Source organism: Physcomitrium patens, chromosome 2 (genome assembly GCF_059467195.1).
Source record: "Physcomitrium patens ecotype Gransden chromosome 2, ASM5946719v1, whole genome shotgun sequence".
NCBI classification, from domain to species: Eukaryota; Viridiplantae; Streptophyta; class Bryopsida; order Funariales; family Funariaceae; genus Physcomitrium; species Physcomitrium patens.
Window position 1 is genome coordinate 7,181,443 of NC_143411.1, and position 70,768 is coordinate 7,252,210.

At 36.6% G+C, this 70,768-nt stretch overlaps 5 protein-coding genes across 17 annotated transcripts; 4 read left to right on the forward strand and 1 right to left on the reverse strand.

The window, feature by feature from the left end:
• Positions 1-1,127: 1,127 nt before the first annotated feature.
• Positions 1,128-4,088, forward strand: LOC112273478 (pirin-like protein). Its single transcript, XM_024502331.2, has 6 exons — positions 1,128-1,455; positions 1,719-1,768; positions 2,231-2,298; positions 2,445-2,507; positions 2,805-2,908; positions 3,113-4,088. The coding sequence occupies exons 1-6, from the start codon at positions 1,187-1,189 to the stop codon at positions 3,615-3,617; spliced, it is 1,059 nt and encodes a 352-aa protein (XP_024358099.1). The 5' UTR covers positions 1,128-1,186; the 3' UTR covers positions 3,618-4,088.
• Positions 4,089-7,918: 3,830 nt separating this feature from the next.
• Positions 7,919-15,487, forward strand: LOC112273473 (uncharacterized). Of its 8 annotated transcripts, none has more exons than XR_016498767.1 (16): positions 8,583-9,160; positions 9,949-10,005; positions 10,219-10,246; positions 10,421-10,541; positions 10,783-10,894; positions 11,146-11,183; positions 11,468-11,536; positions 11,710-11,781; positions 11,985-12,056; positions 12,392-12,475; positions 12,649-12,807; positions 13,043-13,133; positions 13,377-13,518; positions 14,045-14,178; positions 14,549-14,734; positions 15,086-15,487. XR_016498767.1 is itself a non-coding variant. In XM_090244945.1 (11 exons), exons 1-10 carry the CDS (start codon positions 10,506-10,508, stop codon positions 13,487-13,489), a joined length of 846 nt encoding a protein of 281 aa, XP_090101071.1. In that variant the 5' UTR covers positions 10,421-10,505; the 3' UTR covers positions 13,490-13,518; positions 14,033-14,178. The 8 variants fall into 8 exon arrangements, 1 of the variants encoding a protein (XP_090101071.1); XR_016498770.1 differs by having other exon boundaries at positions 9,105-9,160; positions 13,043-13,117; XR_016498768.1 differs by lacking the exon at positions 8,583-9,160 and adding an exon at positions 9,684-9,775.
• Positions 15,488-25,833: 10,346 nt separating this feature from the next.
• Positions 25,834-33,415, forward strand: LOC112295549 (phototropin-2). Of its 3 annotated transcripts, XM_024547325.3 has the most exons (19): positions 25,834-26,536; positions 27,451-28,066; positions 28,174-28,361; positions 28,470-28,745; positions 28,838-29,020; positions 29,121-29,537; positions 29,628-29,832; positions 29,970-30,147; positions 30,265-30,314; positions 30,419-30,583; positions 30,693-30,859; positions 30,968-31,133; positions 31,268-31,421; positions 31,549-31,655; positions 31,783-31,908; positions 32,010-32,061; positions 32,165-32,563; positions 32,729-32,843; positions 33,009-33,415. In XM_024547325.3, the coding sequence occupies exons 2-17, from the start codon at positions 27,479-27,481 to the stop codon at positions 32,542-32,544; spliced, it is 3,402 nt and encodes a 1,133-aa protein (XP_024403093.1). In that variant the 5' UTR covers positions 25,834-26,536; positions 27,451-27,478; the 3' UTR covers positions 32,545-32,563; positions 32,729-32,843; positions 33,009-33,415. The 3 variants fall into 3 exon arrangements, with proteins under 3 accessions (XP_024403093.1, XP_024403078.1, XP_024403085.1); XM_024547310.3 differs by having other exon boundaries at positions 29,121-29,832; XM_024547317.3 differs by having other exon boundaries at positions 26,291-26,536; positions 27,431-28,066; positions 29,121-29,832.
• Positions 33,416-35,131: 1,716 nt separating this feature from the next.
• LOC112295565 (uncharacterized) lies at positions 35,132-38,148 on the reverse strand. Its single transcript, XM_024547335.3, has 6 exons — positions 37,800-38,148; positions 37,132-37,326; positions 36,565-36,687; positions 36,267-36,410; positions 35,828-35,971; positions 35,132-35,593 (listed from the first exon to the last, which is right to left on the reverse strand). Exons 1-6 carry the CDS (start codon positions 37,869-37,871, stop codon positions 35,315-35,317), a joined length of 957 nt encoding a protein of 318 aa, XP_024403103.1. The 5' UTR covers positions 37,872-38,148; the 3' UTR covers positions 35,132-35,314.
• Positions 38,149-40,904: 2,756 nt separating this feature from the next.
• Positions 40,905-44,941, forward strand: LOC112278718 (uncharacterized). 4 transcript variants are annotated; one of them, XM_090244974.1, is made up of 9 exons: positions 40,915-41,242; positions 41,462-41,495; positions 41,695-41,991; positions 42,193-42,312; positions 42,779-42,840; positions 43,012-43,090; positions 43,231-43,468; positions 43,657-44,043; positions 44,259-44,941. In XM_090244974.1, exons 5-9 carry the CDS (start codon positions 42,816-42,818, stop codon positions 44,904-44,906), a joined length of 1,377 nt encoding a protein of 458 aa, XP_090101100.1. In that variant the 5' UTR covers positions 40,915-41,242; positions 41,462-41,495; positions 41,695-41,991; positions 42,193-42,312; positions 42,779-42,815; the 3' UTR covers positions 44,907-44,941. The 4 variants fall into 4 exon arrangements, with proteins under 4 accessions (XP_024368143.1, XP_090101100.1, XP_024368144.1 ...); XM_024512375.3 differs by lacking the exon at positions 42,193-42,312 and having other exon boundaries at positions 40,905-41,242; XM_024512376.3 differs by lacking the exons at positions 41,462-41,495; positions 42,193-42,312 and having other exon boundaries at positions 40,927-41,407.
• The last annotated feature ends 25,827 nt before the right edge of the window (positions 44,942-70,768 follow it).

Here is a 70,768-nt window from a genome sequence, read left to right on the forward strand (position 1 = left end):
TAAAAAAAAGACATCATGTAAAATCTATATTATAAACCTATCATAATAATAAACAAGAAATGCGGGAAATTTTTAAATTATAATTAAAACATTACTTAAGACAAATCTAAACTCTGTGGTGAAAACAAATTGTGTTGATGATTATTCCTTTTGATTCACTTTAGTGTGTGTATATGTATATATGTGTGTGTTTTTTATAGATTTATTTGCTATTTCTACCAGATATGTATGATTTTTTTTATAAGTTATTATTTTGATTCTTGTTATTAGAATTATATTTATGTTATATTAATTTTATGTAGTATTTTCAATAAAGTATTTTTTAAAGAAAGAAGGGTGTATTGATACAACACAGTAATATGTTTTATTCGTCTCAATGTTAATATTTTCCTGGGGATTTGATCCAATACTTTTGAAGGTATTTTTCAAAGAGGATTATCACTTTTTTTGGATTCTACCCTTTAGCACAATTCGTGAGACTAATTTTGGATTTTAAAATATGATTTATTATTATTATTATTATTTACTTCTCTAAACAAACATATGCTGTAAAATGATGTGAAAGAGAATAACTCTAAAATTGAAAACTAATATTTTAATGTTTAAATTGCTAAATGTATACAGAAAGAGTAATACACACAACTTTTTAGAAAAATTGTCCAGAATTCAAATGTTAACAAAACGCACTCCACAGCACTTGATGGTAACTACTAACCTAATTGTTGCCATTTTTATCCACAACTTGCAGTGTTTTTCACAGCCGAATGGCATCGTTCCCATAAAAACGAACAGGCGAGGACTCACTCTCAGAAGAAAAATTGCCCAAAATTGTATTTTCAGGGTTTCGAGGGCAACTGCGAGATCGATCCATGTCGCGGGTGGTGATGGATGTTGTTTCAGATGAACGTGGGCGGGCGGGAGGGAATCCAAACTCTGACTTCCCGCTGAGGGAAGCTCCGCGTTCGTGGAGGCGAGGTGGGTCCGTGAGAAGCTGCAGACGAAGATGCGGTCCTCATGGCATCGTTGGAGGAAGCATCGTTAGCTTCGCTCGACATTTCACCCGGCAATAACAACAGTGTCCAATTAAAGAAGAAGAAGAAGAAGAAGAAGCGCACACAACACCCACACCAACACCACCAGTCCTGCTGAAATCGCTTGTAATCCACGTCCGCACTCCTTCTGCCTCATGTTTTCCGCTTGTGCTCTCAGAGTTTCTCCGATTCCTCACTTGTGCGACGTAATTGTGGGTGCTAAGAGTCTATTCGTGAGGAGGGATTTCGTGTCCCGTGTTCGATTTGCGGAGGTTGGATCTCGGCGTGGTAGGAGTTGGGTTGGTGTACGTGCCATGGGTAGCGTTCCCGCTGATTTCTCTAAACCCCGGAAGGTTGTGAAGAAAGTCCTCTCTCAAGCGCAGCCCGAGGGCGATGGCGCAACCGTGCGACGAAGCATTGGCAGGTTTGTTTTGCGTGTTTGGTTTGAGTTGGATTTTGGTGATTTGGGCTGGGGCTTGTTGGGTTTGGAATCGTGTAGGATTTTGTAAATGTATGCGTATTCCTGCATGAATTGCTTTCTTTTTGTGTAAGTGTGTTGTGGTGTAATGTGAAGGCAGTCGTGTGTTGAGGTTTCTCGGTCTGTTGATGGGTTCTCTGAGAAGTATTTACCTGCGAACGGTGCATTAGGATTTTCCGTGAGTAATTGGTAGTTCAAATTGTATACAGGCCGGAGTTGAAGCAGCTGGACCCTTTCCTGCTTCTAGACTATTTTGAAGGTATGGAATTCTTATCGCGTAATATCATATTGCAGTTTTTGAAATTTACCCTATCCAAAATCTGGAAGGTGGTTTGTCGGGGTGATGGTTTATTGCTCATCGGGGTTACAAGTTGCTGCATTTCCTTACTTTCTTTATCGATCAATGCTATAGCTAACATGCAAGGATTCAGTATATAGCCATTTTAACGGTCCTTGTTGAACCCAGCTTTATAATAAATTACAATCTATTATCCTTCAAGGTATAAGAGTGAATGCTGCCCTGTTAAAGATGAGACCTTAGAACGTGGGCTTGCTGGAATAGGTGATTGAAGTAGCATCACATGCATTGAACGAAATTATAGGACGAGTTCTTAGATCCTTTGCCATGTGAACTAAAAACTAGATGTGATTAATTACTCTTGAAGTATTACAGTACCTCTTGAATTCAACATTGATGTGTGTCTTGCTTCAATTGCTGCAGCTTCTGGGCCCGCTGGTTTTCCCGATCATCCTCATCGAGGATTTGAGACCGTCACGTACATGCTTCAGGTGTGTTTTTTTTTTGTGTGTTCTCGCTCCCCTCCCCCAAAACAAATGAATGAAAGAAACAAATAATAAAAAGATGTGGAACTAAAAACAAAAATAATCATTACACAATGATGGCCCTGGAATATAATACTCCTCTGTGATGATAGGGGTCCTTTACGCATGAAGATTTTGCGGGTCATAAGGGCATTCTCGAAGCCGGTGACGTTCAGGTACTTCTTCCTTTTCTTACAACCTGAACGCTCGGTTTCTTGTAGGATTGGTTAAATCAATCCTCAATGTTAACAATTTTGTTGTGTCTGCAAGTCCATGTTATGACTGGCGTATGACACCTTGCAAGTTTGTTATTTTGGATTTGATTCAAAACTTGTGCATGAGATTGCTGCTGTAGTGTGGCATCCTAGCACCTAGGACATTTTTTGAGTGCTCTGAATTTGATGAGGTGAACGACGTTGAATCGTAGTCACAATCACAGATAACTGATCTGGCTTTTGGATGGGCTTGTGCAGTGGATGACAGCTGGACGTGGAATAGTACACAGCGAAATGCCGTCGCCAGTAGGAGTTCAGAGGGGTCTGCAATTGTGGGTCAATTTGGCAGGAAAAGATAAAATGTGAGTACATTTTTTTGCAGTGCTAATATTCAGGTAGACAAATGGTTGATTCAACTGCTGAATTTTTAACAATAACCATACTTATTTTAGTTATGAGTCGGAAAGAGTTCCGCTCTGTTAACCTATGAGTGTAAATTGCTCGGTGGGTGTTATTTCAAACTTTTAGAATTCTTTGTTGCTCACTTGGAAACTTGGTATTTTCAGGATTGAGCCAAATTACCAAGAACTAAAAGCTAAAGACATACCGAGGATTGAAAAAGATGGCGTGGAAGTTGTCATAATTGCTGGGGAATCTTTTGGCGTCAAGTCACCGGTGTACACTCGCACCCCAACCATGTACTTGGATTTCTACCTACAGCCAGGCGCCTCGTTACACCAAGCCATTCCCGAAGGATGGAACGCCTTCACCTTTGTCCTGAAGGGGAGCATGGTGTTTGGGAAGGAGGACGCACCACCAATTGGTCCAAGTCATACAGTTGTCCTAAGTGATGGTGACGGTCTCAGTGCTTGGAACAAGGGCACAGAACCTGCTCAGTTTGTGCTAGTAGGTGGGAAGCCTTTGAATGAACCTGTAGCGCAATACGGCCCCTTTGTGATGAATACTCAGGCGCAACTCATGGAAGCTGTTAGAGACTATCAGTATGGTAAGAATGGGTTCGAAAGAGCTCACTCTTGGAGATCAGAGGCCAAGGCCCAGTCCACACCATAGATTTAGCGTCTACCCCGGATGGTTAAGAGTAGTTATGTATAGATGATAATTGTCTGAGTGAGTAATATCCGTGTTTCGGTGCATGCCTTCGTTATTCTCACAATCTTTTCAGAGCGTTGTTAGCATGAGTGGAATTGCAGTTTGATGGATCTTGGGATTAGTCATAGAAGTGTGCAAGAGAAGTATATATGATTAGGCTTTTGATGTTTGACTGTATACGCTCGTTGTTGAGAGCTACACGGTCCAAAGATAGGATATTCCTTATTCTTACTTACAGGAAGTCTAGAATTTTCTTTACATATCCTTTTCGAGATTGTAAGAATTGAACTGATTGACAACTTTTGTTGAAGTAGAGAAAACCAGCTTCATTCATGTTATAGTTGGGTTTCATGTTAGCATCCCAAATCCGTGTAATCATTTGATATATTGTGAAAATACAGTTATCCACAATGGATTACTTTGTCAAATAAATGGGTTGCTCTCCGTGTCCTCAACATTCAGAATTTTCATTGATTTTCCTCTTCTCGGTCTTGAACAGGAGTTGAATTCCTGGCAAATGACACCGGAATCAACACAAGGGCTTTGGGGTTAAGCTGACTAATCTACGTGTAGCTTGTGATTAATCTAATTGTCTCGGATACGCAAACACATGACTACCTGCAGCAGAGCTTACTCTTGAGCCGCTCGGAGCTTATACTCATCACTCCTGTAGAACTCTTGTCTATTCGTCTCTTTTATCCTCGAACTATCTCTGCGTTCTCCGTTAGGATTTGAAGCGACGATAGAAATCTCTCACATGATGGGTTTTACAGAAAATCTTTTTCCAGCAAAGTTCTCCTGACATGGCGTTTTGGCAGTTGTGCTGCGGACAGAAAATATTCTCTACTTCGGTAGGATTACCAAGGTCATCACATTATAATGTCAATAGTTAGCTTTATTGCGTCACTTGGATCAACGTTCTACTGGACGTTCATCCAGGCCAAGGTTCGGGCAATGGGAGGAATTGATGATGCTCGCTCCAAGAAAGGTTTGGACAAAGCGAAGGCTGCAAGTCCACATGCGAAGGGTTTCATTTAAGCAGGCTATTCAAGTGGTGAAAGGGTGTCCTCTTTCACCCATTACTGTTGGTATTGTTACCTTGGTTTTGTTTTGCTGCCACCCTTGTTGTTTTGGTTGGTTTTGATGTTGTTCGTTTGCATAATTGTTGTTACTCTTTCGGTTCTAAGTTGGTTTTGGTAGAAGAATCGTTTCTGGTTTGCATGCTTGAAGTTTGCTAATTCAAGGTTTTGGTTGCAATTTCACAAAACCTTTTTGGATATTTGATGTGATCAAAATTGTTGATGTCTTCATATCTTCATATTATGGTTTGAGGTTCTGGAGAAGACAGACTTCATTTTGTGGTTTACATATTTTGGTTTAAAGTGAAGTGTTCTATTCCATACCCACTAAATTATGTTTGAAATTTCATTGTGCAATGCAGTCACCATTCATCCTCAATAATAATAAAAATAATAAGTCAAATGCATACATAAACTATATTTTTTTATGAACTAAATCATAATATACTACAGGTTGAAATTTTAAATATTTTAAATTAAAACTTGTGCTATTTTTACTACATAAAATAATTTTAAACAATATGTTTTATTAATCTTTTCAGAGAGAAAAATGATCTCTTCTTTGTTATAATTTTTTAAACTCTGTTTTTGTTATTCATTCTTTGACATATTCTTCTATGAAAAATGAAAGTAAAAAGTATTCAATCTTTTAGATAATTTTTGCATAATTTATAGCACATAATTTTTTTATTTTTGTGTTTTTACATCCTTTTTATTTTATATGTATTTTTGATTATATTCAACAAGGTCTATAATTTAATAAGTTATTAACAACTGAATGAATACATACTCTTGTTGAATTATGTTTCAACCAAGAATAGTAAATTAAGACCATAGCATGGATAAAAGCAAGAACATTGTATGCAAATAAAACTCTAATTTTGATCTCATATATAGATATCACTATATATATATATATATATATATATATGTGTGTGTGTGTGTGTGTGTATTAAAAGAATGAGACAGAATATCAATGGGTTTGTTGTTTCTGTAGTCGTTTTGGTTTGAATTTTACAGAAGAGTCAATACTTTTTTAGATAAATGAAGTGATACTTGATAACTTTAAACAAGATCCAGTCAAAATCATTTCTTGTATTGTAAGGCTATATTTTCACTATTTAGATCTCAATATAGAATTGAAAATATGCATACGTATATATATATATATCTATACTTTGGATTTTTGATGTGTTTTAATATTTTAGAAATAATACTCAAGACAACAGTAAATGCTTAGTGGTTGGTTGACGTTGGAACAGAGGTCAGGCAGAGCACACTGCAGTTCAGTGGAATTGGAGCAACTTCAAGGCAATGAATGGGCAGGATCAGGAACTGGGTCCCTTGGCCACATGGCCTCAATGGATGGACATTTTGATTAGACATCCATTCATGCTGACATTTTTACAAGACAATCGCAATGACATCCCACTCTTCTCAAGACTTGGTATCCTGAAAGCATAGGATATGAAATTTAAGATCTCTGAAACACTGCCTTAGAATTCAATTAGTATATATATATATATATATATACACCACACTTTTCCACTTGAAATTGCAGTACATGCTGAATTTAAGTTCTACTCTAAACTAGACTGTGGTCTCTTAAATCAGCACATTAAATCATATGTTCAATTTTCCTCTATATCCACATAAGTGCTGCCACAATTTGATGACAAAGTTTGAGAAAACCATGGTGTAAAGCTGATAGAGTTTCTATTTTTAGTTTTTATTTTGAAAAGCAGGTATTGACAGGACTTCACGTTTTCTCATCACCATCTCTTAAGCAGTCATGTGCAGTATCCCAGCTGTAACCATCAAGATTTGTTGAAGCATTAAGTTGATAGAATGGGGTTTGGAACTCTCAGAAAGCAACTGAGGACAAGCATTACAGCTTGACAGAGCAGTATCCTGTGCTATCCAAAAAGCCAGTTTGATGGAGACAGTAACCAGATATCTTCATTTTGCAACTGGATTTTTTAATTGCTAGAAGAGATTAACCACCTTGAGCAGGATTTCTGATCTCTTTGCAGAAGAGGCTAAGTGGCTGAACCTCTTTAAGATTTTTACCAAGATGCTAAACCTGGCATTATAACACTCAAAAATTCCCCTCCTGACCCATCACTTGTGTGCCAGCCACAAAAGTAGAACCTGGGTGTGGCCCATGTTGCAATCTTAGAAAACCACATGAGAGAATAAACTACAATTAAAAAGAAAAGCATTAAATTTTTGGTGACTGAGCCATCAAAGTCCATATGCTCCCAAAGTCATACCTGGTCCCAGCGACCCAAATTTTAAGGCCAATAATGTCGGAATACCTTAAACCCTGTTAAAGACCTTGAACCAACTCGTAGACCTTGTTAGAAACCGCTCTTGCACAAACCCAAAACCGCATTGAAGAATGTTGAAATATTCCGAAAGGACTCCAAGTCCACCAATGATCGGCAAGCTTTACAACGATGAAGGCGGTGGTCGCATTGAAGAATGTAGAAATATTCCAAGAGAACTCCAAGTCCACCAATGATCGGCACGCTTCACAATGATGAAGGCGGTGGTTTTGTGTGACGGAGGTGGTGGTTTTAGCTGTTTTAGCGGACGGTTTTGCTCAAGTCTACAACTCGGTTCAGGGGTAAAATGTAAAAACTGCTTTGATAGTTTTTATCAATTCAACCACTGCGCCGATTCAATTTTTTTCTTCAGGAGCACATCAGAGCCTTATTTCTCCACCCAAAACAATTTTTTTTCCAAAAAAAACGCCCCCGAGATAGCTGAAAAAGCTTCAGTTGACGGTTTAAGGTATTCTGATGTTAGTCCCTCCACAGAAGAGGAAACTGACCCACTTCCATTCAAGGTTCCTGGGCACACCGCTCCAGGCGTTGTATTATGTCCAGCTCCCAGTTTAAGGGAGGGACAAATATGACAAGGAACCCATAAAATTCAGACACTGCTCTGTTAGGTGGACTGGAAACATGCAGGTTACGGTTTAAACCACGAATAACAACATTCGTTAACTTTTACGCACAAGACAAAAAAATACTTTCTTTTAAGAAAGAAAGACAAAGATACATCAAGTAGGACAATGAAGAAATAGCAGTTATCTGCTCAAAGAATGGTAGCGCAAAGTAGCTGGTCTGCATTCAGGTGGTAATAACACAAATCAAGCTTCCACTACACAAATGTTATTGCTACCCCGACCTCTGATGTTGTGCAAAATTTGGGTTGGGTCACCTCATTTTAGCAACAACCGGGTCATTTTTCAAGTTCTGAATTAGTCAAAATCTTGTCTGTGAAGGATAGACTGATCCGGCAGGATTCCAGCATATATATCTGCTGCGGAGCACTCAAGGGTGTAAGAATGGTCTGATTTTTGTTGAATCTTTTAGAAGGAATACGCATCATCCGCTCGGGTAACTTCGTCTGAACTGACACAGGCTCCTGAGTCGAGGTGCCTTAAGACGTACTGCAGGATCCGAATACGTGGTGGCTTTGAAACAAACAGTCAGGGCTTGCGTTTCTTCCTCCTTGAAATCGTCGCAACGAAGCATCAAACTTTTCGAGAACAAGAAGTTGTTGTTCATCGATAGAGGGTCTCATGTGTTCATGTTCAAGGAGTGATAATTTTGTACTCGTAGTGTGTGTGTGTGTGTGTAAGTTATTGATGTTCCTTCCATCCATCCATCCAGTCTAGACGGCATGGTCAGCCAAGACAGGCTGTCCTCCAAAGCACACAAAGAGATAGGGGGGGGCAAGGTCCATTGGCTATGGAGCTCGCTCTACATGATTCTTTCTACTCGAATTCGACATCACCAAGTCGCGTTAAGCTTTACTCCTGGCATTGTTGCAGTTCTAATAGCTCGCCTGCTTCTCTATGTCACTCACACATAGTAGGATATAGTTGAGTAGAAGACCCAGTTTCAGGCAGTGAGATTGTGGTCGCTCAGCAACAATGGCGCAAAATGGCTTGTGCTCGAATCTAGGGTTTGTGGCAAGTTTTTACGGGAAATTAAAGGAGCGTACATGAGAAGGTGGGAGATCGCGAGTTTATGCACGCATTGTGGTCGGGGTGAGGTGGTGAGGAGATGCTCCATTCCATTTCCGGGTGGGACTAGGCAAAATTTTAGCCAAGAGGGCTGCGTGTGACTACACAACGCGGTGATGTTTGTAGGTCCGAATGGCGATGGTGATTTCACTACGAATCAGGGAAGTGGCCTGACAATTTGAAGCGGAGGGAAGGTAGATGATGTGGAGATAAAAGCAATTTGTTAGAGATCGAGAATTTAAACAATAGAGTTGAATCATTCGACCAATGGAGTACGATGAGTATGCGGACGAGGAGGTTCATGGACTCATCGATTGTGCTCTGGAATCACGTTTTGAGAATTTATGTCTAATTGGAAAAGGCTCCTTTGGCGATGTGTACAGAGGGTAAGTTGTAGACATTTCGATCGATGCAAATGTGAGGTTCAAAATTCTAATGCTGCATTTCAAGTACTTTGACTCGGTATAGACTCACTGCAGGTAGATACTGAGTTGAGTTTAATTATCGTCGAGAACTGGCGCGGATATACTGACCTGGGATTTCTCTGTTGGTTTTGCTATTGATTTCAATTAGTGGATCTGATGTGTCATGTGTTTTCAGTCAGGGAGTGGGTCCAACATTTTGGTGCGTCTGTTTCTTTGAATTGAGTCCTTTCCAACCTCTGAGCTATGTTTAAGTGCTATGAAACCGATTAGTTGATCCAATACTTATTTGGGACTTTGCAGTTAAGGGAATTATTGTGAAAGTTCGGGAATGGTCAACGTGTACAGTCAAAATGGCTTGTAATTGCTGTCGGTCAGCCGCATCTGAGGATACGTAGATTTTATCGCCTACTCTAGCACTTGACTACCGCACGTCTTGCGTCCCTCCTGGAATTTTCATTGTTTGAGTGGGAGATAGTGAGGTTAGAGTTGTTTGCCAAGCCCTGTATTTCATTTACACTCATAACATTAGGTTTAGAGTTTACCAACATCGCATGCATCATGTTTCATCTTTTCGTGGTGAGTGTCTGATAGTCGTGGAGCACTTGTGGACGAAGGATTAGAAAGTTTTCATGAAGTAAATATCAAGTTAAGGTCTACTGGAATTCGTAGCATATATGTAATATGTGTTTCTCATGTGATGGGCCTACCTGGTAATATTTCGTTTTTCTGCTTGAATCGTGCTTGAGCAGGTTTGATAAGGAGTTGAATAAAGAGGTGGCAATCAAAATCATCGACTTGGAAGAAGCGTAAGTGACATCTTTCATTCAAACTTAACTTCTATGATATACTCTTCTTATAAACGCCTTCGGAGTCAGTTTGTACAATTATGAGGCACTTCTGTGAAATATATACGTGCTACTAGATGACAGTAAAACCCTGCAGGTGTTGCAAGGAAAATGTATGTATGATTAGTTCGGTCTGACTTTCTCGCTCTTTGGTGTAATTTTCTTTGTTATCAGAGAAGACGAAGTCGAGGATATTCAGAAGGTTGGTTTTGTTTTGTTATTCTTAATTTTATGTTTTTTAGCCCAGGTTTGGATTTGATTTTGCTTCGATGGATGGTGAAATATTGTCCTTAATGTGTTCGTTTCACTCTAGATCTGAGGTGCTCTTTGGTCATTAAGACTTCATGGAGGTGGCTAATAGGGCTTTGTTTCTCAGGAAATTTCTGTGCTATCTCAGTGCCGATCACCTCACATCAGAGTATTATGGGTCTTAATTGCACTCAACAAAATTATGGATTGTTATGAAGTACATGGCAGGTGGTTCTATATCAGACTTGGTGAGTCTCGCAGTCTACTTTGAGTTTCTTTTTGTTTGTTTTTGTTTTTCTTCTAATGATTCAGGCTTTGTGCTTTGGCGTACTTGAATCATTTAATAGCTGTACTGACAACTACGTGTTTAAACGGAAAATTGCTTGAGTCATGATACTTGAATCTCGCTTTACTAGCAATGAGAAGCAGCTGTGGTATAGCTTGCTTTCAACTGCAGTTCACAAGGGTTTGATTTTTGTGTTGATGTAGCTTGAAACTGGACCACCCTTAGATGAAGTTTCTATAGCGTCTATCTTAAGAGAGCTATTGCTGTCACTGGACTACCTACATTCAGAAGGAAAAATACATCGTGATATTAAAGGTACAGGAATATCTTATTTATCAAACTTACCTGCTTTCTTATTCATCTAGTGTATGGAGTTGGCATACAAGGATTGGAGAACTTTATGCTAGGCTGAATTCGTGTTGCTTTTGTTTATTATTTGGCTGTCGATGACAGCTTATCAACAACTTGGTGTTTTGGATCCGTCACACCTATACCTGCTGATAATTTTAAGGGTTACAAAATCTCATTTACTGTTACTGATGTATGCGTGGGATTGTTTGTAATAGCGGCTAATATACTGCTAACTGCAAATGGCGATGTTAAGGTCAGTAACTTCAGCAAGTCAGACTGTCACTGCCAGAACTTGTGAGAATGCAACTACAGAATAAGCTTAGAATGTTCAAGTATAGAATTAATCAAACATATAGTCTTTCATAACCTGTCTGTAACTAACCGTCAAGATTTGTAAAAGCGTTTTTTTTTTTTTTTTTTTTTTTTTTTTTTTTTTTCCCCTTTCCTGTTCATATTAGAATTCTGCAAAGTATAATATCCTATGGATCTTCTAATTCTCGTGTATGCATTATGTGATGAAACGGATTTCGATTCTAGTGGGAAGTAGTGCAGGTTGCAGATTTTGGAGTTTCTGCTCAACTGACTCGTACTATGTCCAAACGCAAGGCTAGTTGTCTTCAAAATCGCATGTGGCTGCTTTGAAATCTTAGTAAATAGCGTATTGAAATATAGTCTACACACGCATGACTTGTACCTGCAGTCTGTAATGCCGTGCTTCAGAGTTGGTGTATTTGTACTATAATAAGCTGGTCTGATTGGAATTCAACGTATTGGTGCAGACCTTCGCTGGAACTCCTTTCTGGATGGCGCCAGAGGTCATACAGAATTCTGGAGATGGCTACAATGAGAAGGTAATTGGTTGCTTCGAGGGAGTCGTAGCTAATTTACGTTTCTTGTTGAAGGTTATACACCTTTTCTTTTTGGCAAAGTGCTCAATGAAATGTCCCAGACACTTTCACTTCCCGTCGTTTGTGTTGAAGAGGATGATGGTAGTGATAAAAAGCTATTCATTTGTATTCCTTCAATATCTGAGAGCAAGTGGCTTGCATTGCAGGCAGATATATGTTCATTGGGAATCACTGCTATTGAGATGGCAAAAGGGGAACTGTATTCTCCAAGAGATTTTGTAAGTTTTGGTGGGGCAGTAGTTGAATACTAGTCGTTGAGACTTGTGACGAGTCGAGTACGCCAATTTGGTCATACGAAGATGTGCTGCTAATGTTTTTGGATGTAGAACGTAAGTAACTTGGTACATTGTATGGTCCATGGAAATTAAAGCATCTAATTTAATTGGTTCAAGGCGTAATTGACCACATGGCCTTGCATGCCCCGAATACAATCTAAATGGAGAACTGTCTTGGGAACCTCAAATGTAAGTGGTGGGGCTGTGCTGCTGCTTTGAATTTCTGTGAAAGCTGGAGCTGATTCACTAACCCTGGGGATCCTGTCATTTACTTGCAGGGGCCGTACGAAAGTGGCAATAACACTGTGAAAGCGAAATCTCCACAAAAATGGCCATCTCTTAGGTCTTTGTCAACTGCCATGGTGAATCCTTCTCTCTTCGTTACCTCTAGACGTAGTGCTTGACAAGACACTTGTATCTTAGTAGTTCTTCACATGACATGATAAGATACCCTTGTACCCATAGTGACGCCTGGTAATCTCGCATGTGTCATCCTTGTTAATCTGGAACCAGGAACTCATACTTTCATTCACAGACTAACAGTACTGGAGGTTCACGAAATGAAGAATATTCGGAAATTTCTATAAGTGGGACCGTAGTGCGGAGCAGCACATCGGACGAGGGAGGCTTAGTTCCAGGAACTCCAAAAGTCGAGCAAGAAGCTCGAGAAGATAGTGCCACTAATCTTGCCGAGGTTTGAATTCATTCCCTTCATTATAAATTCTTCGTTTTGGGCGATTTCCACATCCTTGACAAGATGATGGCTGGAAGTGTCTCCTTGATTGTTTTCATGTAAAGAGTGACCCTCGGCTTTGCTCTGGCACTTCACTTATTCTCTTTATGTTTATTAGTATCATGACCTTCATGATTTTATGTGGATAGAGGGGAAATTGAAGTTGCGTAGATTATCTTAACTGTCTTTGCTACAGGCCAAAGCTGCCCTTCAAGCTGGAATGAGGAAAGGAGGACCAAGAGGCCCTGCTCCAGTGAAGTTACGAAAAGAGGTTCAAGAGCATTTGGGTTGTTCATTTATTATCTTCATCTTCGCAAGTAGTACTACTTTTGACTTCATATGTTTGCTTCTGCTCCTTGTAGGCATTGTTGACAAACTAGGTGTATATTAGTTCCTGATATAAAATCATGCCACCAGGATTTATTTTATTTTATTTCTAATCTTTAACTTTTTCTTCATTAACACCCATGGATTTTTGTTCATAAGAGGTGGGCTATTCTTGTCTGACTCTTCTGGTTCTCTGGAATTAGGGGACCTCGAGAGACTCCTCGAGAGACTCCCAAGGCAACGCCTAGGGCAAATAGACGGATCAGTGAGGAGGACGTTGCCCGAGCAGCTGCAGCTGGCGCATCTTCTGCCTTGACTCTCCTTTTAATTCCTGCTCTCAAAGAGGTAAATCTTGTGTCCCATTCTTTCATATTGATAGTAGATGGTGGAGCTTAATAAAATGAGAAATACGTGCTGCTAAGTCTTACGTTGCATTGAGGTATTGTTATTTTCTCGTTGAATCTGTCAGTCGATTGAAATTTGTAATACTTTGAGTGAAAAATGCAAGAAGGTTTAATTTGTAGCTATAAATAAAGTTGTGCAAGATGGGATCGAGAAATCAGTTGGTGTCAAGCCCAACCAAATCAATTATCTTCTATCATTTCTAAATGTTGAAACTTGACTTTCAGCAATGATAGAGAACATTTAGTGACATATTTTCTGAAACGATTTTGAACATGTATCACATAACTAGTAAGAACGCAGTCTTGTTGAAAAAATCTCGACAATGGAAAAACAGCGAGTGATTTCGGACACCTAGAATTTAGATTAATCGTTTTTCGTACCCGACAACATGTTTATGTAGTGCAGTGCATCTATTTTATATGGTCTCTGCAAACCTACTGTTAAGTGATCGCAGCAATATATGCAGACTGCAGCAGAGCAGTCAGAAGGACCTTCTTTAAGAGCTGCAGCTGATGCAGCTGACGCTTTGATGGATTTGGAGCGGCTAGCGCCAGGTGCTTGTGAAGTTCTTGTTAGCAAACTTATACGACAATTAGCCAGGTACTCGATTAATGAGAATCTTTCATATGTATTTTTTGTTTTTTTGTTTTTTGCAGGCTAGAATACCAATTGAAGAATGTTGCTATCAGCTGTTTCGTTATGTCATGAAGCCCAGTTATTTACATGCATCCTTGTACACCACTGAATAATTGTTGTAATTACGTTATCATAAGTAATACTTCATCAACTATGTCACCAACATCAAGTTTAAATAATTGCTTACAATGTTCAGAAATTTTGTTTTAGTTGTGCTGCTGGACTTTATGGTCTAGGATACATTTTAAATATGCATTTTGCAAGTGTTATATGTACTTCATTCCTCGGCAGTGTAGAAGTTATTGACACCCAGGTTGATGTTCCGGTTCTGCAGAAAAGATGAAGCTCCTGCGAAAGGTCTGCAAAGCCTGGCACGCCGTTTGCTTTCTGATAATGGTAGTGAAGAAGACGGACACGTTCCATCTTCACGTGATCATCCCAGGGATGCGAGGCATAGATTTCAGAGGGACAAGAGTGATAATTCGGGTTTGAGTCCAGTGGCCGCCTTCTTACTTCACAGGTCTGCTTCATCTCCCTGGCTCTAATAGTTTTTCACCTTCTTTTCTATATGATAACATAGTGGGGTTTCTCTTTCCAATATTTTTGTCATGATCTCATAATCTTTCACGTTTGCCAGTCTAGTGTATTCCCTTCTATGTATTAGCAGGGTTTCCACTCCTCTATATGGTTGTTTGCGCTTTAGTTTTCATTGAATCGACAATGTAGAGGAAATGCAATCATAGTGTGCTCTTGCATTGACTTGGGTGGGCGTAATTTCTTCAAAGCAAGAACATAATCTCCAAAAAACATAGCTGTGGTATCCGAACTTGGTGTTATCTCTTTTCTCTCACAGTTCCGTGTGTTTGTTCAGGTGGCTAGGTCAAGCCTCGAAAGACCTCAATCACCGTCGCTAAACTTCCATTTGTGTGGAATGGATGAGATCCCATCGACATCATACCGGTAGTGGAGGCATATTTTCCTCGAGATCCATTTGATATCACCTCAGGGCATCTCACTGTTATCTCTACCTTTTATTGCCGCAGGTTTTTTCGGTCTTATGTAAAAAATGTAAGTCTAAACTATTAACAAAAAATTTGGGTTACTTTTCAGTTTTCTAGTGGTTTGAGCAACTAACATACCTAGTTCACTCAAGGGACTTGTTACGTTCGACTTGGTCAATTTTGAGATTTCTACGAGGGTTGAAAAGGCTCAGTGATGTGCCAATGTTGATAACCATGGCATTATTCAAAGTAGGTAAAGAGATGTCTACGATAACACTCTAATGTTTGTTGATTGGATGTGCTAATTTATTTCTTATGTACCAAAATATTGGATTTTAATTCATAGATATGATATGAGATTAAACATTTATAATTCTCGCACACCAGTATTTATCGTTTAGACCACCATATTTTTTCAACATTTTCAAAATTCATGACTAGACAAATCAACTGACTTCATTTTTCATTTTTCATATTTATACAACACATGGACATGTGCCCGAGTAACATTCTGCAAGATTTAGTCCATGACACTAACACCATTGTATATATACATAGTAGACAAGAATGGTTTAGGGAGAGGGATCAAAATTTTCGCCGCATTTCAGAAATTCTTACAGACATGGTGTTTACAGACATTTTGTTAGCACAATGTTGTTAGAGAATTGACATTGCAGAAGATCCAACACTCACAGAAACATCAATTAACGAAGATTAATTGCTATTTGTGAAATAAGTGTTGCACATAGATCCCACTTTCTTCTTCTGTTTCTTTCTTCATTTTTATATTTTATCCCCCGTATCCATAAACTGGAACAACCAGGATTTTGGATGTGATTGTTGACTTTGGATATTGCACCACAGCCTCTCCTAAATTCAAGTTGGAGAAAATCCAGCGTAAGTTGAAAAGCTATCCTGATTTGACCGTGGAAGCGTTTTCTCACACTGACCACTGAGAAGCTAGTCTTTTATATTGGGCACATGGGCTCAGACCTACCAGCGAGCATGCAGCGTCTGACATTATCTTGTCCTAGGGTTAGATTTAATACTGCTACTTTTTTTAATGGGTGGAGCCATTCAGAAGCCGAAGTCAAGAGCCACCATACCGCCCATCATTCAGGTTCAACCCTGCCAAATATCAACGGGAGCTTTCTAACTTATGTGTGTGTGGATGGAAATGCTTGGGCTTCTGTGCGTGGATCGTTCCTTGTGTTCCACCATGAATCTTCCAAGGCTTCAATCCTAAACTTTCCATGTTTCTCCTGGTGTCCTAAGTTACCAGCATGGTAATTATAGTGACCCTGTGAGTTACAAGTATCTGATGAGACTTTTGAAATTGTGTGGGACCTCGAGTAACAAGAAGGTTATCGGCTCAGAAGGCTTGTCCTGAAAGCCGTGTCGCTATCAGCAATGAGGGCGTTAGAAAGAGGCTGTTTGTGTATTTGCTACTTCAGTGTGGGAGACTGGCGAAGATTGTCGAGTTCAGCGATGGCATCGTTGCTTGTTTTGTTGTCATCGCGCTCGAGCTATGTGAAGCATGAACGAATGAACGGACAATGGAAGTGATCTTCCACAACATGTGTGACACGCATTCTCTGTTTCCCCAAATGACATGAACCTGTCGTCTCTTGCTTTTTAGGCTTAAGGCGTGATGTCATTTGAAGATGGGAAGCACTTGGAAAGAGCACTGGAATAAACACATGGCACTTGGCAACGCAATAGTTTGAGGCGATCGGAGTTGGAAAATGACAATACCATGAACAGCGTCAGTTTCTTCCAATGGTGGCATTACTTCTAGTGGCTGAAGCATGTGCACTTTGCACTTTGCCACAAGTTTGACGAAACCTGTATTCCCAAAAAGAATGAAGTAGGAATGGAAACTGCTGACTCGTATTCGAAGAAGCGACAAAAAGGATCTATTCGGAGTATCAAAGAATAAAAGATAAATCGCTCCCCGCTACCAGTCAGGATCTTGAGTTTCCAACTGCCAAGGAATGAAGGGCCGTCGATTGGCGATGGATCAGTTCTGTGTCGCCCAATTCTGTCAGAAGAAAAGTACACACACACTTTTACACCGTCGGAGCTCATCCGGCTGAAGCGATCGCGGTCGATCCCTCTAAAACCTCATCTCCAAGCCTGCACTTCATTGGACCCCTCTGAGGGCACCCGCATGGGCCTTCCATTCTGCAATCCAGTTCCAGGTCCTACCATCATTCACTGGAAGCAAAAACAAATACACAAATACACCGCAACGCGCTTGCTTCGAGAATCCACGACAGGATTGACAAGTTGTGCGGAATTTGCACAGGGAATCACGGAAGCCCGAAGCCGAGTGTCAGCCCTTGTCTGCTGCTCAGGCATCGCCCAACTGCGTCGATCCTTTCTGCCACAGCCCTGTGGTAACAAGCACGAGAACGTAAACGCGCACATATTTACTTATACAGAATTAATTGATTAAACATCTTTAATTATATATATATAGTTATAGTAATAGTTGTGTGTAAAAGTGCGTATAAATAATTTGGGTCGAGCGTGTGAAGAGCCGAAATGCAATGGGGTGCATTGTCACTGCTTGGTGATTCCATCACACGAGGTTGTCTCGCATCACTTACCACCATCGCTGCTCCGATTTCTAGATTTTGATTTTTTTTTTTTTTTTTTTTTTTTTTTTTTTGACACAAATGGGGATTATCCACTTCACTGAGTGAAAGAAGGTGGTGTAACAAAGCATATCCTGCGCCTTGACATTCAGAAGGGCTCACCAGGAGCTAAGAGACTCATATTATGCAGGATTTAGTGGCTAATACATCACTCTTCTGGTGTGTTGTTTATGACTAGCTTGCTATTAGGAATTCTGAACTTCAATATGACACAAAATTTTGCTTCTGGAAAATGTTTGGCTACAGGCTTTCAACGACTTATCTCATTGTCTAAGGATGTTCATACTAAAATCTAGTTTCTTTTTTTAGAAAAAAATTAGATAAAATGAATTTTCATTTTATTGAAAATATTCCATGATTTTAATACAACATATTTTTGAAGTGAGATGAATTTTAAGAATAAAAATGAAAAAATTACAAAATTGTAAAATTGTCTGACAAATAGTTTAAAATGTATATAAGAAATCAAAACCTAAACTAGGAATTTATTACTAAGATAAGAATTATTTTAAAATAAAATAACATAGTATTAGCACCATGGATGATGTTAGCAATCTTCAATAAAGCCATAACACAAAAGGATGATAGTATAGTACAAAGATAGGATAAAAATGCAACTAGTTGTAGCACCATCATGAATTTAGGATAGAAGTGGTGATTAAGAAATTTTTTAGGCATTATAAAAACTAGTAAAGGGACACATGTTCTCTCTTTCTTTGGAATTTGGATATTTAGAAGTTAGTATTATAAACACAACAAGCTTCTTTGTCACATTTTTGGAAGCATTCTAGCTTGGCAAAATGGTGGAATATTTTGTACTCAAATGAATAAAAGAGAAAACATTACTTTATTGAGTTAGAAGTATTGTCATGGAAATATATAGGTACTCTAGTAAATACCTATATAATTACGTAGGAGTAGATAAAAGTAAATAAAAGTAAATTAATTTCATAAGACCTTCTAGAAAAGCCTCTTAAAAACTTCATAGATGTTGCTTTGACTTTACATATGTTTGTAATTGATTGATAGGTTAGAAACTTAGTCAATAAGTTAATTACGTGTTGGTAGCTTGCGGAACAAGCTAACTATATGGTATACATATAGAAAACTTGTCTTACAAGTTAAGATATGTATCTTGCAAAGTCAACACATTTTAGAGGTCCCATAGGACATTGCCACATAGCTCCTATTTAAGAGTATATATGGAGGCAAGAGTGAAGCCTTCTTTACTCTTGTCAATTCCTTTCTAATCCTTAGTCTTCTTTCAAGACTTTCTAGTCTTCTTATTTTTGGCAATAGCCATTCTAGTTCAATATTATATCATCTTTGAGTGACTTCTAGTTCCTTTTAGTGATACATGAGTGTATTAAAGATTTTCTTTCCTTGAGATTAATGTCCTTTACAATTTGACAAGAATACTAACATATTGTTTTTGTCTTATTTTAAAAGTGAGTGGATTATCACACTTCTATTGTTGTGTTTTGGAGGTACCTATCTTTAAACAAAAAAAATTATTTTCTAACATTAATCTTTTCTTTAAAGAAAGTGGATTACTCCTTTGTAGAATTTTTTTATTAGGGGTTGCAGATTACCCTCCTTTGATTTAACTTTTTAAATTTGTTTGAGTTGTCTATAAAAGGAAAAATTATGGATGCTACTCTTAGTGGAAGTGAAAATAGATTTGCAACTATTGCAGATCTTCATGAACTTAACAATACTCTAAAAATAAAAATTTCACGTATTTCCAAAGTGAATCATGGAGGTACTATGCCTATGCCTACGGAAGAAGTTCAAAGTCTACGACAAGAAGTTGTGCAATTGAAAGAAGCAAGTAGAGTGACCTTACAACCAAATCTAGAGAGTTTTGCTTCTACAAGTATGAGGGGGACAAAAATTAGTATGCCTATGAAGTTTGATGGAACAAGATCAAAATATGGAAGATTTTGCAATAAGTTAAACTCTATTTAAGGTTGCATTTTTTCTAATACCCTAATAGATTTACTAATGTTGGATTTATATGTGCATTTCTATCAAGAAGTGCTCTCTTTTGGTTTTCACCTTTAATAGAAAAAGATTCATAATTTCTTTATGATTTGAATTTATTCTTATAAGTGTTTACGAAAGAGATCAAGAAAAAGTAGCAAAGACCAAGATCTTATCTTTATGGCAAGGATCACAATCAGCCACCATATATGCTATTGAATTTCAAAACCTTGCTCGCGATGTGGACTAGAATGACAAAGTTTTTATCAATCAATTTTGATATGGATTGAAGGATAATGTAAAAGACTTATTACTGACAATACCAAAGACAAAATCTTTGAAATAATTTATTACTAAAGCCATTATATGTGACAATCAAATATTTGAAAGATGTCAAGAACAAAGATATGATTAGAGAGGAATAAATAAAATAATGACGGTAGCTCCTAAGTTTTCAGAAATTTATTTATCAAGGCCAAATCCAATGCAAATTGATATGATATGTTTTAAATCCCTCATAAAGAAGGAAAATTATCATCAATGTCAAGAAGGTTTTTGCTTATATTATGGAGAAGCTAAACATATAACTCAACATTGTCCAAACAAACAATATAATTACAAAATGAGAAGCACGATTGCCAAAGAAGACAATATGTCAAAAAACAAGTTGCTCCAACTACAATAGGGGTCGTGCAGCTAAAATCATATGCAACATCTAGTAAAGGTCATATTTTCTCCCCTGATCCTTGACCTTGTTTTATAATAGAAGTCTGTTTAGGACCAAAAAATCACAAAGTCTTAGCCTTTTTGGATTCAAGAGCCTCAACTTGTTTTATAGATGAAGACTTTATCAAAAAACAAGATATATCTTTAGTTAAGAAAATCAAATATGTGCATGTAGAAGTAATAAATGAATGTTCATTATCTTCTAAGGATGTTACTCATAAAACTATTCTTGTAGAATTAGCAAATATTAGTGATAATAATTTAGTAATATTTAATGTGATTAAATCTCTTTTTAATTTAATTATTTTAAGATTATTATGATTAGAAAGATATAATCTTCAAATAGATTGGATTTGTTGTAATCTTGATTTTTTTTATAGTTTAGCCCAAGGTCTTGCTAGGCAAGTAGAAATCCATAAGTCTAGTACATCTAAACCCTTATTGATAGGTCTAAGAGCTTTTATACATGCTGCAAATGAAGGGCCATCTTTTGCAATATATGCCATGTCCATTGTTGATGGTGAGAAGATATCAAATGTTATTCCTAGCGAATATCAAGATTTTCAAGATGTTTTTGAAAAGAAGAATATAGATATTTTCGTAGAACATCATCTTTATGATTGTTGCATCAATCTTCAAGAAAGACCTTAATCACAATTTGGACCAATCTATAGCCTATCACAAAATAAGCTGGTTGTACTCAAAGTGTACATTGATGAGAACTTGGCTAAGAATTTTATATGTTATTCTAAACTTCTAATTGGTGCTCTTATCTTATTTGTGAAGAAAAAAAGTGGATTTTTGCGGATGTCTATGGATTATTGAGGATTTAATAAGATCACCATCAAAAATAGGTATCATCTACCTTTGATTTTAGGACTTCTTAATTAATTAAATCAAACAAAGATCTATACAAAAATAGATCTATGAAGAGCATGTAACTTAGTCTATATCAAAAAAAAAGATGAATGGAAGAATACTTTCTGAATTAAGTATGGACATTTTGAATATTATGTCATTCTTTTTGGACTCATGAATGCACCAACTACTTTTCAACATCTAATGAATGATGTCTTTTATGAATTTCTTGATGATTTTGTTTTTTATTATTTGGACAATATTTTAATCTATTCTAAGAATATATAAGAAGATGAAGTTTACATTTGTCATGTTTTATAAAAACTAAGAGATGCAAGATTATATGTAAAGATAGAAAAGTGTGTATTCTACACTACTAAAGTTGACTTTTTGGGGTACATCATTTTCAATGAAGGTCTTATAATGGATCCAAAAAAGGTCCAAACTATCATAGATTAGAAGATTCTAAGAATAATAAGAGATGTGCAATGCTTTTTGAGCTTTGCCAATTACTACCAAATCTTTATGAAGAATTTTTCTTAAGTTGCAACTTTACTTACACGTTTGACTTGTAAAGTTAAACTTAAGTAGAATAAAGAAATCAAACATCATTTATTGCTTTAAAGAAAGAATTTACTTCTACACCAAGTTTCTATCATGTCAACTTTTCTAAGATGTTTTTTATGCAAACAAATGCATCAAGCTTTGCTTTAGATGCAGTATTGTCACAAATGGGAATAAATGACAAACTCCATCCAGTAACTTTTCATTCTAAGAAATTTTTAATAGCCAAGATTAATTATGAGATCCACAATAGAGAACTTCTTATAATTATAGATTCATTTTAAGAATGGCATCATTATCTAAAAGGCACTTCAAGTCTAATCACAGTATATACAGATCAAAAGAACCTCAAGTATTTTATATGAGCTTGTGATTTAAATCATCGCCAAACTTGTTGAAGCATGTCATTATCAAAATCTTATATTGATCTGGAAAACAATAAGGTTTATCAAATATATTTTTTAGATATTCTTACCTTGTATCAAAATAAGGACACGTATCTTTTGAACAACAAAAAATAATCCTCTTCAAGCCAAAGTATTTTCATCTTTGAGCAATAAAATCAACATTGACTATTGATTTGATCTTTGTCAAATAAATTCAATCAAGTATGTCCTTTAATCTCCTTGTTCATAATATCAAAAATCTTTCTTCTAAGTCTTAAGATATTTCAAAGTTTGAATTTAAGAACAACCTACTCTATTTCAAAGGACGCCTATATGTTCCAAAAGAAAAAACATATTTACGTGTTCTTTAAGCACATTACGACTTTCTAGCAACAAGACATTTTCGATACAACAAGACTTTATAGCTTATATTCAAAGATTTTTGGTGGCCACAAATGTGGAAGGTGATAAAAAACTTTGTTCAATCATGTGACATTTATTCAAAATCAAAAACTCCTCGTCATCAATCCTATGAACTTCTCCAATCATTGCTTATATCCAAACAACCATAGTCTTTCATTTCTATGGATTTTATTATAGGTCTTTTAAGTTCAAATTCATATGATTCTATATTTGTAATTATAGATCGCTTCATCAAAATGGCACATTTGTACCATATACAAAGTCTATTTCAGGTGAAGAAATAGCTAAGTTCTTCATTGAGAATATCTATTTGTATCATAGATTGCTAAAGGATATTATATTGGATAGGAGGACTCAATTTGTATCAAGATTTTGGAGAACCCTATTTAAGATTTTAAAGGTAGATATAAAGCTTTTTTTGGCTTTTCATCTTCAAACTAATGGACAAACAGAATGAGTGAATCAAGTTTTGGAGCAATATTTGAGGTGTACCATCAACTATCATCAAGATGATTGGACAACTTTTTTGTCATTGGCAGAGTTTGCATACAATAATTTGGTACATTCTTTTATTCAAAAAATACCTTTCTTTGCCAATTATGGTTATCATCCATGACTTCATACTTTTGACTTTTCAAAAGTTGATAATTGTGTGGCAGAAGATTTAGCAAATTGTTTATTAGAGCTACATATAACAATGAAGATACAATTAAAGGAAGCTTATGGACAACAAAGGACAAACACAAATGCCTATTGCAAGGAGCAACCACAATTCAATGTTGGTGACAAGATATGATTACTTTGTCGTAATATCAAGACTACTTGTCTTTGTGATAAATTAGACTATTATAAATTTAAAAAAAATTCCTATTTGTGAACAAATCAATAATGTTGCTTATTAATTACATCTATCGAAGGCTATGAAGATCCACACTATATTTCATATATTTCTTTTTGAGCCATATAAGACAATGAATATTTTGAGAAGAATACAAATGCCACTACCTCTTATAAAAGTGAATAATGATCAAGAGTTTGAAGTGGAAGAAATCTCAGATTCAAGAAAGTACCAAAATAAATTAAAATGTCTTGTTCATTAGCATGGATATGATATTAGTGAACGCACATGGGAGCTAGTAAAGAATCTTGCAAATGCACCAAAGAATGTTGAGGCCTTTCATCGACAACATCCATCAAAACCAAGATGAAAAATTATAAGATCCATGAAAGATGATGATCGCTCCTTGTGGAACTTGTCTCTAGAAAGGGAGGTAATATCACAAACATACACAGGTATTCTAGTAAATACCTTTATGATTAGGTAGGAGCATGTAAAAATAGATAAATTTTATAAGATCTTTTAAAAAAACTTCTTAAAAGCTTCATACATGCTGCTTTGATTTTACATATATTTGCAATTGATTGGTAGGTTAGAAACTTGGTCAACAAGTTAATCACGTGTTGGTAGCTTGCGGAACAAGCTAACTATATAGTATACATATAAAAAACTTACATTGTAAGTTAAGATATGTATCTTACAAAGTCAACATGTTTTGGAGGTCTTATAGGACATCACTACATAGCTCTTAGTTAAGAGTATATATGGAGGCAAGAAAGAAGCCTTCTTCACTCTTCTGAGCACCTTTCTAATCCTTAGTCTTATTCTAAGACTTTCTAATCTTCTTGATTTTTGCAATATCTATTTTAGTTCAATATTATATCATCTTTGAGTGACTTTCTAGTTCCTTCGAGTGATACATGAGTGTATTAAGGATTTTCTTTCCTTGAAATTCATATCCTTAACAAGTATTCATAAATTTGGTTGTATTGTGAAGAAATATTGTAACAAAGGAAGCATTTACATCTTAAAAGTGTCTTGATAATGCAATTATTAATCCACAATCTGCCATTGACTAACATAATTTCGAGCTAATACATGTTATAATCAATAATTATTTATATTAATAATCTTCAAAAATATCATAAATTAAACTCCAAAAATTACTTGCATATATGTGTACACATACATAATAAAAAGTATAATAATTGACAAACAATACTTGACACTAATACCATAAATAATTGTGTTTGATTTTGCAAATCTTGGTTCAAGTCTATGCATGTAATGACAAGTGCAACAAATTATCTCCAACTTAATGTATTGCAATTTCCAACATTCTATTTTTGATGAGTCTGAATTAAAATTTCAAAATTTTCTTCATGAGAAAAGATCAATTAAAGGCAACTAATCCTTGTATTGTTGTTGAAAGAAGGGTGCTAATCATTGTTGCATTCTTTCTTTTACATTTCTTAACTTTCTAAAAAAAACAACACATCTAAAATGCTAACACACACACATATATATATATATATATATATATATATTCTTAAATAGAAATTGATGAATGCAACGAAAGAGCTGCATATGTTTTAGAAAAAAACAGTCTCACATGCTACAAAAGATATGTATGTTTTACAAACATTTCCTTAGAGGGTGGTTAAGAAACTGGTTAAAAGGGTTAGTGTTTAGGATTAAAAGGAGCACGAGCGATGAAAAGCGCGGCCGCTGCATCATCGGGCTACGATAACACAACGCAACACGAGGGGAGGGGAAACGAAGGAGGCTGTTCCTGCTTGTGCAAATGGGATGCCATGAATAGCAGATACTACTGCTGCTACTGCAGCTCTCGCCGGAGATCCTCGTGCCATGCGCAGCTCCCGAGTGGTGATTGGCTCCCAATTTGGAAGTGTTCGATTGGTGAGGGCGATCTCGGTTCTCGATCCGCATGGAGGCCAATCGGAGATCAAGTGACGGTCACGATGATCGTGTTGAGCAGCAGCTCTCGACTTTCACTAAATTACTGGCACCATTGCTGGTGGAGCTTGACGAAGTGGGGCCAACTTGTCAGCACCCCGAGGCATGTCGTTCAAGCCAGCTCCCATCTCGAGCAATTCTCTGACGAGGACGACGACGACAACGACGATACTTCAACCACGACGACGACAATTACGCACTGTCCAGGATCATCGTCCGCACTGCGCTAACACAATGCCTGAGTGCATCAATTGTGCCTCGTAAGTAATGGTCGAGTGTTTGCGTGGGATGGAGTTACGCTCATCTGTCGACGCTTGCACGAGACATTATCTCTTTCCTCCATAAACTCGCCTTTTCTACATCTTCTGTAAGCTTTCTGGTGTGCGTGTTCGGAGGCGAGCTGGACAGGTTGCCACTTCTGTGCCAAGCGCCGCCCCTGTGTCCTGCGGACAAGTGTGAGCAGATCGTTATGTTTTTACCTTTTTTCTAGTATCCGGCGTGCAAGTGTTGTTTTCGAGTGTAAATAGATCGTTCCACGATATTGCCACGTTTTCCCCCCCCCCAGACGTCTAGCTAGAATCCTGGTGCGCGTTGGGAAGGTAGAGCACACAGTTAGAGGGTGAACTTTGCCCAAACGGCGTGGCTTGTTGAGTCGAGTACTTCGGTTTCGCACTCGCAAATTCTATCTGTGCGTGTGTAAGAAGCTTCATCCCACGAATTGTAACCATCAGGAGCGTGAGAGTTCGTTGGGCGCCCGGGCTTCGCGTCGTCTTGTCGGGAATCCAACTAGGAAATGCGCACAGAACCGGGAGAATTTTCGTCCAGGGCTCCCTGATAGTAGGGTGTGTAATGTGGGATAGCTGGTTTAACAGTAAAGGACGAGGAAAGACAGCTTGACGAAAGGAGGTGAGTTTGTTTCGACGCTTTGAATGTTTTTCTACTCTTGCTAACAAGACATATATCTTGTCACGTGTGGTGTTCGGGAGGGTAGGATTAATTGCAGACTGTCGCCCTTCTACCCTTCTGGTTTTATTTTTTCCTCTAAAAATTTAGTTCGAGGAATAGCAAACCTTAGTTTTACAGCTTCTAAGAGATGTCTGTAGCTTAAGTAGTGGAATGGGTTTTCATGCTTTATTTTGAGGATTCGTTGCGTTCCTGCGGTGCATTCAAAAGTACAGTGCTAGATTGAGTGTAGTGATTCGCTGGTTTTGGAGGGATAGCAGCTTCGAGTCGACGTTTCTAGCAGATCCTCTGTTTTTGCTTGCGCAAGTTGCGCGCATTCTTGGTCACGCTTGGTTTGAAGGGGATGTCGGGTCGAAACTAAGAAAGGAAAGAAAACGAGCACCTCTACTGATAATAAGACTTTGGGTTTCAAATTCGAAGCCCCAGTTTTTTATTTGAGATTCCTATAAGACTTCTCTTCTAGTTTATTCTGAAGGAGTCTGCACTTTTGAGTGAAGTGAAAGAAATCCTTCAGTTACTACTTCAGAATGTTGTGCGTCCTTATTTTCCTTGAATATAGGGCCATAATTATTGCCAGAGATTTACCACCTATTTTCTACATTTGCAAGCAACGAGGACATACTCTATGATATTTCAGGAATGGCCTGTGAGAAGACCCCACGTTTGGAGCATTCGAGGCTAAAAACTCTCTTTGGCCCTGACGGCACATAATATTACCGAACATTGTTCATTTCTTACTAAATTAAGCTATCCTCAATCGGCTGCATAGATGCTCAGATTCTGTAGGTAATGTATGGATGGATGTGCAAAGGCGTGGAGTCTTCATGATAATCGTAGAAGTGGAGATTGGTGCGCAGGAATTAGTATTGCATCTAGGAAAACACAATGGAGGAGCAGGATCCCGCCTCTTCAATCGACAGGAGTAAAGTAACTGCTGCTGCTTCGGGGGCTTCACGGGGGCGTAGTAAATATATTGCCGCCCCACGTTCGGAACGAAAATCTTTAGAGGTATTTGGTGGCGCGCCCGCCAGCGCTCGGTACCTTCCAGGAGCAGGAAATGCATTTGGGGGCAACTCAGTAGCTGAAGAGGAAGAGGAAACTGCAGCTGTGCCATCCCCACGCATTGATCCGCCATGGGTGGTTCCCAAGATTGGCCCCAAGCCTTCTCAAAACGTGCAGCCCGCTTCCACATTGCCTATGTCTTCGTCAGCTTCGAAGCCTGCGCCATTGCCGCAAATACCCCCCGCGGTGCCTCAGAGCTACATGTCAGAGACAACCAAGGCAAAAGCTCCTCTTCCATGGGATATCAACTTAGAGATTCCGGATTATAAGCCTAAACCTGTGATCGGTGCCGAGGAAACGAAAACAAAGCCAGTTATTAGACATCATAGAAGCTCATCGGACACCATGACCAACACCTTACCCGATCTGAAGGAAGAGAGAAAATCCGCAATTGAGAAGCTCAAGCAGCAGGTACTAGACTCTATCTCATGGTTGTGCTTGTGATTTTGAATTTTCATAGAAAATTATGAATCGATGGTTGTAGGAATCGTCTGAGAGGGGATCACTGGGACGTACAGGCCGAAGTCGACGCTAAGAGAGATATTGCAAAGAAGGCGAAAGATGATGGCGCCAGGTCACCAGATAGAAAGGAAATGAGTGATGACGTGATGAAGGGTCGCGCAGCGGAGTGGGGCTTGGTGTTGAAATCGGATGCGGAAACAGGGAAGACGCAAGGAGTGACCATTCGGAAATCCGGTGATCGTCGGTAAGGGCTCTTTTCTCTCCCGGGAGCTTTTTCCAGTACAAAGTAGTTTCTTCATAATCATATCTGGTGCAATACCAGTGGCCTGACGTAGCTGTCATGGTGAGGCAGTTCAGGGGGGAGCGAAAGCGCGGGACGGGTGTCGATGACGCTGCCTACAGTGACAGCATCCATCAGGACATCAGAGGCATCAGATGCAGGGAGCGACGCGAGCCATCCTTCCAACCTGCCGAAAGTCTCACGAGAAGTTAAGGAAGCGCTCTCCACATTCCAGCAAACGTTCGTGGTGTCAGATGCTACGCAACCAGACTTTCCTATCCTGTATGCAAGTGCGGGCTTCTTCAACATGACGGGGTACACGCCTAAAGAGGTCATCGGCCGGAATTGGTAAGCTCGCCGTTTCTTGTCCCAGGACAATCACTTTACCGCCCAGCTCAACATCGATGGACATCAATCTAACTGTGTGCGCTTGGGAGCAGCCGTTTCTTGCAAGGCGCTGGAACCGACAACGCAGACGTAGCGCGTATCCGGGAGGCACTCAAGGAAGGCAAGAGTTTCTGCGGGCGATTGCTCAACTATAAGAAGGATGGTTCCGCATTTTGGAACCTGCTCACCATAACGCCGATCAAAGACGACGACGGCAAGGTTCTAAAATTCATCGGGTTAGTTAACTTGGGCCTTGAATTGGTTCTATCTTCATTGACTGCATTCTGCCTAGTTCACCCAATTGATTTGATATTGTCGGTGATGTTTGAGGAACAGAATGCAAGTTGAGGTAAGCAAGCACACGGAGGGCAAGAAGGAGAAGTCACTGCGTCCTAATGGCCTGCCTGAATCACTCATCCGATATGACGCGAGATTGCAAGATAAGGCAACCGCGGCGGTTGGAGACTTAGTAGGAGCGTTTAAGAACCCGGTGGCGCCATCCACACCTCCGGACACTCTAAACACTGGCCCGAAATCACCGCCGTCGCTGCCGCCGGATCTTCAATTAGTCGACTCCGCAACCGAATCTAAACTAGCATCGAAATCCTCTCTTCACGACTCCACCCGACGGAGATCAACTGGCACAAACATCATGACGCGCAGCGATTCCCGCTTGTCGAACCTACCTGAGAATGGGCAACCCGCGTACCCTCGGCGGAATCGACGATCGTCTGGGTTCCTCTCCATTTTCGGGTATGCCCAATTGGCACTATGTAGATCATATCGCAGGTTTATAGTTGGCAGTGCTCATGGTTTTCTCATTCAAAATGAGTCTTCATGCAGGTTAGGAAAACCGGAGCCTAAGTCACCTGACCCTGAAATGGATCCCCAGCTGAGAATGCTGGAGGATGAGGATCGGCCGGAGAGCTTTGAGGTGGACTTGGAGAGGAGCAAGGAAATTCGACGCGGCATCGACTTGGCTACCACCTTGGAACGTATCGCGAAAAACTTTGTCATCACCGACCCTCGTCTCCCAGACAATCCGATCGTAAGTGTAGCCGCGTTCAGTCCCTTTTCCTTTGTATTCCTTAGCCTTGACATGTAAGAGTTTCGTAAAATCTGCACCAAATCTTCTCCGACCAGCATGCCTAATTCGGTGCTAGCTGCATGGTCCTGGAATGACAGATTTTCGCATCCGACGAGTTCCTGGAGTTGACAGAGTACACTCGGGAAGAAATTCTCGGCAGAAATTGCCGATTTTTACAAGGTCCTGACACAGATCTTGCTGTGGTGGATCAAATTCGCGATGCCATTGCTGCTCGTCGCGACATTACAGTGCAGCTTCTCAATTACACGAAGAGTGGTAAGTGCGACCTCCTTGTCGCCGATGATCCGTTTGGCATGGTTTCCAGCTAGTTTGAAATTTGATAAGTTTAAGAAGTTGCCTCAAGGAATGATTTTACGTTGTCAATCGTTGCAGGGAAGCCGTTCTGGAATTTGTTCCACTTGCAGGCTATGCGAGATCACGACGTGAGTCAATTATCTTCCATTTTAAATAATATTTAGCTGATAGTATGTCGTGATCATTAGCATAGAATGAATTTCTCATTTTCCTTTGATCGGCGCATGAGCAGGGAGAGTTGCAATATTTCATAGGAGTCCAACTCGATGGAAGCGAGTACCTTGAACCGGAAAGACGACGACTATCTGAAAAAACTGAGAAAGAGGGCGCTAAAGTGGTGCAAGAGACGGCGAATAACATTGATGATGCCGTGAGGGAGCTTCCCGATGCAAATTTGGTGCGATTCTCGCACCACTCTCAACAAAACCTCGGCCCTTGCTTGCTCTTTTATCCAGTTTCTATTGTAAGCAGATTACTGACTTGTTTGTATTGGCTGCATGAGTTAGAAACCGGAGGATTTATGGTCCAAGCATTCACTGCCAGTGCACCCGAAACCGCACAATAAAGTTTCGCGCGCATGGGATGCCATCCACAAAATGAAAATCAACGGACAAGGTTTGGGATTGAAGGATTTTCGTCCAATCAAGCCACTTGGATCCGGTGACACGGGAAGGTACTCTTGGTTTGCACTTGTGATCTCCTCCCCCGGCAATTGCGCTTGTGCATACTGCAGCCTTCTGATTGGAGTTGGATTCTGAGAATTATTTCGTCTGATGTGCAGCGTTCATTTGGTGGAGCTTCGTGAAACGGGGCTAGTGTTCGCCATGAAAGCCATGGATAAAAGTGTGATGATGCAGCGCAACAAGGTGCACAGAGCACGCGCGGAGCGGGATATTTTGGCTTTGATGGATCATCCGTTCCTTCCCACACTGTACTCCACCTTCCAGGTCTAATGCTTTCCTCGCTCTTGATTCCAGGTCCACCCTGATTGGTTTTTAAATTTCTTAAAATTTCGTTCGAAACCATTCGTATAGAGATGGGAAGTCTCTTACGCATCAGTGCGGTGACTGACATACTGCAGACTCAAACGCACATTTGCCTGGTCACTGATTTCTGCCCGGGTGGTGAGCTGTTCCTGCTCCTCGAGCGGCAGCCTCGAAAAGTTTTCACTGAGGATGTCGTTCGTTTCTTCGCAGCCGAAGTCGTCATCGCTCTCGAATATCTACATTGCCTTGGTACAGACTGTCACAACGTTCACCAATTAATTCATCACAGTATATCACGATTAAGCGTGACTTAGCAGCCATGGGCCGGCAATTCTTGTGCTCCCTGTGAAATAATTGGGCTTTGGCTTGTGCGCAGGCGTCGTTTACCGCGATCTGAAGCCGGAAAATGTTTTGCTCCGGGCGGATGGCCACATACAACTGACTGACTTTGATTTGTCTTTCTTAACCTCCGCAAAGCCTCGGGTGAGTTTCACGTCATTGCCTGGATTCTGGACACTATATTTTTTTCGCAGTCATTTGTCTCGTCAATCACTACTTGCATTTCTGTGACAACTCCTAAGAGAGTAATATAATGTTGGCTTTCGTGAAGCTCGTCGAACAAGATTTGCCCCCAGGCCGCCGTAGAAAGCCCAAACGTCCCCCGTCTCCGATCTTTGTTGCTGAGCCCGTTACGCCTTCAAACTCCTTCGTCGGTACTGAGGAGTATATTGCGCCCGTAAGTATATCCGTTTCTCATTTCTTTGTCTATCGTGATCGTTGCAGAACAAAGATTATATGAAGAATTTGTAAATGTAACCCCTTGGAATCGCCGCGCAGGAGATTATCACTGGACAAGGTCACAGCAGCGCCGTGGATTGGTGGGCTCTTGGTAAACACTTACCCCAGTCGTCAGTTCATCTGGTCTCTTGCGTCTCTTGCTCACTGCTTGACCCGTAAACCCTTTTCTGCTTGTGTGTTTGCTGCACTGGCAGGGATTTTAATCTACGAGATGCTTTATGGTCGAACGCCTTTCCGAGGGAAGAATCGACAGAGAACTTTTACTAACGTTCTTCAAAGGGACATTATCTTTCCTGCAAGCATTCCTGTGAGCATATCCGCACGGCAGTTGATGCGGGACCTTTTGCAACGCAATCCGCTTAAGCGGCTGGGCTCCCACCGCGGCGCCAGCGATGTGAAGAACCATCCTTTCTTTCGTGGCATCAACTGGCCGCTCCTGCGGCACACTACACCACCTCCGCTGGAAACGCCAGCCCTGCTTATTACACCAGATGTGGAGCCGACCAAAGCTGATGAAGACTTGGAATGGGACGAGGAAGAAGCCGCTCCTATTTCCACATTTCAGGAATTCTGATGAAGTGCGATGAATCTTGGTGAGTTCCACTTGCTTGATGCCAGCCCCCAATGTGACGAGCATCATTACTGCCGATGCTTTGAAGAAGTAATGAATCGTAGGGCAGTGTTCAGAGAATTAAAACCCATGTTTTAGACGAGGGTGCTTTGGTACAATTTTCATATGTTGCCCTCTTGTTGTACAGGCTGTTGTAAACAAAGGTTGTCTTCAATGATTCACAGCGTGGGGCCTGTATCCAAAAGAAAGTCGTGATGCTCAGCTTTTCTGGCTCAACAGCTTTATATGGAGCGTATTTTGAGGTTTGTGGTTGTTCCTTTCCAGCTATTACATATACCCTAAGTGGACGATCGGAATGGGCTGTAGCAGCTATCCTGTAAAAGTGTGCGTTTTTAATACCTTTCTTGTCTTATCATTGCAGCAATGGTACTGTTATCAAACTAAATGCTCATTTGTTGTCTGCTCAGAGACCCATCTGGACACTTGTGAGCTTGATTCAATCAACCAGTACCCTCATGAACGCTCCAAAACTCTTTACGTGGCTACTATCAGCAACAAAATCCGTGACAAATTTGTGGAATTGCTAAAAGTCAGTAATTTCAGCATTAGAGTAGAAAGAGCGATTGTCCACTGCCCTGCCAGCTGCTGTGTATTTTACTCTGTAGAGCGTGGAAGCTGATTCTGCTTGAATGATTGTAAGCTGTCTTCAATCCCATTGTTAATACAATTGTCTCCATTTTAATGCAGCTGGCGTAGTAAAGTATTTTAATGCAGCTGGCGTAGTTGGATACGGCTCTGTAAAAAACCTGATGTGCACTGCCTTCTTTCAAAGTCTTAGCAGCATGCTGATCTAACTATCAGCTTTCCTGTTTAAGTCAAGATTCAGGTTGCTACATTTCCTCTGAGTGGTACAGTCTCATCAAAATATATACCATAATGTAATCAGCGTATGTGTGAATGTGTGTTCCCCACACACACGCATGATTTAAGCCCTGCTTTGAAAAAATGGTCATGGACCTCCTTTCCCCCTAGCAACGCTCCGTCATTCGCACACCCAGTACAGTGCCTTACCGCCGCATCTGGAGATAGAAATAAAACGTCACATTACTACGACCACAGCTGCGTAACCTCCGACAATCATGGTCTACGAAAGCGCGTCGCGAGTATCCGTTCGGTGAAAAGTCAGACTTGCAGTGTCAATGCTGGCCCGATTGGCATGCATCTGCATTAAAGCATCAATCACTCGCACATCGAAATGTGGTCCCGCTTCTGAGTGTATCTGTGCACAGCGTCGGGTTTCAAAACCTCTGCTTTAGCAGTGTGCGCGTGAATCACCTTAATCCATCAAAAATGAGCTTCACTTCCAAATGGATTAAGAATATTCACAAGATGTTTACATTTGGTACAAGTCCTGGCTCCATCTTAGGAAAAAGATCGAAAGCTTCGTACTTATAACTCGTTTCTGACAATTTTGTCATGAACTTATCTCACTTTCATGATGCTCCTGCGCTTCAAATGCATGTAAATCAATGCAGTGAACGCACCTAAAACAACATTGCCCTGCTTCTTTAAAATATGTGCATTAATCAATCCCCTCCACTGTAAAACTTCCGAGCTGAAACAAGCAATTAGCATGCCCACTTTCGTCAGAGTGCACACCGTCTATCAGTCGATGGAATACGTTGAAAGCTTCTCACTGTCCTCACTCTGAACGTAAGCTCCAAGCATAGAAGTAAAAAGTCGATGGAATATGTCGAAAGCCTCTCACTCCTCTCGTCCTGAGCGTTAACCCTCAAGCATAGAAGTAAAAATATGTGCATCTTTCCTAGGGAGGTTGTCAAAAACTCGGCGAGCATCCACTAACCTCTTCAAAGTACATTCTCATGAGGTAGTTTACCACATGAAGAAATACAAATTCCGATCATTTAGTATATGCCCATGAACCTGCACGCCTCCTGCGTGGTCCTTCGTCTTGGAACACGTCTGAAAGATCTCACATTACGCCTCGGGATTCAAAGCTATACATTGTTAATCAGATCTGAACAATCTGTACACCAGGTTCTATGCAGCATTGGAGTAAAACTCTTTGTGCCTATATTTCTTACAAGGACTGGTGCAAACAACGCCCATGGACTATTGGAATCAGCAACCGCAAAATCAAATATCATGTATCAATAGAAAGCTTGCAGCACCTTGAGTGCTAAATTCCAATGAAAAACTTCCATCTTACTTGGCAAAAAGCCACAGGTAACCATCTAAAGCCGCCATAGTTTAATTCAGGGATTAACCGAGGAACCATTCCTAAACGTAAGTCATGGAACCCAATGGTAGCTGCTGGTTTGGTGTGTCAGAACACGGAAGTTTTGGTGATGGGTAATTGCTTCATCACACAAAGATCGCCCCACCACAAGCTCAAGAATGTTACAAGTAGTCTGAGCTTTCATGAGCTTTCTTCCAGAAAGCAAGTACCACTGGCAAGCCCTGTAACCAAAATACCCAGTCTGGCGTCCCTATGTATGTTCAAAATCTAAGACCTGACCAAATCATAGCATAGATGCTTGAGATGCCATCCAAAGAGGAGAGCAAAATGTATGGGCAATGGAGAAGAATAAAGGGGAATGGAGCAGATTGGTCCATCTCCACCTTCTGTTTTACTGTTGTACAGTTCTCTGAGCCTGATAGGAGGAAAAAATTGCACAAATTGTCCGTAAAGATCTACCTGTACAGTTTCTCATGATAAACTCTTACTTGAGATTGGACGCTCTAGCGGAATTCATGGAGATGAGCTTGCTTTCATCCTCCACCTGCTTTTCCTAGACTTACGCCGACTGCCTGTAGTCTTCTTAAGGTAATCTGAATTCTCATCCAAGACATCTTCATTCTTCGTAGCATGTGAGAATTTAACATATTCTCCAAAATTTTCTAATGAGCCTTCTCGCAATCTTTTACCCTCAGCCTGTAGATCTTGCAGTAACATTTCCGTTGTCCGCGTCGTAATTTTTCGAACATAATTCTTAAATGGAGGAGGAGGCACTACAGCAGGTTGCACCACCTGCAATGGAAGCACGACATGAGCTTGATGGTGCATACAGAACCATTTCGATAACATCATGCTAAAAAGCAATATATTTAACTGGTGCAGATCATCTAAAACTACCTGTCCATGCATTGTTCATGCACTGTCAGAAGAGCAGAGTTTTGGATGTCTACAAGCACTTTCACGTGATTCGTAGCATTGGCTCCATCTAAAATGTATAATACCAGCAGATGAGGATTAAAAAGCTACCTGCTGCAAAGTAATAATGGATGCCACTCTGTCTGCTGCGTGTTCTGGAGCGGGAATGCCCTGGGCATCGACATAGAGAGGATCCACTTTCCAAGTACCATCAAACTGTTTCATGAAACCATGCTTTGCGAGCTTGTAATTCATCTGCAAGCTCACAAATCTGCTGTTAATTACACCTTCATATGATATCTGCTTAACCGCTGCTTCACTCTTATAAGAAAAATATGTTGAACCCCTATACAGATGCGAATGAAGTACATTCTTCACCCTACAACCCGCCCATCGCATGATTTCAAAATCTGATTGAAAAAATATATTTACTGCCCTGAATGATTATGAACTCAGGTATGCCATGCTAAGCAAGTGAAAAAATAGATAAATCTGCAAGCCCAACCTCGCTAAGCCATGGAGCTCATATTTGACATAAATTTTCTCTTACCATGTGCAATCGTCGGTCTTGGTCAACTAAAACACAGACGCTCAGTGTTCCAGAAAACCACAAAAACTTCCAGATCGCTGCTTGGTCTACCTCCACCAACTGCCTAAGCCCGTCATCCTTTAGCACTTTGCGAGAAGTTACTGCCTGTGATCATTGAGCTGATATGTCAAATATCGTCTACTACAGGAGAATCCTTACCCAGTCGAAGGAGTGCAGATGTGATCCTTTCCCAACAACTGTAAATTGCTCTATACCATGCACAAGTATATCAGTAATAAAATAGCAACATATTATTTACCTGAATATTTTTAAAAACTCTTTTATTTCCGGGATCTGTCAAAATGTTCCATACTGCGTCAGGAGGAATCCCAATTTTAAATTGAGAATAAACTTCACAAAAGGCTTCCCTTGGGACCTTCACCTGCAGCCAAGCAATAAATTTATTTATTCCCAAGCCAGCGTAGATAATTCTCGCACCCATAGTCCTTTGTCAACCTATATGATCCGATTTCACCCACTGCTAGAAGGACAAACATCGGTTGTCTTGAGCCTTATCTGCTAACAAAATCACTAAGCTACTATCAATGGACAGATTAGTCCTGCTCTTGTCAACACTAGCAGACTTGTTTTTCTTCAGAAGATTCTCATCAACTTAGCTTCACGACTTTTCAAAGCACGTCCTAGTTTAACGTTCGTGTGTAGAGGTCCTGGTGTTTACAGTATAACACGGACACTCTGATAAGTTTAGTAAATCAAGTTTTCCAACACTTACACTTGGCAAGCCTTAAGGAGATATTGAAACGCAAAGTCAAGATGTAAGTGCTGCTCTGAGCATGAGAATGTCGATTCCAAGAAAATAATTCACCTCAATAACAGGCGTCTCATCTACCCATCTGCTATTTCGCCTCCATGCCTCCATTTCTTTTTCCAATGACAGCCGAGCTTTAAGCTTATCCTGGCCTGTTTCATCCTTGGGGTGACGTGCAATCCTATGGCTTCCGTTTTTCAGTTTCATGGGCTGCATACCCTGAGTCCACTTCGATAATGACTGTTGCGCAACCTGGCAGCACATTGTTGTGAAAGAACAGAATTTTGAGCACAATGAGCGTGAGCAGTATTGATGATCAGAAACCATATAATTACGTCAACTAAACAGTGTGATAAATAAGCACGACAGTTTAACAGTTCACTTTCACAATATTCATGTCTTTACCCTAACAGAGCAAGTTTCGCAATAGCATCATTGAGCATGCGCGCAACCAGATTGCAGCTAAACTGGTTTGAACGCAGCTGATTGCAGAAATTTTCGCCGCAACGGTTCAGACGAACGCAAATCACATCCATGAAAATCTGATTCGACTGCATCTAAATCATTTTCAAACATTTCGAGCTCGAGGAATCCCTACAACTTTCACACGCACTTGAGCAAAACAGCAGAGCAGAACGGAGAGGCTATGCAAAATCCCGAAACTGAAGACGACCAATCGATGCAGCATGAAAGATACGCGACAATGGGATTGAAATCGAACTGACATTCATTGCATCATTCCATCTGTTGCCGATCCACTCCGCAACAACCTTAGAGCCTGGAGGCGCATTTTCCATTTCCAGCTTGGTGTAAGGAAGAATTCCCCTCGTCTAACCGTAAACTCCAACGATCAGAATCCCCGTGGATTCTTACGAGACTCTGATCTAGCTACCACAACTACCATAAAAGCAACAATAACAAAAAGCATCCACGCCACTCGTCGTCTCAAAGCAAAAGCCAGCGCCCTCGACACAGAAATGCTTCATCAATTTCTACGGGAATGCTCATCAGCTTGCGATGCCGTCCAAGCGCGCAACAATCGATCGAGAAGTTGACAAACAGTTCGCAAATGGATAGATCCGCATCTCGTGAAGAGCGGGCAGAGCGGAGCAAGATCGAGAGCTTGAGATCTTCGATGGACGATTCTCGTCATCGGATGAATGTGCGGCTTCTTCTGAATAACTCATCGGAAGCTCGTAGATGAATTTATGTGAGTTCACCACAGCTACTGATGGGAAAGCTAGAGGAGATGTTCGATGAATGATTTCATCGTACGCATGACAGCCTGCCTTGGGCCACAATTTCAAATTTCTAAATTACACCATAGAATTTGTAAAAAAAAATGTTAACAAAAAATTTGAAACATAAAAAATATCTTTATCATAAATCAGAATAATGTCATTTTCTATCACAACATGTATAATCTTATTAACTATTATTTATTTTTTAAGTATTATTTTAAAAATACTATAGTATTTAAATTTTAACAAAGAATGCACCATAGTATTATTATTAATAATATGCATTTTAAATTTTTTTTCTAATGATCTAAAAAAAATAATAATAATTTTAGAAAATAAGTGTTGATTATACTAGGTACCTTACAAACTAATAAGAGAGTTGGGATGAGGAATAAAGTAGGAATATTGAAAAAATCAAAACAAAAAGGGGATAAGGGTTAGCCATAAATTTCCTCAAGATGGATGATATCTATTTACTAAATTTAATTCAAAATAAAATTTCATCTTTTCTCAAAAAGTATGGACACTTGATAAAGTTTGGATACACAAGTCTTATTTATATTTATGTTTTAAGGATATATTAGGTTATAATATATATATATATATATATATATATATATGTTGTGATAGAAATCCAGCTATGAATAAAATAACATTGTAATATTCATATGAAGAGATAATAAAATATATTATTCATACAAAGTTTAACATTTATATAATAACATATTTTAAATATCCTTCATAAAGGTTTGTATACCAAAGTTGCTTATATCACAATCATATTTTACATTTTAAAAATCAAATTTCATCTAAATAGTGTCTAAGTAATAGTAAGAGTTATGTCAATTCTTGTAGTCCACTCAAAATTTACAATAATTTTTTTAAAATTTGGGATCGTAAGGCTTTCACAAAAAACTTCTATAAAACTTTAGAATATCTTGGTGGTCATTAAAGGCCACACAAGATTTTGGAAAATCACACAACATTTTTGAAACTCTATGTTTGTATAAAATTCTAAATTCTAATAAAATATTAGAGAAGTTTATAAATATCTTTATAAAGTGACACAAACATCCATAATTTTACAAAGTTCTATAAGGTATTCTATATATATATATAGAACATCATTTTTTTTCCTCTAAAGAGATTATGCAATTAAATTTAATAATATATCTTTTTACATCTCTAATAGTATAATATTTTTTGAAAAATTCTTATAATATATTTAGTCCTTTGATTATTATACAATAAATACCTATATTTATTCAATCATTAACAATGGTTGAAATTATTTAGTTTCACTAAACTCATTATAATATTGTTTTCTAAGATCAAGCCTTCAATTGTTTTTCAAAGTTGATATCTTTATCCTAATTTTAACTCTGCAAACTTATACTAGCATAGCTAAAGCTTTGGATCTTCTAGAATAATCTTTGCAATACTTAAATACAGAATCAAAATATTTAATATTAGTTACTTCTAAACATCGTGAGTATTGGTTACCTTAAAAAACGTTTTTCCAACAATTCTTGTAAGTAAGTAAAAGAAAATTACAAAAAGAAATATCTTTTTGAAATAACAAGAATTTATAATCAAAATAGCACAATTTTCATTTCTCTTTCTAAAATGATTTTATGTATTTAATTGAATAAAATTTAAATAATTATTTTTGTATTTTTGATCAAATAATATTTTATTTAATACTAGTTTGTTTCACCATACTTTGTATGATAGTTCAAATCAAGTGCTATACTAAATAATATATTAAATTTTATATATTTATGAGTGCATTATAGCTTTAACTGTGATGTAATATCACTAGTGATGAGGAAATTTCACTTTTAGCATTTTAGTTTCCTATGTCATTCACTTTCTACGACTGTCATTACAAACTCATTTGTTTTGTTTTGTTTTGTTTTTTGAATTACATGGATCAGATGTATATCGTCAAGAGAAGTTACACAATCCTTAACAAAGTCCTTGTGATGCGACAAGTTTATTCAAAAACTAGTATGTAAGTGATGTGGATAGAAAACCAAACAATACACTCATTAGCAACTGAAATTTAAAGCCAAGCCAATTTACTATGTAATACATGTAAATTTTCTGGATTGTATGAATTAGATAGTACAACAAATAAATTATTTTTTTATTTGTGTCGGTATTGAAAATTTCAGGAAATACTCAAAATTTAACTTTTAAATGTTATCGATCATTCTAAAGAGTAAACAGTGCAAACACGAAGTTCAAAAAAATGGTTTGTGAGACCTTCAAATGCATGAACGAATGAATAAATGAATAAATCGGTATCTCTATGTATAATACATGGATATGTTTATGAGTGGATGAACGAATGCATATTAAAATGGATGAATATATGGATGGATGATATTTAATAGTTTTCATTTCCAGCTAGAGGATTTGTAAGCTGCTAACAAGTTGTTAATAGTTAGCATTTTTAACATTCAAATGAACTCCCGCCAACAAATGCTCTAGAGTCGATTGATACCATTGTCACCATTGATATCCGGGAGCGTCGCGAAGGGCCATGAACCGACGACATTTGATTTGAGACCTCGGCTTCTTTACTTGGTGGTTTGTACCTCCATCGAAGCTTTGGACCTCTGTTAGCAGTCTAGCCACAGCAATATTGGTCGTTGCTCTTGCTGCGGCGCGATTACATGCGATGCGTACACGATCTCCATTTACGTATGCACGTTATCGAGACGATTCAATTGAGCTACGATGTGCTGGAATTGGAGTAGTATCGGGGAAGAACGAAACCCTAGGCGGTTCATTTGAATGCGAGGAGGACATTGTTGGTGAATTTCAAATGCGTTACTCGTTGCAGTGTTCCTGCGGCTGCCAATCTTATTGAAATGGAATGACTTCGCTCTGAGAAGTAATTGGAAGGAAGGTTTTTTAAGGTGGAGGATCATCTATCGCCTTCTGTGACGTTTCCTTCTTCTTGGGTACTATGTGATTTATCTTTGCGGAGCCTAGGTGATATTCTTAACGCTCTGAATACTATCGAGATGAGCAGAATGGCCTATGGCGTGCTTTCACAAAAAACTCGTTAACATTATTTTCACGTAAGTTGGTTTGTGACTAGTTAAGTGCCTGAGTTTCGACGACTTTTTCTGCAGGCATTATTGGAGAGCTCAATTTTTGGTTACTGTGGTGCGTCCTTAGGCGTTCAATTTTATTTTCTTATTTTCTTTTTTCTTCCTGGTTTTAATGTTGGTTGAAGACATGAGAATTTAAGGCATGCAAAAGATGGTTGCTGGTTTTATTAGCGAAAATTTACGCAGTTGTAATGTCAGCAATTTCGAGGTCAATGATGCAAAAAATTCTTAGCAAATATTGTGATCATTATCAGGCATAAACAGAAGTGGAGCGGTACACAACATAGAAAGAAATTATCGTTTTTCCTCAAATATTTCTCAAGGTGGTAGGAACGGTTGTTTGTTAAAAATATGGAAGTAGAAGGAACCGTTAGTAAGGTCTCTGATACTAGCACTGTCCCTTCCGCAACATCCCCGGCGCCGAACGGATCGACTCCCGGCACCCCCGAGACATCCAGTACGTTGACTCAGAAGGAAATTCTGCGAGAGCGGTATCTCAAGGGCGTCAAAAAACGGAAATGCGCAGTGTGTGGCAACACCGCAAGAGCCAGGTTATCTAAACCCTGCCTTAGACCTCCACCTCGATACACTTTCTCATGTCTGTTCAAGTATTTCTGCGACTTCACTTTTGATGCCTTAGAGTTTTCCTCTTTTGTCAGAGGTTGTTTTCTACCGAGGATATGCCATCAAAACCAATGATGCAGATAATGACCATGGATCTAAACAGTCTATACCTCCCAATTATTCTGCAGATATTCATCATAGGATAAACATGTGGTGGATTCTCTGTTCGAAACCTGTTGAGGATGTGCGCAGTAGAAAATTTATATAGAGGAACTTTCAACAATATTAACAATATGACCTGAGCTAGAGTAAGTTAAAAGTGCATTGATGCTGTCTTGTTTTGAACTGACTATCTAATTCAGTATCAGGCTGTCTGTCTGTCGATCACTTTGGTAGAGTACTGTCGGGAAATCGGACATTGTGGTATTAGAATGCCATGATTCTTGCAATCAGATGTATGTGTAATTGTTGTATGTGCTTATGGTTCTTGATCCTATTAGTTGTGCTATCAAGTACTGAAAATTAGTTCTCTTCGTTCATGTCGGTATTACTGGTTTAAATTGTTGGGCGAGTATAAGTAGATTAGGGACACGAGATATCGCAATCTTTCCGCAGATTTTATAGAAAGTACAGGTCTACACCACATGGGTTGATATAGCTCAGACTATGTGGTCCTTCTTTGCATACACATAGAAGATACTCGGGATCCTGCGAGTTCTGATCGATTTTTCTAAAGCCTTGTGTTTGCTAACATCCTTGATTGGCGACATGCAGGTGCCCTTTCCGAGCATGCAAGACATGTTGTAATAAAATGAAGAATGTATGCGAAGTTCATGGTTAGTGCCCATCCTTTCAATTTTTATTATCCTATCAGGAAATATGAGTCATTGGGTAAGCTGGTGGACTAGATTGAACTATTTTGTTCTGAGCTCTGTACTCTCTTATTTTTTACTGTAATCCCAAGGTAGGGTACTGGTGGTGACACTTGAACCAAATTGTCTGTGCAGCAAATAAACCTAAGCAGGCTTTGACTCCACCTGCTTTAGATCCTCATGGTCCTCAGTGGACTGGTAATGTGAATGCTATGTAAGCCACTGCAGCTTTTGTATTTTGAAATGCTCCCGAACTTTTAAAGATGGACACATTCATGTCAGTTGATCTTGCAATCGTAGATACTATCGTGGACTTCAGTGCTTAGATTTGCTTCGATTCGTTCTGCTCTGCAGGCCTTACGGGTCCCCATACGTCAAACCTCCGTACATGTCACCAGCTGCTTATAATGCCGCTCAAGCGGGAATTGCTGCTTTTAGAGTCGGCCACTCACCCCCTCAGTCACGACTGTTGGCTCCTGGACAATACACAGCACAGAATGCCCGTCCTTACATGGCTTCTCAGAGCACTTTAGAGCAGCAAGAGCTCCAAAGACTGAAAAATTTGAAAACAGCTATACTAGCAGCAAATCGGGTAATGAGCATGACCTATATTCATTCTCTTTCTGTCTGTCTGTCTATCTTTCTTTCTTTCTTCTTCTTCTGCCTTCCTCATCCCCCACCCCTTTTTTTTTCTGGTATTTCGCCAGCTAAGTTACACGTGCAGTTAATCATCAACGATGTCTGTCAACCTGAAAAAGCCGTGCACTTTTTTCTGGTCAGGAAGCGCAAATCACCAACACCTGGAGGACGCAAAAAATGAGGGAATTTTTGGATGGTGAACTTTTGTCTGAAGATGAGGCATTTGATCGATACATGTTTAATATGGCACTTCTTGAGGAAGTTTTTCTTCCCAAAACAACAGCACCAACAGGGCTATCCCCACATGGAGAGCTCTTGGTTGGAGGATGCGAAGCATTAAATGACGAAAAGGATGTTTCTGATACTTTGATGGTTGTGGATGGGTTGCGTTTACAGAGGGGAATGAATGCAACTAGGAAAGAGGAAAGTCGATCTCGTTTGAAAGTTATTATTGATAGAAGTTTACAGGCGCTCAAGAGAGGGCAACAAGAAGCGGATGATTTTGCAGAGGAAGAAGATTGCATGCAGGTGAGATTTCATAATGACCACAATAAGAGGATTTACTTCATTATTGAATGCCTTTTACACGAAAGACTATGTATCTCTAGTTGAGGACTAAATTGAAATATTTATACGAACACATCGTTGGGAGGAGTGATAATATAACCTTGCGTTTGTTGAACGTTCATTTCTTTTTGTTGTAGTCACATTGATGTTGATTAATTACACTGTGGTGTTCACAGAGATTGCTATACGGACGTCGAAGAGACTTAAAGCGATTCAAGGCAACCACTAAGAAGGGAAAGGATTGTCTTAAACGAATCGACCTGTTTGATTCATTACTTCAGAAAACCAGCCAAATACACAGTAGAGCTGATATAGAATCTTGTGGGGAAATGTATAGACAGAACTTTGGGCGGGGTCTTGATGTACTTCTACCTCATCTCTCGAGAAATATTCAGAATCTACTCGGTGGTCAGATCCGTGACGCCAGTGGAGTAACAGCAACTCTTTCAGTGGCACCAAATAGAGGAGACATCTCCAAGGAAACATCAACGTCAATGGACTCTCAAGCAATCCCCTCTGCAGACGAATGTGGAGATGATGGAAAAGCTGAGTTGCAAAACTTAGGAAAACCCGTTCTAGAAGTCGAGGTCAGAGGTGTTAAAGAGCAGAATTCGTACAGAATTCAAGAGAGAAGTAGTCTTCAAACCAATTGGAAAGGAGTGAACGCAGATGCAAGTAGTAGCACATCAAAAGCTGAAGAGTGGCCTAGATTACATCAAGGCTTTCTTGCTGGTCATGGGTGGTGGAAAGTAGAGGTGGATGAGCAGAGTGCCCAGAAAATCTGTCAATATCTAATTTCAAACCAAGCTGTAGAGGCTTTGTGAATTTCGGTAAATGCACCTGGCTTAACCATTTCAAACAGTCTCAAAGTGGACACCATCTTCCATATATTCTGATGTTGGTATACTGGACATGGAAGAAGAGCCCTGGGTAGTACAAACTATATCTGCTAATGCCATAATAGTACAAATCGCTATGATTGACAAAGTTGGTAGTCAGATATATAGGAATGTCTGATCTTTAAAGTTGATGCAAACACCTGCAATGCCCTGTGTCGTTATGGTACGAGCTGCTGTCATTTCCATTCATGGTGAAGGTTAGTTATGCAGGAATGCCTGATCAATGAAGCCGATCCAACTCTCTGCAGTACCCTTGTACCGTACGTCAACTTTGAAGTGCTCGATATTTGTGATTGGAGATTGTCCATCGGACTGTAATGCAGCCAAAAATAGATGATCAGCTGTGGTTGAATGGAGAATGGCGTCAGATGTCAGAGTTGCAAATATGCATATATTCACACATCAATTTGTGCTCCCTGGTTTCTCGAAGGAAGAGTGGGGGCTTCGGAACTGCCATTATTTCCGCGTGCACAATCGGCTATTGTATTAACGGAAAGAATTCCATTGCAGATCTGTTTAAGATATGTCAGGTCCAGTATTGCCTACTTCGTCTCTTGCAGGGTTTTTGTCATCTTTTACTGACTAGGGGGAAGACGTGTACGTGTTGCTTTTCTCTCATTTGCATAGTTTTTCTATAGACAACGGAGAATTTCCGCTATCATGACAGCTTTTGCTCACTTCAGCGTCTGCTCAAGTGGTGCTTGTCAACCATTTTATTTCTCAAGCTCATAGTGCAGAATAATTCGCAAGCACTCATTTCGGTCGTCTTACAGTAATTGGAATCATTCCAGTAGAGTGGAGCGTTGCACGAACCGCATAGCCTAATCCAGAGTCAAATCCTGGTCTATATGTACTATTTGCAAACTTTAGACCAATTGATATTACGGACAAAAAACTACACGTGCACACATAGACACATCCACGGAGTCGCTCAGAAGATGGCATTGATACTTTCCATTGTTAAAATCAACGCACATCACGGATGTGCTAGAAGCTTTAAACAAAAATTGGAGGTTCATGCAGCTCATTGAGACGCTACACTTAAACTAATCTCAAAATCTGTCACCCCGTTATCATGCTATAATTCTAAAGAGGCCCCTTCCACACAGAGCACAAGCGCCTGATCTCTGGCATAGTTAATGCCCATGGCTCTGTTCCAGCTCAAATGTGAACGACGACTACAATGTGGCAAGTATCTTGCCTCAGTTGCAGTGCTCCATTTCTAAACCAACTCTAATTTCATCGTCAGTAAGGTGGAGACTCACTGCCTCCTTGTTATATACCTAAATTCACGTTTGAATTCAGTATCAAAATTTTTAGTGCGATCAGTTGCCCTAAAAGTGAGAGAAGCTAACCTATGAGTGACAAACGGTTGATGAATCCTCGTTCAAATCTCAATTCGTATGGTGAACAAAGGGTAGAACCACAAAAGCGCCCACTCCTGTGAACATGACGAATGTGGAGAGAGCGTACATGGAGATCTCCCACTTGAAAGATAGAGGATCCTCAGGAGACAGGGACAAAAATCTCACCAGTGCAGCGGTCCACATGCCCAGCAGCAACAAGAAAGAGTAAGGGCCGTGGACGTACATGAAATGGAAGTAGGGGGGCACAATGAAGCTAATAGTGTATATGATGTATCCGCAGATCATGACCGTCATGATGAGGGCCAGCACGGCCAGGAGCATGTGGAACAGTACTGAGCCAGCTTTCTTCACCAAATGATGCTCCGAGGCATCTTCCAACCGCTGCTTCACGAAATCGAATGTTGTCATAGTAAATGAAGAAAGGAAGCGAACCGAGCAATTTCTGGAGTTGGGTCCGCAAAAATAAACAACGGCGATGAAGGTTCTCAGTGTCTCCTCGACATTCCAATTGATAAGTGTGCTAACCTACAACTCGGCTCCAAGAATCAAGCATGAATTGGAGAGTGCTTCCCAATTTAAAAAATCCAAAGCAAGATATCCCCGCCAAAACGAACAACCTCTTCAGAAAAAATCTTTCAATAAACTAGATCTCGAAAAATTGCAGAGATCAACTGGTATAGGTTCGAGGATTTCTAGGGGCCATCTAAAACCGATCCCAAGTATTTCCAAATCTCAATGAAAGCAGCAATATCTGTCCAGCCTCTTCTATTACTGAAAAAAATAGACACAATATCACCGAGACGAGCCCCTCACTACACAAACTCACACGAGCACACAATGCGCATAAAGCACTAAACTAATAACCATGTAAGCTCTAGAAGCAAATTTCCAGAAAGATTCTCTACTCCGACTAGAAAGACCCTGAGTGGCTAGTCCTGGAACCTGGGCGATCACTCACCCAACAGACCGATTGACTGCAAACACACCAAACACATGAAAATCCCCCACCCACAACGCCGCCACACGAGCAGCGTGAGCCAAGCAATGAGGCTGGCTGGCTACTTCCACCAATGCAAAAGAGTGGACAAGACAGGCTGGCAGATCTGACGAAGAGGGTAGGGGAAAGTAAGAATTGCAGGCGGGAAATTGAACATCCCCCTGCCGCTATGAATATGCTGGTAAGAGCGAACGAGAGAGAGAGAGAGAGAGAGAGAGCTCGAGAGGTAGTCACGATTTCAGAGAGCTCGTGAGGTAGTAGTCGCAACAACTTGAAGATTCAACGCCACGGGTTGCAACAATTTGATGAGCGCGCGGGGGAGGCGATGCACAGGGGGAGAGAGAGTCGCAATGAGTGCTTGAGTGCTCGTGCTCGCCCTCCTGACAAGGGGGTTGAATGATTGGAAATATTCATCCGAAATCATTGGATGACGCTCGGCCACATCCAACCCTGCTCGGTCTTGGGGTGGGTCCGGGAATAAGCCCCTCCCCTCCCCCCTTCTCTATAATGAATGTGGGAATGCTGCCCCATCACTGTAGAGCTCTCCTATCATGCCCCCCCCCTCGGTAGGTGGCATATCTTTATTTTACTCATTCTGCTACTTCTTCTTCTTCCATTAACATTCAATGATGAAGAGAAGGTCAACTTTTTGATACATGGGTTGGTTGTATCTCATGGTCTTTAGTGATGGGTGCCTACTTGAGAATTGCTGTTGTCCTCTCCAGTACAAATCTGCACATTTAAACATACATGCAAGGGTAAGGTGTTGCATTAATTTAACCTAGTTTTTTTTTTTTTTTTTTTTTTTTTTGGGGGGGGGGTCTGCTGTTTTCTTAATTTTCCATTCACACAAGAAATTGTAAAATGTAAAATGTAAAACTTGGATAGTGAAAGATTGTCTTTGGTGGATAGTGTTGAGATTCTAAAGATTGTCTGCCCCAAACCAGAAAGAAACTTACCATCTTGTAAGCAACTATTGCTTTTACTTTTACATCTTTCTCTTTTTATGTTTATTATATATATATATATATAATCAATCACACACTCACATAAGTACATGTACATATTACTGTTTTAAAGCCTGGTAGAAGTACTCCAGAATTATATACATACTAAAGCAACCCATGTAAATGGCAAGATTCATAAAAGTCTTTGGTGCAATATTTTATGAGTATTGGATCTCATCTGATTGTTTGTTTGTTTGTTTTCTTTTGGTAATCCCCCAAAATCCAGGGTCATCTTTCTGGAGCTCCAAACCAGTCCTCCCGAATGGCACCAGTCTATTCTTTCCCATACTCATCATGCACATGTCTTGACTTAAGTTGAAACGAAGGATGGAGCACAGTTTGACATAGGAACCTCATGTGTGCTGAGGCCTTCCTCTTTTGTCATTCCCACAAACAGGAAGACACAAAGTCTAAAATGATGATATGGCAGTGTATTTTGTCCACTTGTGCATATTATTCAACAATGGTGGTGGGGTACTCTCTCATTCATTCTGCAGAGACAATGCCACTCTGGATTACCTATGTATGACTCTCTTCTGAACAGCACCTAAACAGCATGATTCCTTCACAACCCATATTGTTCCCAAGTTTAGAACGTTTTAAAGCTAAAGGCTTGGATTACTGTATGCATGCTCTTTTCCTTTTTAGAAAGTTATGAGTTAATGTGTTATATAAATTAGTATTTGATTTGGTGGCAAACTGTGTTACAGCTGGCTTGTGTGTTCATGGTTTTAGAAATCAGTGAGACTTACCAATTGCACTGAAACAGGGTGAACTTTTTCCTTTGTGACATATTACAGTTTTGAATTGTATCAATGAAAGGTGGATACAAAAAACAAATGAATAAAAAGCATGTGGGATATTTTATCTTCAAAAACTTAATCCATGCTGAAGTTTTGTTTATTTTTTATTGTTTACATTATTCTTTTTTTATTTTGTTTACTTGTTAATGTTATGCACATACTCATCATGTACATACTTCATTGTGTGGGGAAAAAAATAAAAAAATAAAAAAAAATCATTTAATGGAATACCAAAGATGCCACAAACTTGTGGTTGAGTCCTTTCACAACAATGTGACAAATGATGATAGAAATGGATTTTTGTCAACCATCTTCCCTTCTGTCCATGACAATGTCAAGTGATATTTTACAATACCATATCATATTGGTGATACTTGAATTATCTATTACATGTTGCATGCACAAAAAGTGTGTTGTTTCTACACCACATTTTGTGGTCACCTTTGCATTGTTAGAATGTCATACACAAGTCTTTTTGAAAGTATCCTGACAATGTGGAAGTAAGACACACCTTGCAATGCTGCTTGCAACTTTGGAAAGTGTTAGAGGTAGATAGTTATTAAGATTATATAGCATACATTTTTATTTGGTGTCTATTATATTTTTTAAAGACTCGGGAATTTACATATAATTTATTGAAGTGGGCAACAAGGAGAATCTACAATAGATGAATATAGTTTTTGTAATTTAATGGCTTAAATCATATTTAAATTATATTTTTAAAATACTTAAATCTAAGTTATAATCAATCCATTAAAAATTTAAGAAACATAATACAAAATTTATACATTTTTTTCTTTGTACTTACATGTTTTTTAAGTTCACTATAATGAAAAGAGTTGTAATTCCATGTTTGAAGTTGTAACACAAGTTCTAAGTTTCAAAAATTATAAAAATAAATTATTGTATTAAAAATAATTGATTTGTTTTATTAATATAAAAGAAAAATTATTTTTTATTTAAATAATATTTTAGTTATTTCTATATTGCAAAATATATTAAAAAATATATTAACCCATTTTTTTTATTGATCTCTTAGAATATCATATGGTTTGAATTAATTAATGATATAAAATTATTTTTAATTTTAGAAATTAATATATCATAACTTTAATAATAATAATAATAATAATAATAATTTAAAACTATAATATCTCAGTTTTTTTAATTCTTTGATTTTTGAACTTAATTTATTTTCAAAACTTCTAAAAAATGTTTTTATCTGTCAATAAACTACTATGTAGTTAATAACATGGTTAATTTATCATGCATTTTAATTTTATGAATTTCTGAAGTATATGTCTGTGTATATATGTACGTATATAGTTGTAAAAATACATTTTATGTATTTTTCTTATATATTTTTTAACATTACTTTTAGCTTATTTATGGTTTTTCTCTTAAAATCTCTCTGCAAAGAAAAACAACAATAGTAGGAAATCAATAGCTTGCCAAAATAACTAACTTGATTATTTAAAAATATACATTCATTTTCTGTGAAAAAAGAATCATCTTTTACAAAATTCGTTTTTAAAATATATTATTATGCTCATGGAGAAGCACACTGTAGTACATGTATGCTTTAGCTGGAATACTTTTAAAAATGAGAGGATATGGACTAATTCGAATTAATATGGAATTATTACCACATGCTCATTCTATTTTTGCACCATGGATAGTTGCAGTAGGAGCAATTCAAATTGTTTATGCATCTCTTATATCTCTAGACAGTGTAATTCAAAACAAAGATTTCTTCAATATCACATGTGGACTTTGTACTTATTGCTATTAGTCCTATGATAGATGTCTTAATGGCAATTTCTTACAAATGATTTCTCATGGCACCAAGTCTCTCTCTCAGACTGTGCCCAGATTGTTACGTCTTTCGTACAGGTCTGGACTTACCTGACAAGGAATTTTGCCACCTTAGGCAGCTTTTCCTGTTGAAAATTGAATGGCCTGTTTCATAGCTTTGAGAAATCTCCAGCAAGACTCATAAGACGGAGTCATCAAAGTTTTTATTTTGCCCTAATTCCAGATATGATTGATTGAAAACCCTAGAAATTGGAACCCAGATCCAGTGTTGACTATCTGAATCTTATTTGAGTGCAATCATATTAATAATCATTTAATTATTAATAAATGATAAAATTAATGATTTAATTTTTTCATAAAATAATTTGTGAAGTTAAAAATGATTCATAATTGAAAAACTCAATAATATATCATTATTAAAATATTCTGGTTTAATTTAATTAAAACAAATTTATAGTAAAAAATTGTGAGTTAATTTAATTAAAAAAAATTGTGAGTTAGCTGTAGCAATGTTGAATGGTAAGTCTAAACTAAATCTTCAAGAATGTCAATACAATCACAAATACTGACATAAATGCATCAAGAAATACTTTAGACTCTAATATTATTATTCATAATTTGATTCCATAAGCTTACCACTTGAAAAAATGTAAAGAAAAGAAAAAGAAAAAGTCATGTACTTTCCAAATGAAGAACATTTTTATGACAAACGGCTTTTATAACTTATGTATTAGTGCACCAAATAACATCATGAATGAAGTAGAAAGACGTAGTAGAAAACTGCTTTAAATACCATTAATAATATTGTAAAAGACAACATATCATTGAAGTTCTTAAAAATTTATTTCAAACAATGCAAGTGTTGGACATTATTAAAGGCTTGGTACAAATTTGATAGTATAATTATTAATAAATAAATTCTTCACAATTCAAAAGATAAACAATATGAATGCATATAAAGCCAATGTAAAAGAAGTGATAGATCAAATAGTAGAAGTATTTGTAGAATTATTAAAAAAAAAATTATATATTACATATAAAAAAATTCCTTGCACATTATCATATGATCAATCAAGCTATTTTGTATTGAAGAACAAGCACTTTGAAGTCACAATACTTAGCATCAGCAAGGTTGCACACAAAAGAGAGTATGGAATAAGATGACTCTTATTTCATACACTTATTATTTATAGGTATTGATTGCCAATCAACGAGGCAACTTTTATCGATGTTACATCCATTTCTACTTCATCCAACTAAATTCTAGGTTCTTTCTTAACCTAGCCACCACCTACAAATCCTAGAAACTACCATAATAACTTCTTTTTACTCTTTGCTATCTTTTGATGACTAGCAACTTACTTAAAGTAATACTTTTTACTAAGTGACTTACTTCAATACTCCCACTTTGCTATTGGTCAAAGGACTTTCAATCCTAAAGCCTTTCTCAACATGTGATGTCTATCCTTTACTAATGCCTTTGTCAATAAATTAGCAAGCATGTCCTCTGTTGCACAATATTTCATATCAATCACTTCCATTTCAATCTTCTTTCTTATGAAGTGATGTTGAATGTCAATGTATTTTGTCATTGAATGATGCTTGAGATTCTTTGCAAATGCAAGACATTCTTGATTGTCACACTCTATTAGAATTGCTTCTATTTCTACATCTCCAATGTCTTCCAAAAGTTGTCTTAGCCATATTGCCTCCATTGCACCATGGCTTCCTACCATGTACTCCACCTCTATTGTTGACCTTGGAATTGTTGGTTGTCTCTTGCAATTCTATGATATTGCTCTCACTCCAACAAAAAATACATACCCTATTGTTGATCTTCTATCATTTACATCTTCAATCCAGTCGGCATCACAATAACCATACAAAGTAATGTTATCACCTCCAAGGCACAATTTGAAGTTCAAAGTACCTTTTAGATACCTCATGATTCTTTTGATGGTTTCCGAATGGATTGGTCCAACCTTTGACATGTATTGGCTCACAATACTCACCGCATATGTAAGATCCACCTTTGTGCCAACCATTGCATATATTAGTGAGTCCATTGTTGCCTTGTATGAAATTCCTTGCATTTGACTTTCAACTTTAGCAAATTCTTCATCCGTGAGCTTCATCAACTTCAAATTGGCCTCCAAAGGTGTTTCAATAGACTTACACTCCTCGATGTTGAATCGTTTCAACACCTCTTTAATGTACTTGCTTTGGTTCATTGTAATGATCTTCTTAGCATGATCTCTTACAAACTCCATTTCTAAATAATAGTCAAGCTCTTCCAAATCAGTCATCTCATACTCTCTTTCTAACTTTGCCTTCAAGTAATCCATCATCTTCATAGTATTGGTTAAGATAATTAGATCATCAACATATAAGATGAAAATCAATATGAATTCATTTGATTGCATCACATAAAAAGAATGATCGGCTCCGCTCTTTACAAATCCTTCAATCACAAAGAATGTATTAATGCATTGATACCATGTCCTTGGAGATTACTTTAGTCCATAAAAAGATTTCTTCAACTTACAAATAAGATGTTGATTGCTTTCTTGTAGAAATCCTTGAGGTTGATCCATATAGATGTCTTCTTTCAAGCTTCCATTCAAGAATGCTGTCTTCACATCTAATTGATGCATCTCTAAGTCCATTGCTATCCTAATTGCCACAATGGTTTTAATAGTGGTGAATTTGGCCACAAGAGCAAATGTCTCATTAAAATCAACACTAGTAACTTGTGAATAGCCTTTGGCAACCAATCTAGACTTGTATTTCATAATATTATCCATTACATTCTTTTTTGTTTCAAACACCCACTTAGAACCAATTGAAGATCGATTTGGTGGAAGTTGAGTCAATTTCCATGTTCCATTATCCATGAGTGATTTGTATTCTTCTTCCATAGTATTCTCCTACTTCATAGCATCTATGGACTTCATTGCATCACAAAAATTTAATAGATCAGCAAGAAGAGCAACATTGGCATGTTCTTCACTTACTTGAGGAAAAATGTGGTCCTTCTACTATTCACCATGTGATTTTCTTTCTTTCAAAGGATATCTTCTTTCATTAAGAGAGGCTTCATCTTCTTGCACTTCATGCTCTCTTCCAAGCTTCTTCTTCTTTAAAGCTTGTCTTTTCTTACTTAAAAGTTGATACTCCTCATCATCATCATTATCATCAATATCTTCATTGTATTCATTTTTGGTTCTAATAATTGAAGGCATACTATGGTCTACCTTCTTTGGTACTTTACTTTGATTTGCATTTCTTCCATCTTCATTGTCACTATCATCTTTTTCTTCTTTCTTTACTAAAATTGATGATGTGTCTACAAACACACTATTACTCCTACTTGGACACATCTCAAAGTACTCAAAAATACTCTTATGCTCCAAAAATTCAACATCACGATTTTTGATGATCTTCTTGGTTTCTAAATACATTAGCCTGTATGCCTTTGTATCTTCACAATATCCAACAAATACACATTTTGTAATCTTTGCATCAAGTTTGGACGTCATACAATCTGATACCTTTGCATAAACAATGCATCAAAAGATCCCCATGTGTTAAACACAAGGTTTCTTGCCACTCCAAACTTCTTGTGGAGTCATTGATGTGAGTGCACTTGTAGGGCACCTATTCGTTGTGTATACTGAAGTAACCATGGCTTCAACCCAATATTCATGCCCAAGGTGTTGTGCATGAAGTATATTCTTTATTATCTCTATAATGGTGTGATTTACTCTTTTAACAACTCTATTTTATTGTGGAGTATAAGGAGTAGAGGTTTGTCTTGTAATACCTTGAATCTTCAAGAATTCATCAAAATGCTTTGGCATGTATTCACTTCCATTATCTGTGCGCAATACTTTGATCTTCCACTGACATTGTTTCTCTACAAGAGCTTTAAAGTCCTTAAATCTTGAAAAGCACTCATTCTTAGCTTTAATGATGTAAATCCATGCTTTTCTTGAAAAATCATCAACGAATGTGACAAAGTACCTTGATCCTTCAATTGATGGTGTCTTCATTGGTCCACAAACATCAGAATGCTCAATCTCCAATAATTTGGTTGCACGTGTTGCAACTCCATTTGGAAATGAACTCCTTTATTTTTTGCCTTGTATACAATCTTCACAAGCAAGTGTCATGGTATTATAGCTGAAATGACTAAGATCTAAGCCACTTACCAAGGATTGAAGCTCCTTCATGCATTTATCATTTAAATGACTAAGTCATTGATGCCAAATTCCAAACTTGGCTTGGTCTTGTGGAAAATCAGCAAATATAACCACTTCAACTCCATTCACCTTCTTACAATTGATGAAGTAGAGATTTCCATCTCTAAGGCCTTTGACAATATGTTGTCTACCCATTGTCTTCACAAAGCATCCATTCATGTCAAATTGAACCTTACAACCATGTGATTCAAGTTTGCTCATCAAAAAGAGATTCTTTTTCATCTTTGGCACATGTAAGACTTCCTTCAATTTGATCCTCTTGATTTGGTCCTTCACAGTGATCTCCACAACATTTGAACTAATTCTAATGGCTTGTACCATGCCATTGTCTCCCAACCAAACTTTGGTTGCTGGAATTTTTTCATAAGTGTCAAATAAACACTTATATAGTGTCATGTGCTTAGTAGCACGTGAATCTATAATCGACTTAGACATCGCAGCCATAAAGGCTTTTTCACTAGCCATGAAAGTATAGTCATCTTCACCAAAGTTATCACAAGCATTGTTTGCATTCTTTCTATCTCTTTTCTTGACTTTGTAAAAATTCTTAGCAAAGAAACATGGTTTTCTACAAATATAGCAATTTTTCATGTTGCTCTTTGAACTATTACATTGGTGAAAATAGCTACCTTTGCCTTGTCTTGAGAATAGAGCCGAATCCTCACTTTAATGTTTTTTTTTTTTTTTTTTTTTTTTTTTTTTTCTTCTTGATTACTTTATGGGTAAGTCTTGACATGACATAGTTCATAGTAAGCTCCTTCATGTTGATGGACTCCAATGCCACAATGAGGTAGTTACAAGACTCAGGAAGGCTCATGAGTAATATCAACACAATTTCTCTATCATCAACTGTTCTGTCAACAATTGCTACTTGGTTTGCATGTGCTTTTACCTTGTTGACATGAGCCATGAGGTCATCTCTTACTTCCATCTTTACTGTTAAGAGCTTCCTTCTTGTCCATAGAATATTAGCAAGGTTTCTACTCTCATAGATACTACAAAGAATCTTCTATGCTTCTGCTGGTCCAATACAAGCAATTACTTGTGAAAAGTTGGTATCATTAAGATTTGTTGCAATCATGCTAAAAGCCTTTTTTTCACGTCGTTTGTACTCCTTCTTCACCTTCACATCAATATTGTCACTTAAAGGGTCTTCACTTTTATCAACAATGTTCCAAAGATCTAATGAAGCCAACAAGAGCTCCATTTTTTTCTTTCAATGGTAGAAGTTGTCACCCCTAAACTTCTCAATTACTCTCAAATTCTCACCGTCACTTACAGCCATGTCTAAAGAAGGGACGTATCAAAGAAAATAAAAAAAAGAGAAGAATGAACTATCAAAATCAATGAGAAGATGTTGTTGCCTTAAAAATCTAGAATGCCCTCTTAATGAGTAAACTATTATTTACATTCTTCAATCACTCTCAACTTTACTTATAAGACTTTTCACAAGTCTAATAACCTCTTGAATAAGCTTTGCCTCTCTTTAATTACATATCTTCTTTTACAAAATGCTTCTAACTTCACAAACCACCTCTTATCACAATAAGTGAATCTTTTAAGGAAATTAATACATAAAAGCAAAAAGTTAGAACACCAATAATGAAACTTAATAAGGAAACACAACAAAAGTGTTCTTAAACATTAATCTAAGGTATCTAACAACTTCCAAGATTATGAATGCACTTAACAACAAGTAAGAGCATAACTACATCAACAATTAGATACAAAAAGAGATTTTGAAGATACCAAATCCTAACATCAACATGTCAAGGACAAGAATATAATAAAGACAAATAAACAAGTGAGACTTCTTTCAAAGAAAGATGAAAAAATTGAAATATCTTGATATGTATATTAAAAAAGAGACTGGAATGGCTATTGCCAAAAGACAAGAAAATTAGAGATCTTTGAAACTAGACTGGAAGCAAGAAAGGAGTTGACAAGAGTGAAGAAGGCTTCATTCTTATTTCTATATATACTATCTAATTAGGGGCTATGTGGCGACGTTCTATAGGACCTCCAATATATGTTAACTTTGTAGGACACATGTCTTGACTTACAAGGTAAGTTTTTCTACTTGTGGACTATATAGTTAGCTTGGTCTTCAAGCTAACAACATGTGTGGTACATGGCCAACTTGTTGACCACATTTTTAATCTAAAAAGTCAATTAAAGATACTTATAAAGTCAAAGTAGCATCTATAAAGCTTTTAGGAAGCTTCCATACCAAATAATATAGAATTAACTTACTTTTACCTATTTTTACTTATTTCTACCTATTTATACATGTAATTATTGGCTTACATGTGTATATCCATGACATTACCCCCTCTTCTAGGGACGAGTTCCACTAGGAGCAGTAATCATATGTTGAGGAAATTTATGATGTGACGAATTATATTCACCACATCCTCTGATCTTTATTCTCTTCGAAGATGATTGATAGGGCCTTTCAACCATCGGTAGTATCCCATATCAAGGCAAGAAGACCACCTAGTTATTTGATCATTCTTGAGGCCTTCATAACTTCCTTCGAATAAAATATTTGGAACACCATCAGGAGTTGTTCCTACCTCTAATAAAATCACCAAACATCGGGAGTCCCTTCCAAGGTTGTAATACCAAACGCATTGTATCTTGCCATCTATTCGAGGAAGAACATGTTGTTCTTGAAGATCTTCATTTTGATTGTGTCATCTTGAAGGTTGTGACAATTGTAATGTCTTGTCCAATAGGTTAGCAAACGAAGGCTCTTGAGTCGAATCCACTGGTTGTTAGTTCTCCATCTCCTCAGCGTCATAACTACAAAGAAGCTATCAACAAGGATTGAAAATAGAATGTTATCTTGTCTAGATCTTGTTTCTTTTATAAGGAAGGTTTTTATCATAATTTTGATGGATGTCGTCGATGAAAAGCCTCCACTGCCTTTGCTGTATTTGCAAGATTTTTTACTAGCTCCCATGTGCATTCACTAATATCATATCCACACCAATGGATAAGATATTCTAATTTATTTTGGCTCCACCTTGAATCCAAGACTTCTTCTACTTCAAATTCTTCATTATTGTCCACTTCTATAGGAAGAGGTGGAGCTTGTCTTCTTCTTGGTATGTCCATTGTCTTGTATAGTTCAAAAAGAGACACGTGGAATACTGAATGGATTTTCATTGACTCCGGTAGATGTAAACGATATGCAACTGGATTGATTTGTGCAGAAATAAAAAATGATCCAAGCCTTTGATAGTCCAACTTGTTACAAAGATGAGTGGTCTTGATATTGCGATGAAGTAACCATACCTTATCACCCATGTGGAATGGTGGTTATTCCTTTTGATAGACATCTGCATTGACCTTTTGTTGTTCTTGAGTTTCTTTTAACTGCGCCTTCATCATTGTATGTAGCTCTGACAAATGAATTGTCAAATTTTTTGAAGCAGGATTATCAACTTTTGAAAAGTCAAAAATATCAAGTTGTAGATGATAACCATAATTAGCAAAGAAAGATGTTTTTTTGTAGAAGAATGTATCATGTTATTGTAAGTAAACTCTACCAATGGCAAAATAGTTGTCCAATCATCTTCTTGGTAGTTAATGGTACATCTTAAATACTGCTCCAAAACTTGATTAACATGCTCCATTTGTCCATTAGTTTGAGGATGAAATGTCGAAGATAGTTTTATATCTACTTTTAGAATCTTGAAAAGACTCCACCAAAATCTTGATACAAATTGAGTTCTCTTATCTGATATAATATCCTTGGGTAATCCATGATAGCAATAAATATTGTCAAGAAAGAGCTTAGCTGTTTCTTCACCTGTGATAAATTTTGTACATGGTACAAAATGTGCCATCTTGGTAAAACGATCTACTATTACGAATATAGAGTCATAAGAACCTGAGATTAGAAGACCCGTGATGAAATCCATAGAAATAGAAGACTACGGTTGTTCTGGAATGGATAATGGCTGAAGAAGTCCGTAAGGTCGATGACGAGGAGTTTTTGATCTTGAGCAAACATTACAAGATTGTACAAAATCTTTGGCTGCTTTCTACATTTGTGGCTACCAAAAGTCCCCGGATATTAATTCCAAAGTTTTATTGTACACAAAATGTCATGCTGCTTGAAAGTCATGATGAGCTTGAAGAACAAATAATCGAGCTTCACCTTCTAGAACATATAGGCGTCCTTCAAAATATAATAGATTCTTTTTGAATTCAAACTTAGAAGTATCATGGGACTTTGAAGTATTTCTCTTCATATCCTGAATAAGAGGATGAGAAGACATACTTGACTGAACTTGCTTAATAAAAGTTGAATCAACAGTTAGTGTTGATTTCATTGCTCGAAGATGAAGATGCTCTGGCTTCAAGAAAATTATTCGTTGTTGATGAAAAGTAGCATCTCCTTCCTTTGGTGCAAGGTAAGATCATCTAGAGAGTGCATTTGACAAACCCTGTTGTTTTCCTAGTTCATAAGTGATCTTGAATTCAAATCTTCACAAAGACATACTTCAACGGGCTTGACGACGATTCAAAACACGTACTGACATAAATTATTCAAGGTTCTTGTGATCCATATACATTATGATTGGACTAGAAGCACCTTCTAGATAATGGTGCCATTCTTTGAAACGAATCCACGATTACAAGAAGTTCTTTGTCGTGGATCTCATAGTTGATCTCGACTGCTAAAAATTCTCTAGAATGAAAAGCTATTGGATGAAATTTATCATCTGTTCCCATTTGTAACAATATGACATCCAAAGCAAAGTCTGATGCGTCTATTTTCATAAAAAATGGCTTAAAAAAATCGACGCGATATAAGATTGGTGCAGAAACAAAGGTTGTCTTAAAAGCTTCAAATGCTACTTCTACTTCTTGATTCCATTGAAGTTTGTCTTTAAAAGTCAAACGTGTAAGTGGAGCTGCAACTTGAGAGAAGTCTTTGATGAAGATCCGATAGTAGTTGGTAAATCTCAAAATGCATTAGACATCTCTTATCGTTTTTGGGATCTTCCAATCTATAATAGTTTGAACTTTCTTAGGATCCATCATAAGTCCATCATTTGAAATGATATCTTAAGAAGTCAACTTGAGTAGTGTAAAATATATACTTTTCTATCTTGGCATAGAGCTCTATATCTCTTAGTTTTTGTAATACTTGGCAAACATGAAGTTCATGTTCTTCTAGATTCTTAGAATAGATTAAGATGTCGTCTAGGTAACAAACAACAAAATCATCTAAAAACTCCCGAAAGACATCATTCATTAGATATCGGAATACTACTGGTACATTTGTAAGTCCAAAAGGCATGACATTGTATTCAAAATGTCCATATCTTGTTCGAAACGTAGTCTTCCATTCATCTCCTTCTTTGATGCGTACCAAATTGTATGCTCACTGTAGATCTATTTTTGTATAGATCTTAGCTTGATTCAACTGATCAAGAAGTTTGGATATCAAAGATAGCGGATACCTATTTTTGATAGTGATTTTGTTGAATCGTCGATAATCAACACACATCCACAAGGATCCATCTTTTTTCTTCACAAATAAAATTGGAGCTCGTGTTGGAGATTTGGAATGGCGTATGAAGTTCTTGGCCAAATTCTCTTCAATATACTCTCTGAGTTTAGCTAACTCATTTTGAGATAAATTGTAGATTGGTTCAAATGGCAGTTGTACTCTTTCTTGAAGGTCAATTGAGCAGTCATAGGAACGATGTTCTAAAAGAGTATCTGCATTCTTTTTTTCAAATATATCTTAAAAATCTTGATATTGGCTTGGAATGCTACTTGAAGTCTTTCCACCAATAGAAAGAGATGTGGCATAAATGACACAAGGTGATCATTCTTTTGCAACATATAAGAAAGCACTTACACCTACAAATATAGATTTAATTATACTAGATTTATGACTTTCTATTTAATTAACTACACTCTTAGTTATACTTTCTGAAAAGTCAAGACTACGAGAAGTTCAATCTATTTTAGGATTTTATTTTTTTAGCCATGATAAACCTAAAATAACTAGATTAAAAGGAGATCTAATGATATTAAATATTATAAAGTAACTATGACTATTAGTTGCTATTTCTATAGGAAGGATTTCATGAATAATATCTCCTAAAGACCACAGATGACCATCTATGACTTCTACATGAACATGTTTAGTTTTCTTTACTAAAAATATGCTATGTCTTTTAGCAAAATTTTCATCTAAGAAACACGCTAAGGCTCCTGAATCTAGCAAGGCAGAGGCTTTGAGATGTTTAGGTCCTAGAATAATATTTATCGTAAAACTTGGAGAGGGTGCTAAAGAGAGGATAGGACCTTCACTAGGTATTGTACAAGGTTCCAACTGCACGGTCTCTATTGTAGCTGGACAAATTCGTTTTTTGACATGCTATCTTCTTTCATCACCGTACTTCTTATTTTATGGTTGTCTTGCTTCTTTGGACAATGTTGAACATTGTGCTTAGGTTCTCTACAATATAAGCACAATCCTTCTTGACAACGATGAGTCTTTTTTTGTTTAGTAAGAGGTTTGAAACGTACTGCATCAATTTCCATATCATCTACTTGCGACTGTATGTGTTGAAGAGATCTTGGTGTTGCCATTGAATTATGATAACGTTGAGGTCTACTTGTATGATTCTCACATTGAAATTCAAAAAGGCGATTGTCACACTTCACAACAAAGTCAATTGCTTGACTCAATGTTTGAAGATTAGGTAAGTTGAGCATTAATTTTTTTACCTCATATTGTAATCCGTAGAGAAATTGGCTAATAAGTGCAGCATCATCTCACTTGATATCAATTATAAGTTGTCAAAATTATGAAGCATACAACGTTATTGATCGATTACCTTATTGTAAAATATAGATCTTATTGGTTGCAACACGAATTGTATCATGTTTTCCATACATAGATCAAAACTCTGCCAAAAAAGCCTTTAGATTATCTAATATTGGATCTCGTCATTCAAAAAAAGGTAAAAACCACGATAGTACTGAATCTGAAAGAAACATATCAATGAATCTAACTTGCGATCATAGAGTTGGATAGCTTTCGGATTCAAGTTCAATCACAAGTTGTACTTGATTGATAAATCCTCGAAACTTGGATCTGGTGCCATCAAACTTCTCGAATAGGGTAATTCTTGGTTGTCTAATATTGGAAGGACGTTCCACTATAGGAGAAGAGACATGATTTGGTACAGATGTTGAAACAGCTCCAATCATTTCTATATCTTCACTTCCTGCCAATCTTATTGCTTCTTGTGGTGGTAAATTGATTTGATGCATTGCAAGCATTAACTCTGTCAATTGCTCTTGCATTTGTACCATTGCACTCTTCATTTCAGCAAGTTTTGCCATGATAATACTTAGAAAAGAGAAGATGTCTAATATTGTTAAGACAAATAGAAGAAAGGACTTGAGAACAAAGAAAATACTAAGGACAATATCAGTTTATAAGAGGATAATCCGCAACTTCTAATATGCTTGTGTCTTATCAAGAAAAAGGGGTAATCCACTCTTAATCAAGATTAGACAAAGCTCTGATATTGTAGGTGTGCTCTTGTCAATCTATTAAGGACAAGAACATAATAAAGATAAATAAACAAGTGAGACTTCTTTCAAAGAAAGATGAAAAAATTGAAATAACTTGATATGTATATTAAAATAGAAACTGGAATGGCTATTGCCAAAAGATAAGAAAACTAGAGATCCTTGAAACTAGACTGGAAGCAAGAAAGGAGTTGACAAGAGTGAAGAAGGCTTCACTCTTGTCTCTATATATACTATCTAATTAGAAACTATGTGGCGACATTCTATAGGACCTCTAATATGTGTTGACTTTGTAGGATACATGCCTTGACTTACAAGGCAAGTTTTTTTTTATATATGTGCCATATAGTTAGCTTGGTCTTTAAGCTAACAACATGTGTGGTACATGGTCAACTTGCTGACCACGTTTCTAATCTAAAAAGTCAATTAAAGACACTTATAAAGTCAAAGTAGTGTTTATAAAGCTTCTAGGAAGCTTTCATACCAAATAATATAGAATTAATTTACTTTTACCTACTTTTACTTACTTCTAACTATTTATACATGTAATTATTGGCTTACATGTGTATGTCCGTGATACAACAACAACCATAAGATCTACTCTTAATACCAACAAAGACTTCAAAGTACTTCAAAACTTACAACTAAAGGTATATGGGCCCATAACCTATTGAAGGAGAAGTACTTTGAAGTCACAATACTTAGCATCAGCAAGGTTGCACATAAAAGGGAGTATGGAGTAAGATGACTCTTACTCCATACACTTGTTACTTATAGGTGGTGGTTGCCAATCAATGAGGTAACTTCCATCAATGTTACATCCATTTCTACTTCATCCAACTAAATCTTAGGTTCTTTCTTAACCTAGCCGCCACCTACAAACATCAGAAGCCACTATAGTAACTTTCTTTTACTCTTTTCTGCCTTTTGATCACTAGCAACTTACCTAAGATAATACTTATTCAGTGACTTACTTCAACGTTTTGAACCAGAAAAAATTACACTCATATTTAGAAGAAGAAGCAAGATTTATTAATAATGAACTAAATAAGAAAACAATGAATTCAAAAAGAAGCCAAAAGCTCTTCCTTTCATATAGTGACAAAGTACATATTGCCTAGATAATTAAAGCCCTATGAATTAAAGATTGAGAACTATTACTATTATTAAGAAGAATCCAATTCAATAAGTTAAAAATATATTTTTAAGTCCTTGACAATTTATCAAAATTTAAATCAACTCAACTATCACTACGGTGGTAGATATGATTGCTATTAGATACCACATCAACAACATATATGTAAAAGTTGCAAAAGAACAAAATTACATAAAAATAAGATTAAAACACATTAACAAAATAAAAGTCCTCAAAAATAAGTTGCAAAAGAAAAAGAAAAAAAACATAAGAAAGGTTCACGAGCACAAGTGTATAATATCAAATCAAATCAATCAAAAATGGATTTTATTATGAAGATCAATTTAAGAGAAAAAAAATGCATGAAGACAAAAAATAGGTTTTATATATTATAGATGTATATCTATAATATATCATTATATAATAAATTGAATAAAATTTATTAAATTTATTATAAAATAATTTGTTATTGCTATAAATTATCAACTTTCCATCATCACCATTTATGTAGATAATAAAAAAATTACCAAAACCTTATTTAATGGAGGCTTGAATATCAATGTAATTATAGAAAAAAAAAGTTTATCATCTTTAATTTCAATTTTCAATTGTATATTCTATTTAATATTAAAATATCAAATAATTTTATTATTTATTTATTAAATTTGATTTATAGTATTATCATATATATTCATAAGATTTTATAAAAAAAATCCTTATGGTGGTTAAAAATAGGATGTTATATTCAATTATCAGATTATTTTTAGCCAATTTGATTCTATAGACACCTACATCATGCATAATTAGAAAAAAAAACTAGATTGAGATCATAGAAAATATAACAATTTGCATTGCCATAAATTCTAAGTTTTATTTTAATACTACTAATTTAAAATTTCTTCTTTAATATTATATGGTAGAAAAAATTATAAATAAGTAAGATGCAATATTATTTATTATAAATAATCTTTATGCTATTAGTATAATATATATATTTGTGAATTTCAGCCATTTTATAGTAATAATTTTATATAGCTTGTATCAAGGACATTAACCACAATAAAAATAAAAATACACTCTTATATTACAAAAAAAAAAAAAACAATTAAAAGATAGATATAGAAATGAAATTAAAATAACTATTATCAAATGAAAAGATATTAAGAAGTCTTGAACTAAGATAAAATACAAAAAAGATATTGAAAAGAATAAAAAAGATTTCATTCTTATTTCTATATGTAGTATCTTTTAAAGAATTATATGATATCATGGACATATATATTTACTTGAATAAAAAATTTTAGATAAAAAATAAATGTAGGTAGATTTGATATTATATAATTGTAAAGCTTTTTAAAAGCTTCATAGATGCATATTTGACTTTATACATGTTTATAGTTAATTGATAGGTTAAATATTTAGCCAACAAGTTAATTATATGTTATATTTGATGATAGCTTGTTCCATAAGCTAAGTATGTGGTGTACATATAAAAAACTTGCCTTGCAAGTTAAGACATGTATCTTACAAAGTTAATACATATTGGATGTTTTATAAAATATTACCACATAGCTCTTAGTTAGGTAGTATATATAGAGGAAAAAATGAAGCTTGTTTCACTTTTGATAATATCTTTTTAGTCCTTTATCTTATTTCAAGACTTTTTAGCCTTCTTATTTGTAGTAATAGCCATTCTAATTTAATATCATATCATCTTTGAGTGATTATTTAGTCTTTTCAAGTGACGTAAGAGTGTCTTGATCTTTTAATTTTTCAAGATTCATGTCATTGACATATAGCAATGTCATATATGCCATATAATATGTATCTACCTTGCACAATGTATGTCTAATTAGTATAATAAGTTTTTGTCATGTGCACTATATGATCAACTTATAATACATGTGCTAAATGTGCAATATGTGACCAACTTGTTGGCTAAATTTTTAACCTATGAATTGTAAGGATAAAATATATCCTTCAATTTAAACTACAAGATATTATTGACATATATATTTATTATGATATTTACCAATATGATTAAGTATAAGTAAGTAAAAATAGATTTATTTTATAATATTTTCTAAAAAAACTTTCTAGAAGCTTCATAGATGCTACTTTGAATTTACAAATGATTGTAGTTGATTGGTAGGATAGAAACTTGGTTAATAAGTTAACTACATATTAGTTGCTTACGAAACAAGCTAACTATGTGGCATACATATAAAAAACTTACTTTATAAATTAAGATATGTGCCTTGCAAAATCAACATGTTTTAAAAGTCTTGTAGGATATTGTTGCATAGTTCTTAATTAAGAGTATATATAGAGGCAAAAGTGAAGCCTTCTTCAGTCTTGTCAATGCCTTTTTAGTCTTTAGTCTTATTTCAAGTCTCTCTAATTTTCTTGTTTTTGGTAATAGCCATTCTACTTTAATACTATACCATCTTTGAGTGAATTTTTAGTTCTTTTGAGTGATACATGAGTGTGTTGAGGATTTCTTTTTTTAAACTTTATGTCTTTGATAGTTTAATAAGAGTGCCAATTTTTTATTCTTGTCTTGTTTTAGAAATGAGTGGATTATCTCACTTCTATTATTTTATTTTGAAGATTATAGATTACTCATCTTTAAAGAAACTATTTAGTTTTCTACCACCATTTTTTTTCTTTTCATAGAGAGTGATTTATCCTATTTTGTGATTTTTTTATTTAATATTAGAGGTTGCAGACTATCTTCTTCTAATTTGACTTATAGACATGTTAAGTTATTTGAAAAGAAAGAAAAAATCAAGGATCCTATATTTGGTGGAAATGAGAATAGATTTGTAAATATTATAGATCTTTACGAACTTGTCAATACTTTTAGAATCGAAATTTCATGCATCACTTATGTCAACTACGGAAATACTAATCCTATGCATATGGAAGAAGTTTAGAACCTACGACAAGAAGTTATGTAATTGAAGGAAGTAAGTAAATCAAACTCACAACCAAATCTAAGAAGTTTTGCTTCTATAAGTATGACAGAGATACAAATTAGAATGTCAAATAAGTTTGATGGAAGAAGATCAAAATTTTGAGCATTTTTGCAATAAATCAAGCTCAATTTAAAATTGATTTTCTTCCAATATACTGATGGATTTACTCAAGTTGGGTTTATAGATGCACTTCCATCTAGAAGTGATTTTTCTTGATTAACATCTTTAATAGAAAAGAATTTGTAAGTCTTTTATAATTTGAATTCATTTTTAGAAGTGTTTATAGCTAAATTCAAAGAAAGTGATAAAAAAAGAATAATAAAGACTAAGCTCTTGACTTTGTGATAAGGATCACCGTCAGCCATTATGTATGCTACTAAATTCAAAAATATTGCTTGTGATGTGGATTGAAATGACAAAGCCTTTATCAATCAATTTTGATATGGATTGAAGGATAATGTCAAAGATTTACTATTGATAATATTAAAAGCAAAATCTTTAAAATAATATATTGTTTAAGCTATTGCATTCAATAATCGATTATTTAAAAGATGCTAAGAACAAAGACTTGGCTAGAGACAAACAAGTTAAGTAATGACGATAGTTTCCAAGTTTTCATAAACTTATTTATCAAAGCTGAAAGTAAATTGATATAATATGTTTTAAATCCTTTATAGAATAAAAAAAGATTTGATATTATTAAGAAGATTTTTGCTTATATTGTAAAAAATCTAAACATATTGTTTAATATTTTTTAAAGAAGCAACGCAATTATAAAATGAGGAGCACAATTGCCAAAGAAGATAATGTGTCAAAAAACAAATTTCTCCAACTATAAAAGGAATTATGCGGCTATAATCATATACAACACCTAGTAAAGGTCCTATTCTCTCTTGAGATTTTTCACCTTGTTTTATAATAGATATGTGTTTAGGACCTAAAAATCATAAAGTCTTTGCATTATTAGATTTAAGAGCTTTATCGTTTTTTATAAACAAATGCTTTTTAAAAAAATAAGAAATATCTTTAATCAAGAAAATTAAATCTATACATGTAGAACTCATAGATGGTTAATTGTTTATCTTTTAGAGATATTATTCATGAGATTATTTCTTTAGATGAAGTAATTAAAGATCATAATAGTGTAGTAATATTTAATATAATAAGTTCTCCATCTAATTCAATTATTTTAAAATTATTGTGGTTAAAAAAATATAATCTTTAAATAAATTGGATTTTTGATAGCCTTAATTTTTTTTATAGTTTAATCCAAAATTTTGATAGTGAAGTAGAAATAGATAAGTCTAATACCTCCAAATCCTTAGTGGTAGGTGCAAGAGCTTTCATGCATGTAGCAAAAAAATGGCCATCTTTTGTTATAAATGCCACACTCATTTTTGATGGTAAAAAAAATATTAAGTGGTATTTTTAGCTAATATCAAGATTTCTAAGATATTTTTGAAAAACAAATATAGATATTCTTTTAGAATATTGATCCTATGATTGTAGAATTGATCTATAAGAAGAAGCTCAACCACCATTCAAAGCAATCTACAACTTATTGCAAAATAAAATGGCTATAATAAAAGAGTACATTGAAGAGAACTTGGCTAAGAACTTCATATACCACTCAAAATATCTAGCAAGAGCTCTTATCTTATTTGTAAAGAAAAAAGATAGATCTATGCAGATGTACATAAAATATCGAGGACTTAATAAGGTTACTATGAAGAATAGATATTTCCTACCTTTAATTTCAGGACTTTTTGACCGATTCAATCAAACAAAATTCTATACAAAAATAAATCTACAAGAAGCATACAACTTAATTTGCATTAAACAAAGAAATGAATAGAAAATTCATTTCAAACTAGATATGGATATTTTGAATATAATGTCATGGCTTTGTCATAGACACATACATGTAAGCCAATAATTACCTATATAAATAAGTAGAAGTAAGTAGAAGTAGGTAAAAGTAAGTTAATTCTATAATATCTTCTATAGAAGCTTCCTAGAAGCTTCATAGATACTACTTTGACTTTATAGGTGTCTATAATTGACTTTTTAAAATAAAAAAGTAGTCAAAAAGTTAGCCATGTGCCACACATGTTGTTAGCTTGAAGACCAAGTTAATTATGTGACCCACATATAAAAAAACTTACCTTATAAGGCAAAGTATATATCGTACAAAGTCAACACATATTAGAGGTCCTATCGAATATTGCCACATAGCCCTTGGTTAGATAATATATATAGAGATAAGAGTGAAGTTCCTTTGTCAATTCTTTTCTTACTTTTAGTCTAGTTTTAAGAGTCTCAAGTTTTTTATCTTTTGACAATAAGCCATTATAGTTTTTTTTTAATATATGTACTTCGTTATTTCTATTTTTTTACTCTTTCTTTGATATGGATTTTATTAGTTTATGCATAATTTTTTAATTCATGTCCTTGATAGATTGATAAGAGTATACTTATAATATCAGAGCTTTGTCTTGTCTTGATTAAGAGTGGATTATTCCTTTCTCATGATATGACATAAACATATTAGAAGTTGTAGATTATCCTCTTCTAAATAGATATTGTTCTTAATATTTTTTTTGTCCTCAAGTCCTTTCTTCTACTTATCTTGGGTGGTATTAGATATTTTTCTAAGTGTTATTATAGCAAAGCTTGTTGAAATGAAGAGTACAATGGCATAAATATAAGAGCAATTGAGAGAGTTGATGCTTGCAATGCATCAATTTAGCTTACCACAAGAAAGATCAATAAGAATGGTAAGAAGTGAGGATATAAAGATGATTAGAGCTGCTTCAATATCTGTACCAAAACATGTCCTTCCATCGACGGTAATACATTGTTCAAGTGTTAAAGAACCAAGAGTTGCTTTGCCTAAGAAGTTTGATGGTACAAGATCTAAATTTTGAGGATTTATCAATCAAATATAACTTGTGATTGAACTTCAACCTCAAAGCTATCCAATTTTAAAATCACAAGTTAGATTCATTGATACACTTCTTTCAAGTTCAACACTATCATGGTTTTTATCTTTTTTTGAACGACGAGATTCAATATTTGATAATTTAGAGGTATTTTTGGTGGAATCTTGATTCGTGTATAGAAAACATGATACAATTCGTATTGCAATCAATAAGATCCATATTTTTTGACAAGACAATCGATTTGTAATATTATATGTTTCATAGTTTTAACAACTTATAATTGATATCAGGTGAGATAATGCTGTACATATTAGCTAATTTCTCTATGGATTATAATATGAAGTAAAGAAATTAATGCTCAACTTATCTTATCCTCAAACATTGAGTCAAGCAATTGACTTTGTTGTGAAATGTGACAATTGACTTTTTGAATTTTGATTTGAGAGTCACACAAATGGGCCTCAATATTAGTACAATTCAATGGCATTACCAACATCTCCTCAAGATATACATTCAAAAGTAGATATGCAAATTGATGCGGTATGTTTTAAACCTCTTACCAAATAAGAAAAGACTCATCCCTATTAAGAAAGATTGTGTTTATATTATGGAGAATCTAAACTTACTATTCACCACTATCCAAAGAAAGGATAAAATCACAAAATGAGAAGTACATTTGTCAAAGAAGACAATATGTCAAAAAAACAAATTTATCCAACTATGATAGGGACCATGTGGTGAAATCTTGTACAATTTTTAATGAAGGTCCTATTCTCTCTTCAAAATCCTCTCCTTGTTTTATAATAGATATGTGTTTTGGATCTAATAATTATAAAACCTCTACCTTGATAGATTCAGGAGCCTCAGCTTATTTCTTAGATGTAGAATTTGTTAAAAGTCATAAAA

What these genes read in the sequence shown, in the direction of transcription:
- LOC112273473 (XM_090244945.1), top strand. Translation starts at nt 10,506, where the DNA reads ATGAAGTACATGGCAGGTGGTTCTATATCAGACTTG. An exon ending in GTGGTTCTATATCAGACTTG is followed by an intron (nt 10,542 to 10,782) that starts GTGAGTCTCGCA and finishes GTGTTGATGTAG; the next exon opens with CTTGAAACTGGACCACCCTT. An exon ending in AATACATCGTGATATTAAAG is followed by an intron (nt 10,895 to 11,145) that starts GTACAGGAATAT and finishes TGTTTGTAATAG; the next exon opens with CGGCTAATATACTGCTAACT.
- LOC112278718 (XM_024512375.3), top strand. Translation starts at nt 41,792, where the DNA reads ATGGAAGTAGAAGGAACCGTTAGTAAGGTCTCTGATACTAGCACTGTC. An exon ending in ACTGGTAATGTGAATGCTAT is followed by an intron (nt 43,091 to 43,230) that starts GTAAGCCACTGC and finishes TCTGCTCTGCAG; the next exon opens with GCCTTACGGGTCCCCATACG. An exon ending in CTATACTAGCAGCAAATCGG is followed by an intron (nt 43,469 to 43,656) that starts GTAATGAGCATG and finishes TTTTCTGGTCAG; the next exon opens with GAAGCGCAAATCACCAACAC.
- LOC112295565 (XM_024547335.3), bottom strand. Translation starts at nt 37,871, where the DNA reads ATGGAAAATGCGCCTCCAGGCTCTAAGGTTGTTGCGGAGTGGATCGGC. An exon ending in ATGAGACGCCTGTTATTGAG is followed by an intron (nt 36,688 to 37,131) that starts GTGAATTATTTT and finishes GCTTGGCTGCAG; the next exon opens with GTGAAGGTCCCAAGGGAAGC. An exon ending in AAGACCGACGATTGCACATG is followed by an intron (nt 35,972 to 36,266) that starts GTAAGAGAAAAT and finishes GTGAGCTTGCAG; the next exon opens with ATGAATTACAAGCTCGCAAA.
- LOC112295549 (XM_024547310.3), top strand. Translation starts at nt 27,479, where the DNA reads ATGGAGGAGCAGGATCCCGCCTCTTCAATCGACAGGAGTAAAGTAACT. An exon ending in GTCTCCCAGACAATCCGATC is followed by an intron (nt 29,833 to 29,969) that starts GTAAGTGTAGCC and finishes CTGGAATGACAG; the next exon opens with ATTTTCGCATCCGACGAGTT. An exon ending in GGATCCGGTGACACGGGAAG is followed by an intron (nt 30,860 to 30,967) that starts GTACTCTTGGTT and finishes TCTGATGTGCAG; the next exon opens with CGTTCATTTGGTGGAGCTTC.
- LOC112273478 (XM_024502331.2), top strand. Translation starts at nt 1,187, where the DNA reads ATGTTTTCCGCTTGTGCTCTCAGAGTTTCTCCGATTCCTCACTTGTGC. An exon ending in GTGCGACGAAGCATTGGCAG is followed by an intron (nt 1,456 to 1,718) that starts GTTTGTTTTGCG and finishes AATTGTATACAG; the next exon opens with GCCGGAGTTGAAGCAGCTGG. An exon ending in GCTTCTAGACTATTTTGAAG is followed by an intron (nt 1,769 to 2,230) that starts GTATGGAATTCT and finishes CAATTGCTGCAG; the next exon opens with CTTCTGGGCCCGCTGGTTTT.